The following is a 71,061-nucleotide window of genomic DNA, read 5'->3' as shown; positions in this document are numbered from 1 at the left end:
ATGCTATACAGTATTGTACAACATTCAGTGAAAAACTATAACTAGAACTCTGTGAGGGGATATTTAGTCTCTCCTCTCGGGAGCTAGTGTACTTACCAGTTAAGAAAGGGAATGCAAAAATAAGACTAATTAAAATATTCCTACTGAACGCACTTTACGTGAATTGAAACCCATCTCCCACTTGCTCTTAATTGCTTTCTTCTCAGAAAAAAAGCATTCTTCATTGGTTAAATTCCAGGAAAGTTTATGAACATTAACTTGTGCCATTGGTTTATGTGGTTGCAGTTCTATTTTGAAAATCCATAAACCTTCCTGTGACTTATGAGAGGGAGAGCAAACCTGCCCTCCCCTTGTGTAATTAGCGGTGCCAGTTCTTTAAGTTGCAGCAAAACTGTGGAAGGGAGACCACAGGACTTTGTGTGTAGGTACAGGCTGGCACAAGCAGTAGTGATGCTGACTGGGCGCTTTGATCAAGGATGCAGAAATGCAAGTGTTAACCTGCACAGTGACAAATCATGTGAAGCAGGTCTGGCTTTCTTGAGAGTTCTCCATTATTATGCTTGTGTTTATCTTTGCCCCTTTGTTATCCTTTCTACTTCTAAGAGGTAGTGGTGCTGTAGAGCTTCCAGTGCCCGATAAGCTTAGGTTTCCACTGGTCCTTCTCACCTCAAAGCTACTTAAAAGTCCCCTTAAACTTAGCTAAGCAGCAAGATGTGGATTGCTCAGTCAGTAGCATCTCTAGTGGTTCCAAAGAAGAAATATAATTTGTTAGCACAAGGGAACCTCCGGGGGTCGGGGTGAGAAGTGCAAAGCAGCATGACACAGTGTAACATGGAGGGTCAGCTCAGACTTTATCTTTGCAATTCAGATGTAACATAGTAAATGACAGCAGATAAAGACCTGAACGGTCCATCTCTGCCCAATAATCGCACTTTCATGTTTAAATTGTCTTGAATATTTCTGGGCAAAGGACCATAGAAGTCTGCCTGTTACTGTCTTTAGCTTCCCACTCCAGTCTATCCTAACCATCAGAGCTTCTATCAAAGCCCTTCCCAGCTCATCCTAAAGCAAATTACCATATACAAAGCACTTCCCTAGGGAAGGAAGAACCCTCATAGCATACCTGACGCCTGGTGCATTCAGTCAAAAACTGGTCCTTTTCCACTTCTCACATTTTGCCTGCTCTTGTGATCAAGTTTTTGCCTGTAAAAGCCAGCCACAGAAAATGCTCACCAGAGGCCAGATTGTCCAAAACTCTCTCCTCTGCCTAAAATCGTACATTCTGAGCAGGCTTTACTAGCTCTGTGCTATGCAATTATAAGCAAGTCCTCTGTAGTACAACATAAAGAAAAAGAAACATTTTAAGCTGACTTGTAAGAATTGAATTATCAAGCTACACATGTTCATGAAGCTGTTTTAAAATTGAAGCTGGAAGTCTTTGAGTCTGGGCTCAGTCCTGCAGCTTTTCTGTACATCATTTTGAAGATACAGGTATGGACTCTGTTAGTGTCTAGGTAGGACATAATACAGTGGAAAAAAAGTGGATTTATGCAACTCTGGTCACAGAAACATTCAAACAGGCCCTTTTATTTATTTATTTTTATTTTTTTTAATGACCCTAGAGTTTCTAAATATTGTTTCATGGGTCCAGGACTTTTTGGGGTTTTGCCAGGTACTAGTGACCTGGATGGGCTACTTGGCTTGATGCATCATTGGTCTGACCCACTAAGGCTATTCTTATGTTCTTAAAACCTTTGGAAAGCAGAAGCCCAGCATTTAAAGATCGAAGATGGTGCTTCCATACAGCTATCTAAACATACTAGGGCTTTTTTTTTCTTTGCTAAAATTTCAAGAGGAATGAAATGCTAATGGGGTGCCTTTCTTAAGGCCACTGCTTATTTAAGGGCTTACTTGTACTGCTTGTTCCTATATTTCTTCCCTGGCTCCATCGCTAAGAGATGGTCACTAATTGGTGGCTAATTAATGTACCTGAGCAGGTCATGTGACCTGCTGTAATTTATTTGTCTTGAGTGAGTTATGTTTGTGATTTATTTAATCCTAAATCCCTTTAAAGTCTGGAAAAGCTCAATAAAGGTAGAAGTGATGCTTAATACTTGTTTCTGCAAACTCTACTTTGTGACTGTTCATAAATCATGTATTTATAGATATGTATATATATATATATTATCATTGTGTTTGAGTATTAATTCTGTAAACTGATATATCTCACTTTCTAATACTGATTATTAAAGAGTTAAAGAAACTAAAGAAGTAACTTTTGTTTTGATGGTCAGAGAGTGCTGGAGTCAAGTCCTTCCTGGTCAATAAAAATGTGCATAATAGAACACCAGTGACAAATAATGCCTATATTAGATGCCAGTTCTAGAGCTTTTTAGAAGTCTTCTCCTATCTTACAGTTAAGTCTGGTTTTAGGCCCCACAATGAAGTGTTTTCAGTGTAAGTAGAAATTACAGTGTAGACGTTAAACCTAGCTTCTATTTCAGGCCTGGCCTTTGCCTTAAAAGCAGCCTGGCAGAAAGAGGTTTAAGGTGCTGTAGGGGCAGCTTCGTGTTACTGGGTCTAGTAGTGCCTGAAATCCAGTGTTGTGATTTTTCGGGGGAATTTCCCAAACCCACCACAGACACAGCCTCACCATTGTGTCCTCTTATGTTTCTCGATGTCCCTCAGACTGTTGTAAAGCCAAATTATTTATAGACAGTAATTCACAGCTGTAGGCGTTCAGTTCTTTGACCTGGGTTATTGCACGGGCATTTCCCTACAAACAAACTCTCAGTTGCATGCTTATTACATAGGTGTTGCTGGTCAGTAAATTACAGGTGCCTATTTTTATGTTTGGTTAAACTAGGCTGTGTTTATCCTCAAATCCGCCCTTAAGTCGGTTTACTGCAAGGCAGAGCTGTGGGTCTAATGATAGGGTTGGAGCACAGTGTCAAAAACACAGCCATCATTATGGAATGAAGAGGAGTTATATAAGCACATATCTCATGGTCTGTCTCTCTGGCTGCTTCTATCACCTGTCCAAAGCCAGTAAACCATACCTTCCTCCTATGAAATATTATTGCAAGAGAATGTCGACTTTAATTATTATTTGGTCTAGTCTTAATTATATAGACCAGACATAGGAGGGGAGGCACAAGGACATTGCAGGATTTTGGGACTAGTATTACATACACGCCTATATTTCTCTAACAAACCCAGGACAAGTTATAAACAGTTGTAATTTCTGCTGGAAGGCAGAATTTTCAATCAAGACGGGGACTGGAGCTCCCGGGGGGGGGGGGGGGGGAACCTCTCTTGAAGAACTTGGAGCCCAAAGAAAGCAAGCAGAACTCTGTAAAACGAAATTATTCCACCAGATGTATTAAAAGAGATTTCGCTTCAACAGTCGACTTCCTTTGCCTTATACCAGAATATTTACCAATTTGGTGCAGGTTTAGGGGCTTTGAATTTTTAATACAAGCCATACCATGCTCCCAATGTCAACGTTAGGGCCACTTAAGAGAAGTTTCGTCAGGGAAAAGAGATTGGATGACTCCTGGCGCAATTTTTAAAAGTCGTCTGCGCGCGCAAAGTCAGCATCGCAGCGGCCTTAGCGGTATCTCTCTACTCTGTCTTTCAAATCATCCCAATTCATGTAAATAATCACACAAAACGGTGGGCCGTAGAGATTTCAGATTTCTGTATAGCGCACAAAATCTCTTCAAGAAATTAGAAATGCGAGGTTGAGCAGAATAAATTCGCGCTGGGAGAGAGATTTGAGGATGCGAAGTGAATTATTTCTTCCAAATTAGACGGAATCGCAAGAAAAGAATAACGAGCTCCCAATGTACAAAGCCGCGCTAGCGACTGCAGCGCGCAAAGGGCTTCGGGGCCGGCCCTTAGTTTGCAGTCACTCTGCTATGTGTATTCCTACTTTCATTTCGATGGTTATTGACTTTTTAAAGCCGCAGGTCGCTGGATAAGACCCCCCCCCCCCCCGGGGATCAAGAAATTGCAAAGGCAACAGATTTCTCCACCTGAACGATATGACCTATTTTGAGGGATTGGCTTACTTTGGTTGTGGAAACAGCAGGCAGAAATGGGATGGCCCAGGAGATGTCAAAAGCAACGTTATTTTTGGCTTTGGATTTTGGAAAATCCCAAATAAAGTCTGTGTAACTGAAGGTCTGATATCACTGTGGACCAAGGAAGCCAGTTAAATCCCCCATTCCTTCCTCACTAGCATTTTTAGGGGAGCCAGAGGGATTTTGGAGTGACCTCTCTTCCCCCCCCACTTTTATATAGGTGTGAGAAGAAGAGTAAAGATTTTTTTTTTTTTTTTTTGGGGGGGGGGGGGGTTGGAGAAAACACACTCACACAAGGCTTGGCCAAATTCCTGGAGTTGAAGTCCATAAACCACTGCTTATCCACAGGGGTGGTAAGCATGGAGTCTTGCTACGTTTTGGGATCTTATCTAACCTGGGCTCGATGGACCCTTGGTCTTATGTTCACTTCTCCTGTCTCTGTTCTCCCCCCCCCTTACCTTCTCAAAAGGTTGATTGTAGTGTGCCCGGTGCCATTGCCCCTGCCAGATCAGTGCTATCAGGTGGCAAGAGGCGCTCACCCTTGGGGAAAGGTAAGTCTTCGGCTGCCGCTTCCCTGCTGTTTCTTTGGGTGGTGGAGCAATCCCCCCACTCTGTAGGACTTCAGACCCCACACCTCTAGTCTTTTCACCATCTTGTGGATCCCTCCCTCCTCTTCTGAGTCTACAGGTTTGTATATGCAACGGTGACAGGTCAATTGCGCGCAAGACAATCGCGCAGAGAAACAGATAGATAGACACTCAATAACAGACACTGTTGGAGAAACAAATAGATGCAGAGGAAAGAGACAGAGTTTAAATCAAACCTTTGGAAAGATTATAATGTACAATGTGTGAGAGTGCCGATGCTAAATCTTAATTCCTTTTAACCACCTCAGAATCGATGTATCAGCTGGGCTGCGTGATTCTGGCCTTTTAGAAACGGGAACCACCTGTGTGACGGCGTCACTGGGCCTGGGCAGCTCTCGAGGCTCTTTGGGCTTTTGCCTTCGGTTTCCCTCAAATCGGATTCTGGAAGCATCGTTAATTACATTTATTTCATTCTATTTCTATCTCGTTGTCCCCAAAGAGCCCAGAACGGGTTACAGGTGAGCAAAGAAAACAACGAAGGTGCTCAGTCGCTTTTATTTGTCATAGACTCGACACGATCGTGTTTCGGGACTTGGGCTGACCTAGACTTAGTCGTGCCGCAAGTATAACCAAAAGTTTAACGAGACCGCCTGACAGAACTTATATGGAGTGATTTAGGCAGCTTTAAGGTATCCGAAGTGCTGCAGACACTAAGGGCTCCTTTTACAAAGGCGTGTTAGCGGTTTAACGCACGTAATACCGTGCGCTAAACCGCTGGCCGTGCTAGCCACTACCGCCTCCTCTTGAGCAGGTGGTAGTTTTTAGGCCAGCGCGGGGGGTTGGCGTGTGATGAAAAGTCATACGCGTTAACCCCGCTAGAGCCCTAAATACAGACCCCTACACACTCCCCCAGTGATCACTAACCCTCCCCCCCACCCCACCCCGCCATAAAAATCAGAATAAAATGTACATACCTGCCTCCGGAACATCAACACCTGGCATAGGAAAGCCTAGTAGAGCTGCACAGAGGTGGCTTAAGAACTCTGGAGGTGGACTAGTGAACCATAGAGAGGAGGACTCAGGCCCATAAGCCACTCTAGCCACTGCATTCATGATGGAAAATGTGAGTCCACCAAAACCTATTGTTCAGCCATATAGGGCTATTGGGGTGGTAGACAGGTGGGTCTAGTACAGGGATCTCAAAGTCCCTCCTTGAGGGCCGCAATCCAGTCGGGTTTTCAGGATTTCCCCAATGAATATGCACTGAAAGCAGTGCATGCACATAGATCTCATGCATATTCATTGGGGAAATCCTGAAAACCCGACTGGATTGCGGCCCTCAAGGAGGGACTTTGAGACCCCTGGTCTAGTAGGTTTTGACCTCTAAGGGAATTGTGGTGAGATGTTTATATGGCACCCTTTTTGTGAAGTTCGCAGCAGTGCCCTGTAAGGTGCCCAGTCCATCACTTTGCTGACCCCTCCCACGTCCAAAAGGCCTTGTTCTAGGCATTTTTGACTTGGATGAATTTGTGGATGAGAATGGGGTATAAATTTAGACAACTTAGCGGTCTGGACGATCAAACGGCTGGACGTACAAGTAGACGATTCTCGGGAAAAAATATTTTGGACAACTAGCGACTTAGGCCCCAAACGGACTGACACATTTTTTGATGACGCCTCTCCACATGTAGCCAGTTGGGTGCTGAATATCACTGGTTAGGTACCGATATGCTATTTAACCAGCCAGGAGCTGTTTTGGGCTGGTTAAATCGTTTCAAAATATTAGGGGGCAAGTGAATAAATGAATCAAAATCATAGAGTGAGAAGCTACTTCTCCAATTTATTTTAAACCTGCTACTTGTTAATTCTGTAGAGCAAAGTTTTGGTGTCAAAGTCCCTCCTCGAGGGCCGCAATCCAGTCGGGTTTTCAGGATTTCCCCAATGAATATGCATGAGGTGTATTTGCTTGCACTGCTTTCATTGTATGCTAATAGATCTCATGCATATTCATTGGGAAAATCCTGAAAACCTGACTGGATTGCGGCCCTCGAGGAGGGACTTTGACAGCCCTGCTTTAGAGTGTTTTCTCTAGTCTTAGCGGTATCTGGAAAGGTAATTAACCATTCCCTGCTCATGATTTTAGAAAACTCTCCTCTTAGACGGCTCCAAGCTGAAGAGTCCAAAACTCCTCTGTTGTTTTTTGTTGGAGGGGGGAGAGTTTCCCCACAGAGCAGCTGTTCATCAGAGTGAGGGCAATTTTATGAAGTGACTTTTGGGGAGTAAATCATGTTTTACACATGGAGAAAGACTCTTAAAATTGCACAGAGGTCCATGGAAAGAATGTGACTTACTTACAAGGGTGATATGAAAGATTTCCATCAAGGGCTGTAGACACTGAGTCCAGCCAGTTTACAGTGTTTTCGTATCAGGAAAAATCGCTTCTGAAAAAAACTGGAAACTGGCTGGACTAAGACCAGGATTTTCAAAAACCCAGATTAAAAAGCGAGGGTCTGCTAACGCAGCCGTTGTAATATAGCAGATTAACTATTTCAAGTTTATGATAAGCTCCGAATACATCTTTTTGGAATCTAAAAGCCTGAGACATTCTTAAAAAAATCACGCATGCAAATAAGATCGTCAGACAGCAGCAAAGATTTCCTACATTTCCATGTGCCCATCACTGATGAGCACATGCGCAGAAAAACCCCCAAAACAAAACCCACTCTCCTGCTGCACTATAGGATGAATGAAAAGGAGAGGAGGGGAGAAGCAACGCCAACTTTTTTTCAATCGCGCAAAAAGCATGACTTTCCCTCCAAAATACTTCTATAATTCAGGTAAATCTTGCAATTTGTTTTTAATGTAAAACTGAATCAAGAACCATAGCCAGGAACACACAAGACAAGGGTATCATACACACGCTCAAGAAGAAACGTTGGTTTTTAACAAGTACGCATGAAACATGCCTGTCTCTCCCAAAAAATCAAAAGAAATGTGATTTTACTATCTTCCGCTTATAAAATATATAGATACACTTTTTTTTTCTCATTAGCCACAGTCAAAACACAAGTGCTGGCACTGTAACGGCACCCCCGGACCAGTCGCTGCTTTTTGTCACCAAAAACTGATGCCGCCCTTCGAAAATATCTCGACGATTTTTAAGAATCCCCCGGAGGGGCTCATTTCAATGATTAACAGCACATTTGCATGCTATTGTCGGAGACTGCTAGACAGTTCGCTAAAGACAGAGATCATCCATTTTGATAATTCACCGCTAAAATGCGTGCAGGCTAAACCGCCAGAAAACAGTTCAGCGACTGCGTTACAGTTTTGAGAATCTTGTCCCAAGTGTTTATAAGCCCTCGATGGAGACTACTTTGTTGAACTTGCTTTTTACCAAACTTTTCAAACCACTCTTGTATATGCAATGTTTAAAGTGTATTTATTTCTATTCTGCATGAAGGGCTCCTAGGGCAAAGTTTATATGTTGATTGTTTTCATTATTATTGCTGGCTTTTACAAGCCGCAGTGGAGGTTTTTACTGCGGGCTGGCAGGGTAAATGCTCCAATGCTCATAGAAACATAGAAATATGATGGCAGATAAAGGCCAAATGGCCCATCCAGTCTGCCCATCCGCAGTAACCATTATCTCTTCCTCTCTCTAAGAGATCCCATGTGCTTATCCCAGGCTATCTTGAAATCAGACAGTCTCTGTCTCCACCACCTCTTCCAGGAGACTGTTCCATGCAACTACCATCATGGATCAGCTTGTCAGAGAACCGACAAGAGGAAATGCCACTCTGGATCTAATCCTTAATGGGCTAAGAGGACCTGCAAAGGACGTGGAAGTAGTGGGACCGTTGGGAAACACCGATCATAACATGATCAAATTCAAAGTTGAAGTAGGAATACCAAAGGGAAAGAGAACCACAGCGACAACTTTTAACTTCAAGAAAGGAAACTATGAAGCAATGAGGGTAATGGTAAGGAAGAAACTCAGGAACAACACAAAGAAATGGTAGACTGTAGAGCAAGCCTGGTCTTTATTCAAGGACACGGTAAGCGAGGCGCAAAATCGGTATATCCCCAGATTCAGAAAAGGATGCAAAAAGAGCTGAACAAAAGACCCGGTGTGGATAACTAAAGAAGCGAAGAAAGCGATAGGGGATAAGAAGAATTCATTCAAGAAATGGAAAAAGGGCAAAACCGAGGAGAACTGGAATGAACACAGGAAGTATCAAAAAGAATGTCACCTCGTGATTAGAAAAGCAAAAAAAGAATATGAAGAGAAGCTAGCCAGGGAAGCACGAAATTTCAAACTGTTCTTCAGATATGTTAAAGGGAAGCAGCTGGCTAGTGAGGAGGTGGGACATCTGGATGACGGAGATAGGAAGGGAGTGGTGAAGGAGGAGAAAGAAGTGGCGGAAAGACTAAACATGTTCTTTTCGTCAGTATTTACAAAGGAAGACACATCCAACATACCGGAACCTGAACAAATCTTCAAGGGAGACCAAGCAGAGAAATTAACATCCATGGAGGTAAGCCTAGAGGACGTACACAGGCAGATAGAAAAATTAAAATCTGACAAATCACTGGGCCCGGACGGAATCCACCCTAGAGTATTGAAAGAACTAAAGGAGGAAATAGTGGAACTACTAGAAACATAGAAATAGATGGCAGATAAGGGCCACGGCCCATCTAGTCTGCCCACCCCAATGACCCTCCCCTACCTTTCTCTGTGAATAGATCCCACGTGTCTATCCCATTTGGCCTTAAAATCGGGCACGCTGCTGGCCTCAATAACCTGAAGTGGAAGACTATTCCAGCGATCAACCACCCTTTCAGTGAAAAAGAATTTCATGGTGTCCCCGTGCAGTTTCCCGCCCCTGATTTTCCACGAATGCCCCCTTGTTGCCGCGGGACCCTTGAAAAAGAAGATATCTTCTTTCATCTCGATGCGGCCCGTGAGATACTTGAATGTCTCGATCATGTCACCCCTCTCTCTGCGTTCCTCGAGTGAGTACAGCTGCAACTTATCCAGCCGTTCCTCGTACGGGAGATCCTTGAGTCCCGAGACCATCCGGGTGGCCATTCTCTGGACCGACTCCAGTCTCAGCACATCCTTACGGTAATGCAGCCTCCAGAATTGCACACAGTATTCCAGGTGGGGCCTCACCATGGATCTATACAATGGCATAATGACTTCAGGCTTACGGCTAATGAAACTCCTGCGTATGCAACCTATGATTTGCCTTGGATGAAGCTTGCTCCACTTGATTGGCAATCTTCATGTTCTCACTGACGATCACCCCTAAGTCTCGTTCTGCTTCAGTTCTTGTTAGGATCTCGCCATTAAGGGTGTAAGTCTTGCATGGATTTTGGCTGCCCAGGTGCATGACTTTGCATTTTTTGGCATTGAAGCCGAGTTGCCAGGACCTAGACCAGCGTTCCAGTAGGAGTAGGTCATGCATCATGTTGTTGGACATTGAATTTATGTCTGTTGTGCTTTTGCCCACTACATTGCTTAGTTTGGCGTCATCGGCGAATAATGTTATTTTACCTCGCAGCCCTTCTGCCAAGTCTCTTATAAAGATGTTGAATAGGATCGGGCCCAGGACTGAGCCCTGCGGCACTTCACTGATTACCTCTGTCATTTCGGAGGGGGTGCCATTCACCACTACCCTCTGAAGCCTACCTCCAAGCCAGTTCCCAACCCATTTCGTCAACGAGTTGCCCAATCCTATAGAACTCATCTTGCTCAGCAACCTGCGGTGTGGTACGCTATCGAATGCTTTACTGAAGTCCAGGTATACGATGTCCAGGGACTCCCCAACATCCAGCTTCCTCGTCACCCAGTCAAAGAAGCTGATCAGGTTTGATTGGCAGGATCTCCCCTTAGTAAATCCATGTTGACGGGGATCCCGTAGATTCTCCTCATTCAGGATTGTATCCAATTGGCGTTTGATTAGAGTTTCCATTAGTTTGCACACTATTGATGTGAGACTCACCGGTCTGTAGTTTGCTGTCTCCATCTTGGAGCCTTTCTTGTGGAGTGGAATGATGTTAGCCGTCTTCCAGTCCAACGGGACGTTACCCATACTAAGGGAGAGATTGAAGAGCGCGGATAGCGGTTCCGCCAAGACATCACACAACTCCCTGAGCACCCTGGGGTGTAGGTTGTCAGGCCCCATTGCCTTGTTAACCTTAAGCTTTGACAGTTCGCAGTAGACACCACTGGGTGTAAACTCGAAATTACTAAATGGGTCATCTGCGTCAACCCTTGTCTGTAGCTGAGGGACGAGTCCTGGCGCCTCGCGGGTGAAGACTGAGCAGAAGTATTCATTTAATAGTTGGGCTTTTTCTGAGTCCACTTCTACATAGTCTCCGTCTGGTTTCCTAAGACGTACTATCCCGCCTGAGTTCTTATTTCTGTCACTGATATACCTGAAGAAGGATTTATCTCCTTTCTGGATGTTCTTCGCTAGAGACTCCTCCATGCGGAATTTGGCCTCCCTAACTGCTGTTTTGACGGCTTTTGACTTGGCCAGATAGACTTCCCTAGAGTCCTGTTTCCCTGATTGTTTGTAAGAGATGAATGCTTTTTTCTTCTCCTTGATGAGGTCCGAAATCTCCACAGAGAACCACTGTGGCTTATTGTTCCTTCACCGTTTACTTATTGATTTAACATAGCGGTTTGTTGCTTCTTGTATGGTGGTTTTCAAAGTCGACCACATTTCTTCCACGTTATCGGTTTCTGCTTGGCTTTGTAGCGCCTGGTGAACGAAGTCTCCCATTTCTTTGAAGTTTGTGTCCTTGAATTTGAGGACCTTGGTCAGTGTGGTAGATTTAGTGAAACCTTTCCTGATATTGAACCATACCATGTTGTGGTCACTGGAGGCCAATGTGTCGCCCACCGAGACCTCTGTGACACTTTCTCCATTGGTAAGTATCAGGCCCAGTATTGCCTGATCCCTTGTTGGTTCCAACACCAGTTGCCTGAGTCTTGCTCCCTTCATAGAGTTTAATAGCCTCCTGCTGCTGCCGGAAGCAGAGGAAAGCGTGTCCCAATCCACATCAGGCATGTTGAAGTCATCTAACAATACTGTGTCCCCAAACAAGGTGATATTCTCTATATCTCCGATTAATTCCATATCTAGGTCATCCTGTTGTCTTGGGGGGTCTGTATATTACGCCAAGATACAGGCAGGTAATCTATCCCTGAAAACAGGCATGATCCCGGAGGATTGGAAGATAGCCAATGTTATGCCCATCTTTAAAAAGGGATTGAGAGGTGACCCGGGAAACTACAGACCAGTAAGTCTGACCTCAGTTCCGGGGAAAATGGCAGAAGCGCTGTTAAAAGATAGCATCGAGGAGCATCTAGAGAGGCATAAACTTATGAAAACAAGCCAACATGGCTTCTGCAAGAGAAGATCGTGCCTGACGAACTTATTGCACTTCTTCAAAGGAATTAACAAACGGATGGACAAAGGGGACCCCATAGACATTGTATACTTAGACTTCCAAAAAGCCTTTGACAAGGTACCCCATGAACACCTACTTCGGAAACTAAAGAACCATGGGGTGGAAGGAGACGTACACAGATGGATCAGGAATTGGTTGGCGGACAGAAAGCAGAGGGTAGGAGTGAAGGGCCACTACTTGGACTGGAGGAAGGTCACGAGTGGTGTTCCGAAGGGGGTCGGTGCTTGGACCGCTGCTATTCAATGTATTTATAAATGATCTAGAAATGGGGACGAAGAGCGAAGTAATAAAATTTGCAGATGACACCAAGCTATTCAATGGGGCTAGGACTAAAGAGGACTGCGAAGATTTATAAAGGGACCTAAACAAACTAGGGGAGTGGGCGACGAGATGGCAGATGAAGTTCAATGTAGAGAAATACAAAGTCTTACATGTAGGAAACAGAAACCCGAGGTACAGCTACACAATGAGAGGGCTGTTATTGAGTGAGAGTTCCCAAGAAAGGGACTTGGGGGTAATAGCGGACATGACAATGAAGCCATCGGCACAATGCGCAGCGGCTGCTAAGAAAGCAAATAGAATGCTAGGAATAATCAAGAAGGGTATTACAAGCAGAACGAAAGAAGTTATCCTGCCGTTGTATCGGGCGATGGTGCGCCCGCATCTGGAGTACTGCGTCCAATATTGGTCGCCGTACCTAAAGAAGGATATGTCGATACTCAAGAGGGTTCAGAAGAGAGCGATGCGTTTGGTAAAAGGTATGGAAAACCTTTCATATGCTGAAAGATTAGAGAGACTGGGGCTTTTTCGCTGGAGGAGCAGAGACTTAGAGGGGATATGATAGAAACTTATAAGATCACGAAGGGCATAGAGAAAGTGGAGAGCGACAGATTCTTCAAACTTTCGACAACTACAAGAACGAGAGGGCATTCTGAAAAATTAAAAGAGACAGATTCAGAACCAAAGCTAGGAAGTTCTTCTTCACCCAATGGGTGGTGGACACCTGGAACGCGCTTCCAGAGGGAGTGATAGGACAGGGTACAGTATTGGAGTTTAAGAAGGGATTGGACAATTTTCTGAAGGAAAAGGGGATAGAAGGGTAGAGATAGAGGGCTAGTATACAGGTCCTGGACCTGATGGGCCGCCGCGTGAGCGTACTGCTGGGCATGATGAACTTCAGGTCTGACCCAGCAGAGGCACGGCTTATGTTCTTATGTTCTTTCCGTAAAAAAGTATTTTCTTAGATTACTCCTGAGCCTACCACCTCTTAACTTCATCCTATGCCCTCTCATTGCAGAGTTTCCTTTCAAATGAAAGAGACTCAACTCATGTGCATTTACGCCACATAGGTATTTAAACGTCTCTATCATATCTCCCCTCTCCCGCCTTTCCTCTTTAAGCCTGTCCCGATACGCCTTATGATGAAGACCACGCACCATTTTAGTAGCCTTCCTCTGGACCGACTTCATCCTTTTCATATGTTTTTGAAGGTTCGGCCTTCAGAATTGTACACAATATTCTAAATTCCTATGAGCTTTGGAGCATTTACCTCGGTGGCCCATGGTAAAAACCTCTACCACAATTTTGTAAAAGGAGCCCTGTGTATGTGAATTGTAATCAGCTTAGATAAACCATCAGTCCTGTATCTCTCCCCATTCAACAATCATGATTACTCCAACTTAGATGGGCTGCACTGATCTTTGATGGAGACTTCAGTAGATGGAACCTAAGCATAATATCGGGCAGAGCTTTAGGTTCAGGCCCAGCAATAGCTAAGAAGAAGGAAAATTTAAATCAAGTCAGTAATTTAAAGAGTGGCTAGGAATGGGCAGACTGGATAGACCATTCGGGTCTTTATCTGCTGTCATCTACTATGTTACTATGTATGTATCACCTCTCCTACGTTATCTGGGTAAATGCGCTATTTAAAACCAACCTCCTGTGCCCCTCCCCCTAAAAGGATCTCCTTTGTTTTTTTTGTGTATCTGTGGTTTTCAGGTTTTGTGTATCTGTGGTTTTGCTCTGGCTGCAGCTTCTGTCCTAGGCAATTGCCTGGACCTACCTAATGGCTGGAGGATGGTAAAGGGAAGGCTTGAAATTGTGTGTGTGATACTGGGTAAGGGGCTCACTAAGAAGAGACAGTCTCACTCCCAAAGACTGGCTTTCCTAGCATTAATTGAAGTGTGGTCAGGTGCTCTCCGTCCGACAGGTTCTTACGGAGATTAAAACTCAGGTGGTTCTCCCCAAATATGAAGAAATAATACACTGCATTGCTATGAGAGCAACTTGACACTCCTTAGGGAGTTTCCTGTCATACTTTTTACTTCCTAGCATGTATAATTTACAACTTATTCATCGTGAGTAAGAGTGGTTTATACAGACTAATATGAAGGCTGCCCGTTTCAGTCCGAGTCAGAAGGGATGACAATGAACTCCCTTGAGTTAAGTTTCATTAGCATTTTTCACCTCATCTTTGCTAGTTTTCCTGTCTCTTTTTAGGACATTAACCATTCAGGCATCTTACAGGTGGCTTCTCAGACCACCAGAGATCATACAGACCCGCTAGAATAGCGTAACGCAATTCAGCTTTGAGCTTTCGGCAGGGAAAACAGAACACTGGAAGTAAGCCCTTCTCTGTGCACAGCTTATCAGAGATAAGAGGAGTGATGCAGAGCCCAATGAGCTAAAGGGCTCTGAAAATATGTTCCTCCTAGGATAAGTCAGTCACAAATGGGTGATATCCTCGAAAGCTTCCATTGGTCAGATAAGCTCTCCAAGAGGTTTATGGAGGGGGGGGGAGGGATTTCTCTGAGCTAGTGGGTTGCTGGGGCCCCTCTGGGCATGCCCAGGCAGGTCCCCTAACTTCCTTTCTTCCTCCTCCTTCCTCAGTCTACAGTTTCCGCCCGTCCCCATAGGTCAGTTTTTCTAAAGCTCTCCATCTTACCTAACGAAGATGCCAGACTCATCGAAGAAGTGCCCCAACTGCAAAAAGAGGATGAGTACTCTACATCCTCATGACCTATGTGTCCGCTGCCTAGGCACGGAACATGAGGATCAGTCCTGCTTGCATTGTGCCTGCAAGCTCAGGAAGAGGGCCCTCAAGGACTTTTTGAAGAGAAGAGAGGCCCAGGAGACTTGGAACACACGCCAATGTCTGCTGGGAGCACCCTGGTAAGCTACCCCCATCAAAAACCCCGCAGTCACGAGGACCCCAACACATATGCAACCCATGCAGGACAGCCAGCCGACAATGGGGAATCCCTACCATCACAGCAGTTCACTCTCCAGGACCAATACAAATTGATTAATAAATCAAATGCTCTTTGCAGGTGATCTGCTCATTCTGTAGGTCTTATAGGTCATTGGTGATTCATATTGGTGATATAGGTCATTCTTATAGGTCATTGGTGAGGCCACACTTGGAGTATTGGGTTCAATTTTCAAGGCCATATCTGCTGAAGCATATAAAAAGACTTGAAGCGGTCCAGAGGAAGGCGACGAAAATGGTAAGGAGTTTGAACCAAGAGAAGTATGAGAAGAGACTGGAAGACCTAAATATGTATACTCTGGAGGAGAGGAGGGACAGGGGAGATAGGATACAGACATTTAAATACTTGAAAGGTCCCTGACCTTCCGGCGTTTTGCCATTGGCGGAACCAGTTGCATCAGTTGGCCATCTGGGAGGCACGAGATGCCAGAGGGGCAAGGAAGCGAAAGATGTTGTTCTTGAATATCTGGGAGCCGTACCTGCAAGCCATGCATCCAAAGGGCCGCAGTGCGGTCTTAAGTTGGGTGTCCTAATCTGGGCGCTCAGTTAGTTGGGCTGGGAGAGTACTGGTGAGTATAGGTGGGATGGGACGGAGATTACTATTGGGGGGAGGGGTGGGGGGATTGGGTAGGAGGGGAGAGGGGTACTGAAGGGTTTGGGCACTTAGTTACGGTTGGGATCAGTGGGTATAAGTGGGAGGAAGGGGTGGTGTGGCATCTTCGGGGCTCATAAGAGTCCAGGGCCTCGGAGTGCTTTCTGCCGCTTTATTCTTGCTCGTCCTATGTGGAGTAGGATGGGGGGGGAGTTTGGTAGTTGTTACTTTTCTTCTGTACCTGCTTGTTATTTATTGTATATGATGCATCATTATTTGTACTGTGCACCCGTGGGGTGCCTTGGCCTTGTTTTTGTTCTTGTTTGCATCAATAAAAATTGTTTGAACCTAAATACTTGAAAGGTATTAATATAGAACCAAATCTTTTCCAGAGACTACAATTTGAGGTTACAGGGAGGAAGACTCAGGAGCAATGTTAGGAAATTCTTCTTCACGGAGAGGGTGGTAGATGCCTAGAATGCCCTCTCGAGGGAAATGGTGGAGAAGAGAAAGGTGATGGAATTAAAAAAGCGTGGGATAAAAATAGAGGATCTCTAATTAGAAAATGAAGAATGTAACGTAAAGAACTAAGGCCGGTATTGGACAGACCTGCGTGATCTGTGTCCCATATATGGTGATTCGGTGTAGCAGCTGGGGTGAGCATCGATATGAACTCCACTAATATGGAACAGGAAAAAGATGGACAGAATTAAAACGGTAGATCAGGCATGGTCCCTACTGAAAAATACTATCACGGAAGCACAAAATCTCTACATTCTGCGGATTTCCAAAAAAAGGAGAACTAAAGGCAAAGGAGAATCGGCATGGATTACCAGACAGGTGAAGGAAGCCATAAAAGATAAGAAGGACTCTTTCAATAAATGGAAAGCACGAAAACAACCGAAGCTTGGAACAAACATAAAGATGACCAGAAGAAATGCCACAAGGCGGTGATAGATGCCAAAAAGGACTATGAGGAGAAAATAGCGCAAGAGGCCAAAAACTTCAAGCCCTTCTTTAGATACGTAAAAGGGAAAAAACCCGCATAAGAGGCTGTGGGACCGCTGGACGACCAGGGAAGATAAGGGTACATCAAGGATGACAAACAAATTGCAGACAGACTAAATTCCTTCTTTGCGTCCGTCTTTACAAAGAAGGACACTGCAACAATGCCAGATGCAGTGGAAATGTTCAAAGGAGTAATAGAAGACTGCCTCAGTAGAAGTGGACTTGGACCAGGTATACTACCAGATCGACAAACTTAAAAGTGACAAATCTCCTGGACCGGATGGAATTCGGAGAGTTATTGCAAAAACTTGCCAACCTGACAATTAGAACTGGACAGATATCGGATGACTGGAAGATAGCGAATGTCACACCAATTTTCAAAAAAGGATCGAGAGGAGAACCGGGCAACTACAGACCTGTGAGCCTTACGTCTGTCCCTGGAAAGATGGTTGAAGCACTGATCAAGGAAAGCATAGTCCGGCACTTAGATACACACGCCTGATGAAAGCCAGTCAACATGGCTTCAGGAAAGGGAAATCATGTTTAACGAATTTACTTCAATTTTTTGAAACCGTGAATGAACAAATTGATAATGGAGAACCGGTGGACATAATATACTTAGACTTCCAGAAGGCGTTCGACAAAGTTCCACACAAAAGACTTCTCAGGAAACTACAAAGCCATGGAATAGAGGGGGATATACAAAGATGGATAGGCAAATGGCTGGAGAACAGAAAACAGAGAGTGGGCATAAATGGGAAGTTCTCCGACTGGGAGAAAGTGACTAGTGGTGTACCCCAGGGCTCGGTACTTGGGCCGATCCTATTTAATATTTACATCAATGACCTGGAAGAAGGAACATCCAGTGAGATCATCAAGTACGCAGACGACACAAAGCTATGCCGGGCAATCAGATCACAGGAAGATAGCGAGGAACTCCAGAGCGACTTGTGTCGGTTAGAAACATGGGCGGAGAAATGGCAGATGAAGTTCAATGTGGAGAAATGCAAAGTAATGCCTTTAGGTAGTAAGAATAAGGAACAAGAGTATAGAATGTCAGGCGCAACTCTGGGTAAGAGCAAACAAGAAAAAGACCTGGGGGTACTGAAAGATAGGACCCTGAAACCGTCAGTACAATGTGCGGCGGCAGCAAAGAAAGCAAATAGAATGTTGGGCATGATAAAGAAAGGAATCATGAGTAGATCGGAGAGGGTCATAATGCCACTTTATAGAGCAATGGTCAGACCACACTTGGAATACTGTGTCCAACACTGGTCTCCCTACCTAAAGAAGGATATAAAGCTGCTGTAGAGGGTGCAGAGACGAGCAACAAAACTAGTAAAAGGTATGGAGAAACTGGAATACAAGGATAGACTTAAGAGACTGGGATTGTTCTCCCTTGAGAAAAGGAGACTGCGAGGGGATAGGATCGAGACCTTCAAAATACTGAAAGGAATCGACAAAATAGAGCAGAAAAAATTATTTACATTGTTCAATTTGACACGGACAAGAGGACACGGAATGAAGCTAAGGGGGGACAAGTTCAGGACAAATATCAGGAAGTTCTGCTTCACTCAGAGAGTGGTTGACACCTGGAATGCTCTCCCAGAGGAGATTATTGCGGAATCCCCGTCCTAGGATTCAAAAATCAAACTAGATGCACATCTCCTTACGAGAGGCATAGAGGGATATGGGTGACTAAAATTTACGCCAGGTGTACACCTGACAGGGCCTCTGCGTGTGCGGAACACCGGACTTGATGGACCGAAGGTCTGATCCGGAGATGGCGCTTCTTATGTTACTGGCCAGACTTTACAGAACATGTCCTGCAAACAACGGGATGGTTATATAGGCTGGAGTGAGCTTGGACGCCAACTTCAGTATTTGGAACCTAGGACAAGACCAGACTTTACAGTCTACGGCCCAGAATTATCAAAGAAGAGACAAGTTAATTTAATCATGTATTTGTAATGGGTATAACTAATGGGCAGACTGGATGGACTGTTCGGGTCTTTACCTGCCGTCATTTACTATGTTACTATGTTCTATACTACTAAAGGTGTAGAAGAGAACATAATTCTAGAAGAGTGTGGTCCAGTGGTTAAAGCTACAGCCTCCGCACCCTGAGGTTGTGGGTTCAAAGCCACGCTGCTCCTTGTGACCCTGGGCAAGTCACTTAATCCCCCCATTGCCCCAGGTACGTTAGAAAGATTGTGAACCCACCGGGACAGAGAGGGAAAACTGCTTGAGTACCTGAATAAATGCATGTAAACCGTTCTGAGCTCAGGTATAGAAAATGGAATAAATAAATAAATAGAACCTGGATTAAAGCCTAGGTAAACTAGGCATAGGTCTAGGGCCCAAATTTTTAAGAGGGGCCCTCTGAAATGTGTACATCAAGGCAGATTTTTGCCCTGGTACTTTAGCTGCTGCCAGAATCAGGAGGGAGCAGAGGGTACAGACCATTGTTGGCTATGAAGATCGGGCTATTCTTCCTCACTCCCTGTGTACTGCCTGCTAGACAGCAGGGGGAGCCAGTGAGCAGTGACTTCTTACTTGTCCTTTCCTCCTCTGCTAGCTTTCCTCTATAGTCTTAATCGTACAAGGCTCCATTTGTGGGTGCTTTAAAATATATTTAAATTGCAATGAGGGGTCCAACAAACCTGTTTGCCTAGGGCCCGAGAAAGGGTTAATTCTGCCCTGGCCCTACAGCAAACTTAGAAAAGACAATAACTAGGATTTTCCACAAACTCTCCCAGTTCTTTGTTCCTTCATAAACACGATGTATAATGGAATTTAGAATCTATTTATTTTAGAAAATGAATGGTATAAAACAAACTAAGCAAAAGTCCAACCGGACAAGAACCCACAAGTTCAAAATCACACACAAAACAGTGGGAACGGACAATGAACACTCCGCAAGAAAACAAAAATGTAAAACCAGACTTGTTTATTCCAAAACAAAAGGACAAACGTCAACTGTAGACCCGACACAGTCCTGTGTTTCGGCGAAGAAACGCCTGCATCAGGTGAGGTGGTCCTTTGCTAATCTAAAGTTCGGTCATAAAAGAAACCAAGGCCAGTACTGGGCAATCCTGCATGGCCTGGGCCCTTTATATGGTGATTTGCTTTCGGATGAGCTGGAAGCTCTGATGCTTAGGATAGGCTGGAGTGGGAGGCTAAAGGCAGTACCGGGCAGACTTGATGGACCGTTCAGGTCTTTATCTGCCCTCATTTACTATGTTACTCAATCTGAGACTAACGCTGGCTTTTATTAAGTTGCGATCGTAGAATTTCCTGTGAGCATTGAAACTTCTACTGCAGCTTTGTAAAAGGAGCCCTAAGAACTTCTGGGAGTTTAAAACTGGCCATAAAGACAAAAAAAGAGAGCTGTGAGCCTTATATAAAACAAAGAAACTCCTCAGTTAAGCCACAATTAAAATGATTTGATAGTATAATTGAACCCATCCTATTGTATGGAAGTGAAAGAATGGGACTTATCTCCAGTTCGTCAAACAGATACTTTGTGTACACAGCATCACCCCCTAATAACGAAGAGAAAATGACCCCCCCCCCCACACTTTTACTAAGCCATGGTAGAGGTTTCTACTGTGGCCCAGAGCGCCAAATGCGCCAACGCTTATAGAATTCTTATGAGCTTTGGTGCAACGTCGGAGCATTTAGCACTTAGTGAAAGAGGACCTAAATGAGGACACTTCTTCCACTATTTATAATATAAAAAAGAATAAACTGTATTTTTTTGCTCCATAAGAAGCACTTTTTTCCTCCAAAAAGTGAGTGGAAATAAGGGTGCGTCTTATGAAGTAAATACAAAAACACCCCTCCTCCCCCTGAGGGACAACCTTTGTCTTATTGGCCTTCCTGAAACGCTATCTGATACACATCGTATGTCCATGTTAGAGACTTGGTTGCAGGCAGAGATGCCAGGTCCATTTGGAGCGCGCTCACAGACTGGGCAGGCGGATGGAAGACAAGCTGCAGCGGCCCTGCAATACAAAACACACAAGGAACCGCTCTGCTTTGAGGGAGGAGGAGGAAAACAAGTCGCGCTTCTGGGAGCAAGACGATGACGGCAAGGCACTGGAGATCATTCCCAGATCAGAGGGAGCTGAGAAACTTCCTGAGAGAAGCCCGCAACCAACGTGAAGCTCCCAGAGAGGAGCCCTGAGCCTCCGAGCATACAAACCCCCAGTGCCCGGTAGCACCTCAGAGGAGCCCACCCTGCCAAGCCGCAGGGGCCTGTCCGCATCTGCAGTTGTCGACCTGCTATACAGGTATAGTGTTTGGGGCCAGCCTCTTGCTCCTTTCCTTCAGTGTGTTCAGCATTGTGAGCGTGTCTGCATACATTGACCTGGCTCTGCTCTCTGTCATCATTAACTTTAAGATATATAAAGGCATTCTGCAGGCCGTCCAAAAGTCAGATGAAGGCCATCCATTTAGGGCTTACTTAGACTCCCTGCCCACCTGCCTTGGGGTGGGGGGCCCTGCCTGCCTGCCAGCCACTAGGCCTGCCTGCCTGTCACTAAGCCTTCCTGCCCTGTCCCTGCCTGCCCTGTGCCCTGTCCCGGCCTACCACTGCAGACCACCAGAGGGGGGACAGAGTACACAGCCTGGCAGGAAGGGTGGTCAGGGTGCAGAGCCTGACAAGGAGAATTTGGTTCAGAATGTTTTTTTTCCTCCTCTAAATCTAGGGTGCGTCTTATGGTCAGGTGCATCCTATGGAGCGAAAAAAACAGCGCACATAAAGCCCAACTCAGTAAGAGCAACCAAATTCCTGCTGCCAGGCAATCAATAGCGTCGCAAGAGTGAGAGGCGCTCGGAGCTGTGGTGCCCCTCCCCTGCCCGCGTCTCCGACCCCCCCCCCCCCCCGTTCCTTCCCTCATTTGCATGCACGAATCAGAATCGGATCGGTACACAGGTTAGTGAATCGGGTCAAAGGGAAATCAGGTCGCAAAGGGGTCGCAAACCGATTGGTACACGATCGGTTTGCTTAGTGAATCTAGCCCCTTGTATCTTGGCAATGTTGTCATGGGAGATGGTTTCAAAGTGAGTAAGGTTTCCAGTGGTTGTTTTAATAAGAGCTGCCATACTGGGACAGACCGAAGGTCCATCAAGCCCAGTATCTGTTTCCAACAGTGGCCAACCCAGGTCCCAAGTCCCTGGCAGAACCCCAAAGAGTAGCAACATTCCAGAGCTGAGATTGTGATGTCATAATGCCTAAGAGCCAACCTCAGCAGTGATGTCACAATGGCCTGATTGTCCTATATTTGGCTCCCATAAGAGCTGCCATACTGGGACAGACGGAAAGTCCATCAAGCCCAGTATCCTGTTTCCAACAGTGGCGACCCAGGTCCCAAGTCCCTGGCAGAACCCAAAGAGTAGCAACATTCCAGAGCTGAGATTGTGATGTCACAATGGCTTGACTGTCCTACTCTGGGAGACCGAAGGTCCATCAAACCCAGTATCCTGTTTCCAACAGTGGCCAACCCAGGTCCCAAGTCCCTGGCAGAACCCAAAGAATAGCAACATTCCAGAGCTGAGATTGTGATGTCATAATGCCTCATTCCACCAATGCCTAAGCCCAACCTCAGCAGTGATGTCACAATGGGTTGATTGTCCTAGACTTGGCTCACATAAGAGCTGCCATATTGGGACAGACCGAAGGTCCATCAAACCCAGTATCCTGTTTCCAACAATGGCCAATCCAGGTCCCAAGTACCTGGCAGGAACATAAAGAGTAGCAACATTCCAGAGCTGAGATTCTGATGTCATAATGCCTAAGAGCCAACCTCAGCAGTGTTGTCATAATGGCATGATTGTCCTAGACTTGGCTCACATAAGAGCTGCCATACTGGGACAGACCGAAGGTCCATTAAGCCCAGTATCCTGTTTTTTTCAACAGTGGCAACCTAGGTCCCAAGTCCCTGGCAGAAACCCAAAGAGTAGCAACATTCCAGAGCTGAGATTGTGATGTCATAATGCCTAAGAGCCAACCTCAGCAGTGATGTCACAATGCCATGATTGTCCTAGACTTGGCTCACATAAGAGTGCCATACTGGGACAGACCGAAGGTCCATTAAGCCCAGTATCCTGTTTTTTTCAACAGTGGCAACCTAGGTTCCAAGTACCTGGCAGAAACCCAAAGAGTAGCAACATTCCAGAGCTGAGATTGTGATGTCATAATGCCTCATTCCACCAATGCCTAAGAGCCAACCTCAGCAATGATGTCACAATGGCTTGATTGTCCTATATTTGGCTCACATAAGAGCTGCCATACTGGGACCATCAAGCCCAGTATCCCGTTTCCAACAGTGGCAACCCAGGTCCCAAGTCCCTGGCAGAACCCAAAGAGTAGCAACATTCCAGAGCTGAGATTGTGATGTCATAATGCCTAAGAGCCAACCTCAGCAGTGATGTCACAATGGCTTGATTGTCCTATATTTGGATCACATAAGAGCTGCCATACTGGGACCATCAAGCCCAGCATCCCGTTTCCAACAGTGGCAACCCAGGTCCCAAGTCCCTGGCAGAACCCAAAGAGTAGCAACATTCCAGAGCTGAGATTGTGATGTCATAATGCCTAAGAGCCAACCTCAGCAATGATGTCACAATGGCTTGATTGTCCTATATTTGGCTCACATAAGAACTGCCATACTGAGACCATCAAGCCCAGTATCCTGTTTCCAACAGTGGCAACCCAGGTCCCAAGTCCCTGGCAGAACCCAAAAAGTAGCAACATTCCAGAGCTGAGATTGTGATGTCATAATGCCTAAGAGCCAACCTCAGCAGTGATGTCACAATGGCACGATTTTCCTATATTTGGCTCCCATAAAAGCTGCCATACTGGGACCATCAAGCCCAGCATCCCGTTTCCAACAGTGGCAACCCAGGTCCCAAGTTATCTAAGGCGAAAATGCTTCCCCTCCACCTGGCTTTAGTGGCGAGTTGCGGACGTGCCCCAGTGGGGGAGGGGGAGGACAAGCCCCCTCCCCCAGCGGGAGCCATGCGGAGTTGCACGCCGGTGGGGGCGGGGCGAGCGCTCGCCCCCGAGGACAATAGCCCCCTTGATCTGGCGCTCCGGAGGGGGCGGGGCTGGGGAGCCGTGACGTCACGGGGGGCGGGGCCCGAGCCCGCTCAGTGCCTCGGAGGTCGCCCGGTCGGGATGGAGGAGCTGAGCGCCGTGGGCGAGCAGGTCTTCGCCGCCGAATGCATCCTGAGCAAGCGGCTGCGCAAGGTGGGTGCTGCCTCCCCCCCCCGATGCCCCCCCGATCGTCCGCTGCTCGCTAACCCCCTTCTCTCTCCCCCCTGCAGGGCAAGCTGGAGTATTTGGTGAAGTGGCGCGGCTGGTCGTCCAAGTGAGTGTCCGTGGGAGCTGCGATCGGATGGGGGGGGGGGGGCCGGGGACGGGGCGGGGTCCGGGCTGCCCCCGCTCCGCCTTTGTTTGGGCTGCTCTGGAGCTTCTTTTGTTTACGGTAAAGTGTGGCCGGGCACAAAGAGACCCCCGCCCCAGCCCGAGGAATGCCCAGGGGGGGGAAGGGGAGGGGTACGCAGCGCTGTACACAAACAGAGCTTAGGGGCCAGTGTTGGGGGTTTAAGTGAAATCCAGGATGAAGAACAATAACCTCCCCCCCCCAATAAAAAGCAGAGGGATGGGGATGGAGGGGGCAGAGGGCTTTCTCTTTCCTCCTCTGCCAGCTGCCACTTTCATCTTTTCTTTTTGCTGACTTTGCATTTCTGCCCTTGGGCTTTCTTGAGAATCCCCCCCCCCCCAGATCTTTGGGGGCACTTTCTAAACATTTTATTTTGAACTAACTCGTCTTCCTTTATCCCTTTGAAATGCTAAGCAGCAGACACATGGGATTGACAGAAAGTTTCCCTTTGTCTTGGGGTGTTAATGCTTTGCACACCGCAGGGTGGGGGTGAACAGGTGGTCCTCTGTGGCACTTCCTTCATTAAAAGTTGGCAGGAAAGAGTTTTGTTTGTGTTTGTTTTAAAAGGGCATTTTTGCACCATTGCAAACAGACAAAATATTAGCACAAGACATTATCCTTGACTGCAATTTTCTGTCCTCCTCTGCTAATTATGCAGATTTATGTTCAAATAAGGCCTTCTCCTTTCTGCAAGCCAAGTTCTCCATCTGTTCGATCCTTCAGTCGAGTCAGTGCCCAAAATGAAGGGAGAATGCTCCGCTCTGTTTGAACCAGTGGCTGCCCAAATCCTCTACCATGCGCTTGAAATGATCCGAGAAAAGCATCAGGTCAGAACTGCAGCTGCTGTTTCTCCCCAGCAAACATCCCAAGTGGACATTAAAAAAAAAGAAATCCAAATCGAATGGTCAATCATTTTTATTGAGTTTTAAAAATAGAATCTCATCTCAACTCAGTTAATACATTGTAGATATAGAAATTCAAAGAATCGACAGTCAATTATCACCACAATTCAAACACGATAAAGTACCTCCCCCTTCCCAAATATTACTAATAAATAGTGCTTCACTTTCTGATTACAGAACTGACTGATAATTGCTGTAGATAAGGTTCCCAGGTCATCCAAAATGTGCTCTGTTTTTTTATAAGATGGGGGGTTGCCCTAGTTTCCGTAATCATAAGAGCACGAAATGCTGCCCTCCGATGACAAAATCAGGGTGGACTTTCTTCCAAGCAATGTTGTAAAATACATTTTTGACCTACAGTAAAGGATTTGCGAAATAATTCCCGAACCCCTTTCTTAAAAATCCTGTCCCTTCTGGGGGGAAGGAACCACAATTCTAGAAACCATTGATCAAGAAAAACAAAAACAGCATTCCAAAAATGCTGAATTTTGGGACCCAACCAAAAAGCATAACCCAATGTAAATCTAATGAAAATCTAAATTGAAGCGCAACCAAACTTTTCAGTTTTCGCCCCTCCCAACCCAACCACGTCCAAGATTGTTAACAATGTCGAAATGTTGGCCTTTAGGCACTCATAACAGAAAAATGAGGCATGGTTGCGGGCCAGAGTTCCCGGGTGGCTTGCGACCGTTCCCCATCATGCATGCCCTCCATTGTGCTAAAGCGTCCAAGTGGGCTCCTTAGTTTTGCATTTAGGGTAATAATTGTGGCCTCACAATGGCCTGTATCACTTCTTCATGATTTAAGAGCCGCGTGGCTTCATTTGGTCTGCAGGGAACTCATGACTCCACCTGCCAGACTGTTTACAATCATTCTGCTTCTGTACACAGTAACCCTGGTCTTCCTAGACTACGCAACATGACTGTGGCATGACAAGAGAGCTGAGGGTCATTGAGATGGCTTGGGGAAAGTCACCGTTTACTCCTAGGATAAGCAGCGTACAATCTGTTTTACTCCTGGGGACCTGGGTTGGCCACTGTTGGACCTTTGGTCTGTCCCAGTACTGTTGCGCTATTTCTATAGCGCTATCAGATGTACACAGCACCGTACAGAGTCGCAAAGAAGAAGACAGTCTCTGCTCCAAAGAGCTTACAATCCAGTAGGGCAACTCTTATGTTATGACATCACAAGAGAGAATTTGAGGCAGTGGCAGTGGTGCCCCTGCCCTGATCCTGGCCCCCCTCCCCCGCCGGCCACGTGTGAATTCCCTCTCCGCCCTATACCTCTTTAACTTGGCAAGCAAGAGCAGCATGTCCAACTGTGATTGGAGGGAGATCCAAGGCCAGCGTAAGCAGCAGGTTGGATACGGTGGGGAGGGGAAGGCATGCGTATGGTGGGGGAGGGGTGGAGAGGAGACATTGTGACTGTGCCCAGGCTGGTCCGCCCGGCCCCCCCCTTTACTCCGCCACTGCCAGAGACATCACTAGAAAGGGATTCCACCCCCTCCCCAAAATAAGCAGAATCAAAGTAGATTTGGTAAGATATTGCAATGTTTAAGATTTAGCTGAGGTTCGGGGCAAATTGCCAGAGGCTCTTTTCATTTTTTCCCCCCTGTATTCATCCCTTTAACAGATTTTCAAAATCTAGTTTTTGTGGTTTGCCTGTTATCTTCCAAATTCTATCACTGGCTCTCATAATTACATGCGTAATTTAATTGAATAACAAGCCCATCTAGTGCATTTGCGCAGGCATTGTCCTAGTCGCTATTCCAGGTAAATTTATAAGCGTGGATCCGTGCACAGTCTTATAGAACTGTGGCAGGTCTGCTCTTAATTGCGACGTAATGACTTACAGCAGGTCACAATCGTTATAAATCCTTCCCCAAATCGGGAACAGATCCCGACGCTAAGCGCTAGTCAACTGCGCAATTGGAAGCACTCTTTATAGAAGTCTTTAGTGCTAGGTTTTTGGGTGCCATTTACTGAATTTAACCCTTTCTGTTCTGTTAACTGCTGTAGTTGTTTGGTCGTTTCAGACACAACAGCTGGGAGCCGGAGGAGAATATTCTAGATGCCAGACTTCTCCTGGCATTCCAGAAGAGGTAAGCCTGCTGAGACTGTTTTCTTAATCACATAACATAAATGTTTAAATCAGCTTTGCTGAGCACCTCGAGGTTTGCCCTCAGGCATTATCAGAGCTGATAATTGTTCAAAAACAATAATCGATGGCTAGGACCATCCAGGATTATACTAACACCAATTTGTGGTCCTTAAAGTATCAAACAGTCAATTAAAATAGAAGGAAGAAAAGACTCCAAATGCTTCTCAGTAACAAGAATATAATCCTGTCGCCTCCTTTTGAAGGTATCAGAAAAACCTCCTTATTGTAATAAACGTTAGTTTATACTTAACACTTATAATTCTTCAAATTCTTTGTAGCTTTTATAGCAAAAAAAGAATCACTACTTCCATCATGCTTGGTGTCCATTATATGAGGGAGCTTCAAAATCCAAATTGACAAGTTAAGGAGTGATAAATCACCTGGACCAGATGGTATACATCCCAGGGTACTAAAAGAATTCAAACATGAAATTGCTGCTCTGTGGTTAGTGATCTGTAACCTGTCACTAAATCATCTGTAGTACCTAAAAATTGGAGGGTGGCCAGTGTTATGCCAATTTTTTTAAAAGGATTCCAGGGGAGATCTGGGAGCCTGACTTCAGTGCCAGGCAAAATAGTGGAAACAATTATAAAAAAATAAAATTGTGGAACATGTAGACAAACATGATTTAATGGGAGAGAGCCAGCATGGATTCAGCCAAGGGAAGTCTTGCCTCATCAATTTGCTTGACTTCTTTGAAGGTGAGAATAAATATGTGGATAATTGTGAGCCGGTGGATATAGTGCAGGGGAGCCAAAAAAATCGATCGCAAAGGCAACGCGAGTCAATCACGGAACCCACAATAGACTCGCATTCCCTTTGCATTCTGTTCTCCCTGCTTCCCCGTCGCCAGGCCAGGCGCGTACAAGTGCCGGGCCCACAGCCTTCCCCCGACATCAAATCTGACGTTGGAGAGGAAGTTCCGGGCCTGGAACTTCCTCTCCGATGTCAGAATTGACTTTGGGGGGGGGGGAGGGAGGAAGGAGGCTGTGGGCCCGGCAATGTCAGCCTGGCATCGGGGAAGCAGGGAGAAATCGGTGGCAGTGGCTTTTGGTGGAGCAGGGAGAGAGAGAAAGAAAGAAAGGAGGGGGGAAATTTTGGGTTGGATAGTATTGCCTTATATTGAAGAATACCAGTATGACTGTTTATGATTTGGGATGGAGATTTGGCTATCTGGTGTATTTGCCATTGTGAAAATTCAATAAAACTTGTTAAAATAAAAAAAAAAAGAAAGAAAGGGGAGGGGAGGGGAGAGGAAGGGGCAGGGAGAGAGGAAGAAAAGTTGGACTCATGGAGGGACAGAAAGAGATATTGGTTGGGGAATGGAATGAGGTTTGGAGGAGAGGAAGCATGCAGGAATCAGAAAGAAAGAAATATTGGATTTACAGTCAGAAGAAGGAAGTGCAACCAGACAGCAAAGATAGGAAAAATGATTTTATTTTAAATTTAGTGATCCAAATGTGTCCGTTTTGAGAATTTATATCTGCTGTCTATATTTTGCACTATGGCTCCCTTTTACTAAACGGCAATAGCGGGTTTTAGCGCAGGGAGCCTATGAGCAGTGCCGAGCATTCAGCGCAGTTCCCTGTGCTAAAAACCGCTATCGCGGTATAGTAAAAGGGGAGGAGGCATATTTGTCTATTTTTGTATAGTTGTTACTGAGGTGACATTGCATATTTTAAAGTCATCTGCTTTGACCTCTTTGAAAAAAAAACCCTGCTTATAAATGATAATTAACATTTTCTCTGCATACAGTGTGCTTTGTGTTTTGTTGTTTTTTTTAATTTCATTGTTGGTAGATTATTTTGACTTGGTCATTTTAAAAGTAGCTCGCAAGTCAAGAAAGTGTGGGCACCCCTGATGTAGTGTATCTAGATTTTCAGAAAGCTTTTGACAAAGTTCCTCGTGAGAGGATCGTGAGAAAATTAGTCATGGGATAGGAGACAACATTCAGTTGTGGAGTAGGAATTGGTTATCGGAAAGAAAACAGAATGTAGAGTTAAATGATCATTTGTCTCAATGGAGGAGAGTAAATAGTGGTGTGCCACAGGGATCTGTTCTAGGACCAGTGTTATTTAACATAGAAACATGATGGCAGGTAAAGGCCGAATGGCCCATCTAGCCTGCCCATCTGCAGTAACCATTATTACTCACCTTGAGAACTGTGTTTAATTCTGGTCACCTTATCTCTAAAAATATATTATATCCCAGAATTAGAAAAAGTTCAAAAAAGAGCGACCAAGATGATAAAGAAGATGAAACTCCTCTCGTATGAGGAAAGACAAAAAAGTTTAGGGCTCTTCAGCTTGGAAAAGAGTCGGCTGAGGGGAGATAGGATTGAAGTCTACAAAATCCTGAGTGGAGTAGAACGGGCACAAGTGGATCGATTTTTCACTCCGTCAAAAATTGCAAAGACTATGGGACATTCGATGAAGTTACAGGGAAATACTTTTAAAACCAATAGAAGGAAATATTTTTCACTCACAGAATAGTTAAGCTCTGGAACGCGTTGTCAGAGGATGTGGTAAGAGCGGATAGTGTAGCTAGTTTTAAGAAAGGTTTGGACAAGTTCCTAGAGGAAAAGTCCATAGTCTGTTATTGAGAAAGACATGGGAGAAGCCACTACTCCAACATGCCCATTGGCTTCCCATTTCATATAGGATAACATTTAAAATAGCTCTTTTAGTCTTTAAGACATTAAAAAATAATACTCCAGCATTTATAGATAGACATCTGATTCCATACAATTCGCCTAGAGTTCTCAGATCATCCTCACAATCTACCCTATACGTTCCCTCTTTAAAAATCATTGGTACTCGCCGTGACTTGATCTTCTCGGTTACTGCTCCAACAATTTGGAACTCACTCCCTCTTTATTTAAGACTTGAACCAGACTTGCAAAAATTTAAGAATAGCTTAAAGTGTCTTCTTTTTAAAGAAGCCTTTAACTAAAAGTTTTTTTTTGTTGTTTTGTTTTTTTTTTTTGCTGGTTATTTCCTATTTTCATCACCCTTCATCAAATTAAGATCCCCATCCCCTTCCCTTTTAACTTTTCTTCTGTTCTAAATTTTTTCCCCTCACCTTCCTAATGTACTACCCCATTTTGGTTATTTTATTTTAAAATTGTATTTTTTCTTTCTTTCCTACCGTTTCATGTGGCATGTCACCCCAGTTTGTTTTTTACTTTTTAAAGTAGTCATTTTTAATTTTAATGTATTTGTGATTTTATTGCCTTTGTAAAACGCTTTGTAATCTGAAAAGCGTTTAATCAAATATCATAATAAACTTGAAACTTGATAAACTTGAAACTGCTTGCCCTGGATCGGTAGCATGGAATGTTGCTACTCTTTGGGATTCTAGAATCTTGCTATTCTTTTAGATTCTGCATGGAATGTTGCTACTCTTTGGGATTCTAGAATCTTGCTATTCTTTTAGATTCTGCATGGAATGTTGCTACTCTGTGGGATTCTAGAATCTTGTTACTCTGAGGATTCCGGAATCTTGTTATTTGAGATTCTGTATGGAATGTTGCTACTCCTTGGTTTTGGCCAGGAACTAGGGACCTGGATTGACCACCGTGAGAACGGGCTACTGGACTTGATGGACCTTCTTAGGCTATTCTTATGTTCTTATGTGTACAGAAGAGAAGTGAGACTTGGGGAGGATCTTAAGGTGGACAATGAAGTAGAAAAGGCAATAGTCAAAGCCAGAATGATGCTTGGCTGCAGTGGCGTAGTGGGGGGGAGTGGTCTGCCCTGGCTGCCATGTTTGTGGGGGCACCGACACCCCTCTGTCTCTTCCCACTCCTCCCCTTGCCATGCATGTGCTCCTTCTCTTCCCCCACATCTCTAGTTCACCGCCGTGAGCAACAACTGCAACATATTCCTCATGACAGCGTAAGCTCTCTCGCTGACGTTGCTTCCGGATGCCGCACATAGGAAGTGACGTCTGAGGGAGAGCTGCTGGGTTGCGAGGAACACGTTGAAGTTATTCATGAAGGTGAACAACTAGAGGAGGCGGGGCAAGGGAGGGGCACCTTGCACCCTCTCTAAGCCACTGCTTGGGTGCATAGGGAGAGGAAGAAGAAGCTGATAATGTCTCTGGTGAGACCTCAGTTAGAGTAATGTGTACAGTTTGGGAGACCGCACCGTCAAAGAGATAGAATCAGGATGGAGTCTGTCCAGTGGGCAGCTGCTAAAATGGTCGCAGTTTCCATGAGGACAGACTTAGAGATCTCGGTAGGTATCCTCTGGAAGAAAGGAGAGAGCAATTTTCTAACAATAAAGGCATAGGATGAAGTACCAAGTTTTAGGTTCAGGAGTAACCTGAGGAAAAGTTATATGGAATGGCCTCGCAGTGGAGTCGGTGGAGACAAAAACAGTATCTGAATTCAAAAAGCTTGGAATGAGCAGGTGGGATCCGTCAGGGAGAGGAGGAGATGGATGACCGGATGGGTCATGTGGCCTTTATGTGGCATCATGTTTCAGTGTAGAAGGAATGAAGAGGGGGAGGAAGGAAGAGAGGAAAGAGGGGAGGAAGGCGAGAGGAATGGAAGAGGGGAGGAAGGAAGAGAGGAGGAAGGAAGAGGGGAGGAAGGAGAGAGGAAGGAAGAGGGGAGGAAGGAAGAAGGGAGGAAGGAGAGAGGAATGGAAGAGGGGAGGAAGGAAAGAGGAAGGAAGAGGGGAGGAAGGAAGAGGGGAGGAAGGAAGAGGGGAGGAAGGAGAGAGGAGGATTTGAAATGTTTACATACATGAACAGGAAAAAGGATTTGATGATTTGGGCCTTCGACTGTTTGCTGGCTCAAAACTTGGTTTCACAGCTCCCTTGAAGACATTGCTTGGGGGGGTGGGAGGGCAGATGAAGAAAAGTACCACAGGTGCAGTAGCTCCTGCTAACAAGCACTTTGGCTGCCGGATGTAGAAAAGGTTTCTGTGCTGCTTTACTCCCATGGTTGACATGAAAAAGCATCTGCTAATTACCTCCCAGCAACATTGATGTCCGCTGCAGAGGTACAATATCAGAAACCTTACACCAGGTCTGAGGTGGTATGAAGAGCCCAAGTCCCTGGTATCCAGTGGTCCTTTCCCACCCCCCCTCCCTTGTGTCTGGAAGCACTTCTTCCCACCGGGATTAACCCCTCCCTCCCTTTCTCTAGTGGCCCATTCCTTGCCCTCCCTTACCACTACTCTATTCAGATCATTTATCCTATCGATACCGCAAATAATTCTGAAATAGATGAAATAAAATAAACAATTGGCTAAGGGAAAATATGCTTTCCCTTAGTATTTCTAAAACAAACTGTCTCCTCTTTCCTTGGAAAGATGGTCTACAATTAAATTCTCCCTTCCGTTATTAACCAGGTTTTTTTCAGTTAAAATCTTAGGTATAATTATTGATTCTAAACTCACTTTCAACGTGGAAATAGGTACTGTTGTTAGAAACTGCTTTCACCAATTGAGAATGATCAGATCACCGTCATTAAATATACTGATTCCTTCACTTGTAATGGCGAAAATTGACTACTGCAATTCTCTATAGAAGGGTATATTACAGAAAGAGATTTGGCGTCTTCAACTCACTCAAAATACTGCAATTAAGGTTATTACAGGAACTAAGAAATACAATCACGTTACCCCACATTGGCTCCCTCTCCCCCCCAGAACAACATATAAACTCGCCTTAACATTTAAAACACATAAAATGAACGAACCAGCATTTATAGATAAATTGGTTATCCCTCATGAACCGTCTAGAACACGAAGATCCTCAAACCCTCATAGAAAATAATCGGCACTCGCAGTTCAACAGGATTTTCCGTGACTGCTTTCCCAGTTGGGGATTCTTTACCTTCACATATTAGATCGGAAACTAACTTGGAGAAATTTAATGAAAAGTAATCTGGAGTCTCCTTGCCGCCTTTTTTGGGTCTGCTGCTTTTGGCGAGCTTTATAACAAAGCAAAACATTTTATATATATACCATACCATACTGTTTCTTATACCCTACAATTATCAGCAAGGAATCATTGCGGCTTACAAAATATTAATAAGGATTCATAACAGAATATCAAGGATATTTAAAGTTTATGTTCTGGATTATAGTGAGAATAGATGTGTTTTTAGTGATTTGCAAGTAGGCTGTGTGTATGTATAGATAGATAGATAGATATACTTAAAACTGTAAATAGTCAAATCCCAAAGTGGACTGTTCAGCTCCTTATCTCAATGAAGGACTGACAGCTGATAACAATACTGTATAACGTGTGACATGAAAATGATCTGCGTCAAGGTTTTGCTTTGATAGTATAAGTGACCGTCGGCTGCTGTATTCACAGAGAACAAGAGAAGGAGTTACAGAATCGGAAAAGGGGAAAGCGACCTAGAGGAAGACCAAGAAAAAATGTGGTATGTATTCTATGAGCCTAGATGGTGGGGTTCAATTCCCACCGCAATAACTTGACCCTCCAGTGCCCCAGACACAAAACTAGTGCAGGCACCCAGAGGAAGAGCCCAGCCTGGAGCCCTGCCGTACCTTTTGAAACCAGGCAGCGGACATCTTCACTCCTCCTCCAGGGCGTCTTCATCAAAATGGCAATACCCCAACCGGTACACTCTGGGGTGTACTGGGCGGGGCCTAACTACCAAATAAGGGAAAAATTCTGGACCTGCCTTGGGTGGGGGGAGGGGAGGTTGGGGGGGGTCTGGTTATTTTTTATGTCAACTTTCCTGAGCCAATCAGCACAGAATAATGAGTAGGAAACCAGTTGGCAATTTTAACGCAACATGAATTTGCCTGCTCATTATTCTGAGTTTTCAGCATGGGCCCATTGGACTGTGAGTCCATTGCTTTGATCATACGACATTAGGGGTTGCAATATGCTCCCCAGTTGTACTATTGGTCCATTAGCTGTCTCTTGAAATTCAGATTCTGTTTGTAATAATCCCTGCTAGTCTCTTATTTTGACTTGTGAATCTGATACTCAAAGATCCTTGAGCTGTAGATTTTCTAACACTAATTTTCATGTTTTACTGCATTTGTTTGGTTCATCTTTATTTTTTATATGCATGAACTAGATTATTGATAACTTCCCCCTTGTAGTGTGAAAAGTTTCTTTAATCAAAGGAGGCATTATTAATGTGGCAAGACGTCTTGTTTTACTGGTAATCCCAGTTAAAATAACAGTTTCCCCCTTAGTGTGAAGTTTCAGCCTCCTGTAGTCAGAGCTGAGATTGTGATGTCATAATGCCTCATTCCACCAATGCCTGAGAACCAACCTTATCGGTGATGTCACAATGGCTTCATTGTCCTAGACCTGGTTCACTTGTATTACATATAATAGTGATTTCTTTTTCTAAGAACATAAGAATTGCCAAACTGGGATAGTCCGAAGGTCCATCAGGCCCAGTAGCCTGTACCAGTGGCCAACCCAGGACCCAAGTAGTAAATGCTGCTTATCCTAGGAATATCCAAGCCATCTTGTTTCTTTAATCAAAGGGGGCATTACTAATGTGGCAAGACGTCTTGTTTTACTGGTAATCCCAGTTAAAATAACAGTTTCCCCCTTAGTGTGAAGTTTCAGCCTCCTGTAGTCAGAGCTGAGATTGTGATGTCATAATGCCTCATTCCACCAATGCCTGAGAACCAACCTCATCAGTGATGTCACAACGGCTTGATTGTCCTAGACTTGGCTCACTTTTATTACACGTAGCAGTGACTTCCATTTCTAGAGACGTTATCAATGTGGAGATGTTAAGATGTGTGATTTTATTGTTACCAGTAATTAGGTCTCGTTGCATAAAATGAGACCTGTGCTGAAATAGCAGATGTTAGAGATTATACCCCTAATACCTTCCCCAGAGTCTCTAGACCAGTGGTTCCCAACCCTGTCCTGGAGGACCACCAGGCCAATCGGATTTTCAGGTTAGCCCTAATGAATATGCATGAGAGAGATTTGCATATAATAGAAGTGACAGGCATGCAAATCTGCTCCATGTATATTCATTAGGGCTAACCTGAAAATCCGATTGGCCTGGTGGTCCTCCAGGACAGGGTTGGGAACCACTGCTCTAGACTGTGGATTAGGTCAGTGGTGAGAACAAAATACAGGGTCCGGTAGTCGGCTGCCGATGGTGGTGGTCCCAGATGGTCAACGCTGGAACCTATGCATGTTTAAGTCAGTTTCAGCACACTTGGCCTTGGGATAGCTCACAGAGGTAGAGCAGACCCTTACGCACTAATTCTGGCCATCTAAGGGCTAAATATCGGCCTAGTGACTTGAACATAGCCGGCTCTGAATTGGGCACTAAGTTGGTTAAGAACCACTGAAAAGTAGCACCTCGGCCTCATATATATCAAACTGCTAAGCCATCACTAAACTAAAAGCCAAAGGAGGTGGTGATAAGCAAGCTCTGGTGATATACGAGAGCTTCTGCCTTTTCCCATCTTGGCCCACATATTTGGAATTCGCACAGAAAAATCCCATTCCAAATTCAAAGTCACTTAAAGTGTGGCTATTTCGTATGGCCTGTGCTTTCCCTTAAGCAGCCATCTGGGCTACCAGACGTACAGATTTCCCTGGACATGTCCGGGGGTCCGGAAGGCTTTTCAAAACCCAGCGCTTTGAAAAGCTTCCTCCAAAATCGCATCGGGCAGGCAGCAGGACTGAGGTGAGCCTAGGGTGGTCCAAATTTTACTCATGTAACATCTGGCAACCCTATGTATAAGTCTTCCTTCTGTGTTGCTGTTTTCTTCCCACATCCCTCTCCTTCGCCATCCTCGTCTTCTCTTTCTCACCTTCCTCTTCTTTCCATCTTTGACCGTTTCGAGCCCTCTTAACCCTTTCAGGACCAAGGGACATATTTGTCCCATAACTTTAAAATCCTATAAATTTTGATTGGGATAGTCTACAGTTCTAAATTTGATATGTACGGATTCCATATGATACTGCCTTTATGTAAACAAACTGGTTCCGACATTCATTCATTAGCGTCGTTGCTAGATTGACGAGAAGATTCACTTGCCACACTGTCCATAAGCCAGAAGTGTGATTTTTTTTAAATAAAAATAATGATATTTCACAAAAAAAAATCAATTTTTTGGCATCTGCAAGCCCTTTTTACCATAAAAATGTCGTCAAAACCACAAAAATTGGCCTACGATCCTTATGGTCCTGAAAGGGTTAAGTCACTCTTGATTTTAACTATTGTCAACCTCTTTCATATGCCAAGGCTTTAAAAATGGAAAATCCAGTTAGCATAAGTGCAGAAATAATATCTTCTTAATTTTGTGGTTTTGTTTTTTTAAGGAGCCTGAGGTGCCATTGAAAGCAAAATCGAGCAGCTCTTCCTCCTCCTCGTCCTCCTCTTCTTCCTCCTCTTCCTCTGACGAGGATGAAAATCAAAGAAATGCAAAGAGAGGCCCCCGGGCCCGGGAGACCCACCCAGTACCACAGAAGAAAGCTCAGATTGTAGTGGCCAAGCCTGATGTGAAAGAGCCGATCCGCAAGAAACGAGGCCGAAAACCGCTGCCACCCGATCAGAAAGCCGCCCGGCAAAGCAAAGCCCTGACCAAGGCGATGCAGACGAGTCAAAAGGAAGCGGGTGTCGGTAGTAAACTCCTGGGTAAACTACCCCAGCAACAGCAGTTGAATCTCCTTAAAGGCCAGTCCAAGGAGCCTCAGAGGGTGACGGACTGCGGTTCTTCCATTGGAAGACTCTCCATGGACCATCTTTGTAACATAGCAAAAAGCTGCAGCGGCCCGGGTTACATGAACGGCAACGCCAACCGGGCTCTGAGCTGGCAGAGCTCCATTGTCCACTATATGAACAGAATTAACCAGAACAGTGTGATCAACCAGCCGCCTGGGAGGCTGGCCCTGTGCTCAGAAATATCCAAGAAAGGGAGCCTCGGGTTGGACTTAAAAGTGAGAAATGCCAAAGTATCTGGAGGAGTTGGGTTAAGTCCTCAGGGAGCTAAAACAGCGAAAGAAAGCAACTCTGGCAATCCAAATGCAGAATTTTGCCCCCCGGTCGATAGCCAGACTGTGGCAAGCGTCTGCCCACAGGGGACCAGCACCACGCAGGAGGTGAATCTCCAAGCTTTAAACCTGCAAAGTGTCAGTAAAAATGGACTTAGTACCTTGGGCTTGGGCATCCCACCCTCTCTCGCTTCAGCTGGGAATTCGAACCCCTTTGCCCCCAAGGGCAGCGGGCCTGTTGAGGCCAAATCCGCAATGACAGCAGGCAGTACTGGCAAGGGTGAGAAGGCAGGCGGAAGAGCAGACAGGGAGTGTAAGGAGAGCAACAAACCCCTCTGCCCTTCTGCCAGCACGGAAGAGGAGAGGAAGCAGCCGGAAGCAGGACAGCCGGCCAAGGAGAGCCGCAAGCCCTCCGCACTGTGCGAAATGAGCACCGGGGAAGAGAGCAGCTCGGATTCGGACCAGGATTCGTCCATTTCCAGTCAGGGCCAAAACATGTCCATCTCCGTCCAGACCAGCCAGGACTGGAAGCCCACTCGCAGCCTTCTCGAACATGTCTTTGTCACGGATGTCACTGCCAACCTCATCACGGTGACCGTGAAGGAGTCGCCAACCAGCGTTGGTTTTTTTAATATGCACCATTTCTGAGCCGACCCAGGACACTCCCAGCCTTTGCCTTTAGGGGCTCAGCCGGGGCTCGCTGCCTCTCTCTCTCTCTCTGGGATGCCTTGAAAATGGAGGGGAAACGGGGAGCTGAGCTGCCTCTGTTGCCAGAATGTCAGCTCCTATTTCAGCACAATTCGTGTGTGGTTCTGATAACTCCTGTTTCCAAAGAACGCTTAAAAGGGTTTGGGTGGGTTTTCTAGAACTTCTTTTTCTAATCACCACAGATGTTGAGAAGGGCTTGAATACCCAGCATTGATTATGGGGTGAATTTGCTTTCCGTCTTTGCCTTTCTCTAGGAGTTTAAAAGTGAGTCCTGCTGTGTGCACAGGGGAACAGCTGTTGGACTCCGAACTGCTCTGTTTTGGGTGGTTTTCTTTTGTTTTTTTTTTTTGTAGCTAGCCAATGTAACAAGTTTTAAAGGATTTACTGATCAGCTGTTTTTCTTAGAGCACTAGTTAGGTTCTGCATTGCTAGCCTGGGGCTCCGGACAGAAATTAACTCTGCCCCCCCCCAAAACACCAAAAATATGCTATCCATTTCCCAAATGTAAAGCAGCCGCAGCAGGAGCCATTAACTGAACTCGCCTTTCGCTTTGCGCCTGGCTTTTCAAGGTTCTGCACCAGCCACTTGGGGGCTGAGGAGACGCTTTGAAGCCAGAGGCACAAAGTCATTCATTTGCTCAGTTGTGGCCTTTGTCTGCGTCCACCATTTCTCAAATGAAGGGTCTTTCTGTATTGTGCCTTTTAAACGTGCCCCGGCCCACATTGGACCTGGTGTTTCAGATTTTCCGGCCTGGGACTGGGCAAAACTGCTTTTGTTGGTGCATAGCCAAGAAACCCCAGTGGGACCAATGTGACCTTCCAGCCCGGGAGTGTCTAGTTAGGGTAGAGAATGACACGGAGACAAATTTTTCCCCCTTCAGTTCTTTTCCTGTCCCTGTCTCATCCCTAAAAGCTCCATCCTCATCTGCACTTTAAAATCGTAAGTGTCCGAGGCTTCTGCGGATAAGACAGAGCTTACAGGAATGGGGCGGGGGCAGAAAAAAATGTGTCCCCGTGTCATTCTCTAAGTTAGGGTCTTTCCTGTTCTTTTACCAAAACCCTTCACTTTCACTCGTCTTTGTCTTTGCTATCCCTGTTTTTTCATGTTCTCTTAACTGGGGGTTGAATTGACTTTCCCATAGTTGCTTCTCTCGTGTTTGGCACCTTGGTCTGACCCCCTTCACCTGCCGTCTGCCTTCTCCAGCCTGTGGCGCTTCTGGGAGCGTTGGCCACTCTCTGTGGCGCATGGGTTCCTCTGCCCTGTAGGTACGAGGGATCCCCCATGGGCTAGAGCACATAACCAACTTGAATCATCCGGGGTGACCTTTATGTATAATCACTGAACCAAAAACTGAAACTGGATGGCTTTGTTCAAAGTTATTGTGTTTTTGTATGTGTGAACTTGCAAATATTCTACTGGTATGAAGGGACTTGATGATGGCCTGAAGAACTGGAGGAAATGAGGGTTTCTTTCCCTTTCCTTTTGTATTTGGTCTCTTGAAACAGGGTGAGTTGGGGACATTGTCTTGAAATGAAGCCGCAGAGACCATCCAAACCTGCCTTACATTTTCAACAGGGTGATTGCTTCCAGTCCAGTTCAGAAAGCAGCTCTGGTTTTCTTGGTGGGCTAAGGATAGGACTTGTACCAGGGGCAAGGGAGAGTTACCGTAAGTGACTTGCCCCAGTTCCCCAGCTTCTCAGGCCGCTGCATGGATATTGTGCAGTACCAGAGAACTCGACACACATGTGACCTCTGAGGCCTGGAACTAATTACTCAGCCGTACTGAAACTTTTCAGCACTGAATAAACTGAAATTTTACTGCCCTAGAAAACTTTCCAGGAATGTTCAAATTGCTCAGCAATGCCATCTGTAGATAAGAGCAACAGAGGAGGGGGGATTGACTGGTCACTGCATTGGAGGGGGGGGGGGGCATGCTTAGTGCAGTAGTAGGAGTGTGTTGGGGGAGATGTGTGGTTTTTCGTGGGGTGGGAGGTGCAAGCTTGTTGCAGACGCTGAAGCTGTCTGCTCAGTTCAGTGGCAAGGTATGGTGTGGGGGCAGGGGCTTTGGAGATGTGTGTGTGTGCTAGGGAGAATGTGTCAGTGTGTGTGGGAATGCTGGGGAGAGAGTGTTGGTGGGGGTGGGGGGTTTCTGTGCTAGGGAAGGAGTATGTCAGCGTGCGAGGGAATGCTGGGGAGAGGGTGGGGGTGGGGGTGTCTGTGCTAGGGAAGGAGTATGTCAGCGTGCGGGGGAATGCTGGGGAGAGGGTGGGGGTGGGGGGTGTCTGTGCTAGGGAAGGAGTATGTCAGCGTGCGAGGGAATGCTGGGGAGAGAGTGTGTCTGTGGGGGTGGGGGCGGGGGGTGTCTGCTAGGGAAGGTGTATGTCAGCGTGCGGGGAATGCTGGGGAGAGGGTGGGGGTGGGGGTGTCTGTGCTAGGGAAGGAGTATGTCATGGGGGTGGGGGGTGTCTGCTAGGGAAGGCGTATGTCAGCGTGCGGGGGAATGCTGGGAGAGGGTGGGGGTGGGGGGTGTCTGTGCTAGGGAAGGAGTATGTCAGCGTGCGGGGGAATGCTGGGGTGGGGGTGGGGGGTGTCTGTGCTAGGGAAGGAGTATGTCAGCGTGTGAGGGAATGCTGGGGAGAGAGTGTGTCTGTGGGGGTGGGGGCGGGGGGTGTCTGCTAGGGAAGGAGTGTGTCAACATGGAGGGGGAGTGTCAGTGTGTTTGGGGGGGTGCTAGGAAGGGAGAGAGTCGGTGAGTGGGGGTTGTGCTAGGACTGGGGAGTGTCGTGTGTGGGGGGGGGGTGTATTTTCCACATTTCTCTGTTTTAACGGTTGTTCTTTATCGTGAAAATGATGTAGTGTTTTTTGTTTCATAGCTAATGCTGGTTAGATTCAGGTCACTCAGCATCTTCTAATTTATTGTGGCAAACACTAGGAAATGTGTGTAAAAATTTATAAGGCTCTATAATTTTTTTTACAGGCTACTAGATCAATAAATATTTTTTGTACACTTTTCAGTCTTGTGTGCACTATCTCATTCTTTAAAGCTAGAATGACATTGTTTGATATTTTGAGGCCTACAAGCTGATGTTAGTAGAACATAGAAACATGACGGCAGATAAGGGCCAAATGGCCCATCCAGTCTGCCCATCCACAGTAACCATTATCTCTTCCTTGCTCTAAGAGATCCCACCTGCCTATCCCAGGCCCTCTTGAATTCAGGCACAGTCTGTCTCCACCACCTCTTCCGGGAGACAAAAAGTATTTCCGTAGATTACTCCAGAGCCCATCATCTCTTCACTTCATCCTATGCCCTCTCATTGCAGAGTTTCCTTTCAAATGAAAGAGACTCGACTCGTACATTTATATTACGTAGGTATTTAAACATCTCTATCATATCTCCCCTCTCCCGCCTTTCCTCCAAAGTACACAGATTGAGATCTTTAAGTCTGTCTCCACAAAGACCACACACCATTTTAGTAGCCTTCCTCTGGACCGACTCCATCCTAGGACCAGAGGATCCACAGAGGTGATTAGAGCTGGGCAGGGAAGGATAAGCTTGCCCTTCACTGGGACCAGAGGAGGTAGACCAGCAGTCCTTGACCCAGTGAAGGCTCTTTGAGTTACTTGGGTATGTTCTTTGGGGAAAGACTCCCCCCACTCTCCCATGCATACAAAAGCCTTGAACCCAATACTGAGCAGGTCATTGAGGGAATAGAAGCCTGATAGAGTTGGTTATATGTCTGGCTCTGATGACCCTTTATACGGCCTGTGAAATGCCCTATTTTCTTCTTTGGAAGGGAGCCAGCTTGTATGTTTGTGCTGCTGGTTAATTATACAGTAGAAATAAAGGTCAAGCAAACACTTCTCCCCCTTCCACCCTCCCAGTCCTGTCAACTCATTATAATGCAACCTGTGATTTACCTGATAATTGAGCTTTAACTCGAAGGAAGAAGAGCCCTGGAGAGCAGATCATAACTACAGGAATTTAGTCTCATAATGAGACGTTCTTTGAGGTCTCAGTAGCCAGGTTGCCTAACACAGCGACCGGCAAACTGGACATTACCTTCACCCTCTTAGTGGCTCTATAAGAGATGATTGTACTGGAACCAGCGTCTCTGGTAGGCCGTCCCGTGTTATTCAGTTTCTAGAGCTCAGGTCACACTGTAGTAGGAGCCTGAAGCTTATCGGTTGTGCAATGAAGGTGAAGAGAGACTTTTGCATTTTTTTAACACACTTGCGAGTCAGAGAGAAGTGTGATGGTTAAAGTATTTTGTCTTCAGAGCTCTGGGCCTCTTCCATCCAAATGCAGATGGGTAGTGACATCAGGAAAATGGCTCCATGGCCTGAAAAGGGGATAAGAGTGGTCCTTAGGTGTTGTTACAAAGCTGCCAAAATGTCTGCATGAGCCCAGGAGCTGATCGAAACCCTTGAACTCATGTTTTTTTCCAGGGAATTGCAGGGATTCTGAGTCCAGGTTGTTTATTTTATTTTTAACAGATTGGAGGGGATTACTTTTATTCTCCAGCACAGCCCACTATCTTTTGGCTGTTGGCATTTCTAAGTCCTGATCTTGGGTGAGTAGTGCATTCTCAAGGAAAGGTGTTGGAAGGGCCAGGGCGGAAGAGGAGTGGTGGGTGGGGGAATCCAAGACCCAGAGATATGATGGGAATGAAGGGGGCCAGAGACAGAGTTAAGAGTGAGTGGTTAAGGGAGAAGGAAGGATGATAGCAAACCAGAAATGCTGTAGTGGGGGTTGGTGACAGAGAGCCAGAGGTGCTACTGCTAATGAAGGGAGAGGGGGGTGGGAGGAGGAAGCCAGTGGAAGTGACGAAGAAGGAAGGATTTGAGAGGAGTGCTGGCAGGTGGATAAGCGGAATGAACCATAAAGAGAGTGATGGGAAAGCACGATGGGGTATAATTGGGGGTTGGACAGGAGGGGAACAGAGAAGAGATTCATGAAATGGTTGAGAGACAAGTGTGGAGATGATGAGGGATGGAGAGGAAGATTGATGTGGAAAATAGATGGAGGGCTATGACGGGCAATGGAAGAATTTGCTAGGAAAATTAAATGCGGAATCGGAGAATTCCAAGGTAGGAGATGGTGAAGGATAGAAGAAGGGAGAAGATCCAGGTGTGAGTGGATAGAGAAATTGAAGTGCTGATGACATAGATTTAGAGAGAAGTGAGGGGAAAAGAAGAAAGTGAAAGGCTTTTCTAGGGTAGTTTTAGCAAGATCTCGGCAGCACTAATGTCTTTTATGGGATTGTTCTTGGAGGAGAATGGGGAAGAAGAGCTGATTATGATTGTAGAACTGAATTATCAGAATCTCGGAGAAGCCATGTGGCCCTGTCACACCAAGTCTTTTAAAACTCGTTACCTGCAACATGGAAACCCAAAGGAATCATCTGGTGGACAGTAGAGGAGGTTGGGCATCCCTGAGTAAGATAAACCAGAATAGACTGGGGTTAGATTCTCAAAACTTTGGGCCGCTGTCACAGCCGTTATTGTGATTTCAAAAAGTCAAGTCATTCTCCAAAAACTGCGCATGCAAATGAGGTTGTGGAGAGTAGCGAAGGTTCGCTAAATTTGTATGTGCCCATTGCTGGTGATAGTGATTGGCACATATGCAGAATAAATGCACAAATAACCTCCCTCCCAAAAAAAACCCCAAATCGAAGATGGGCAAGAGGGATGGCCACTTCTACTGCCAAAGTCAAGTAACCCCCCCTCCCCCCCAGCAGCGGGAGAGACACTCACTCCCCGCTGCTGAACTGAGGCAAACCCTCCTCCCCACGGCAATGAGAGAGATGCCCACTCCCACCATCAAGCAATGCTTTTCCTGATACCCCTGTGTTTCTGACGACCCCCCGTCCCCTCCTCCTTACCTTGTTTACAATGGCTGACTGGAGAGATGCCTACTCCCTCTGGCCAGCAGGCCCGCCTCTTCAAAATGGTGGGCCTTCCCAATACATCCTGGAATGCACTGGGGAGGTGCCTAAGGCTCTGATTGGCCCATAGGAGGGGCCCTAAGCAACCTGAGACAATCAGAGCCTTAGACCCCTTCCTACCATTTTGAAGAAGTGGGCCTGCCGGCCAGAAGGAGTAGGTATCTCTCAGGCCAGCCATCATAAACAAGGTAAAGGGGGGGAGGGGTGTTAGGGGATTGTGTGGCAGTGGGAGGGAGTGGGCATCTCTCTCACTGCTGGGAGGGGGAGTGGGGGTTTGCTTGACGATGGCAAAATTTTCTAACAGGTCTGAGTTGTCAAGTCTTACTTTCCTGTCAGTGTCTGAGCCAGAAATGTCAACAAATTTTAGCTGCAAATGTGGTACAACAAGTTTAGAGAATTGCTCGGAGTGATCATTTTAATATATTTGACCTTGTACTACATTTGCATGACAGTATCGAAGACTGCTAGAAAACTGGGAAAAGACCACAGGAAGCCATTTGAATCATCCGCTGGCTGGAACCGGTTTAGCGAGCTCGTTAAAGGCACGTTTTAGTTTTGAGACTGAATTTCTCTGAAAGGTCACTTTGTGGAAGGTCTCGGAATAGGTGAAATTCCCCCAGGACAGAGGAGGAACTTTCTCTTGGTGAGGTTTCACGACAGCCTCATTAAACAACTGCTCTCATTGATTCTCAAAATCTTGTAGACGTCATTTTGAGGCTTTTGTCAATCTTTTAAGCTGATTATCTAAACCGCACCAGGCCAGGACGGTGTCTTATGTTTCTTCTGGTGGACAGAAAGGGGGAAATTCTGTAAATGGCGTCTGAAAAGATCGTACCAAGTGTTCAAGGATGAGAAACTCTCTTATCGTTGAGGTTCCTCAAAGCTCACCTTTATCTCCGACCCTGTGTAATATTTACCTTACATCATTGGGAAATCTCTTGCAAAGTTTAAATCTTAGGTTTTATATTTATGCTGATGACATCACTAGAGTCCTCCCCCTAACGTGTCTGACACTAGAGATAACAAATTTTATAGCAACTGTTGTGAAACAGATTGAATTCTGGATGATTGATTTCAAATTGAAACTAAATTTTTTCTTGGAAGTCCTAGTGACAAGATTAAAGAATCAATGATACATCTCAATGGTTTTGACTATCCTATAGAACAGTTCATAAAAATATTGGGAGTGACTTTAGATTATAGTTTATTTAAAATTTGATAAAACACTGTACAATATATTTCAAAGCATTGTACAATTAAAATCAAAATTAAAATAATGAGCAAAGACAATACAAGGACAGACATACTAAGGGGAGAGGGAGGAATAAAACAAAAGGATTCAAGATGGCCGCAAGAAGCTGAGTGTGGGAGAGACGCTCACAGAATTCGTCAGTTACCTTTCCTTCTTGACAAACCTAATGCCGAAGCGGAGGGGGAAAAGCGCATCTGGAGCCTCGATGCGCTCGGAGACCCCCCTTACAAGCGATTTTGGATGAATTCCTAAGGTGTTTCTCCCAGGAGCCAACACAGTCAGGGAACTGCTCGCTGAAGCCGTGGGCTAGGAGTGAGGCTGCCGCGAGTCTCCTTGGGTTGGAATTGACACTGAGCCCTGATGCCAGAACTCCACCCCTCAACCACAGAGTGCAAGCTCGCCGCGGGATAGCAGTCAGTCCGAAGAGGCTGAATCGAGCGAAGCACTGGAGAATACTGTGGTTAAGACGAGGGATCATGAAAGACAAGATGCCGGGAACAGTACAAGCTGGATTAATGAGTGCAAGTATATTTTCATTGCCTAAACCTACCAATGTTACCCTAGACTCTTGGACAGACTTTGTCACCGCAAATAAAAGATCTAGAAAATAAACTATGTGAACAAAGGGAGGAATTAAATAGATTTAAATAGGATATAACGGTTGGAAAGATTAACCTAGAAAAAGTTGAGAAAGAGATATTGGAAGTAAAGGAAGTGCAAACGACCCTAGTTAGAGATAATCTCAACTTAAGAAGAAAGATGGAAATATTGGAAAATAATAATCGAATAAATAATCTTAGAATATTGAACTTTCCAAAGGTACCTTTACTCTTGGCTAAAGAAGTCTTAAAGAAATATTTCATAGAAGTACTCAATGTTTCAGAAGATCATTTTCCTCCCTTTTCAAAAATGTATTATCTTCCTACAAAAACCCTAGAGGAACAACGTCAGATAGAGGACGAACAAATGGACTTAACCACGATCCTGGAGACTTTAATGATGGAGGTAGCTAGGCCAGATACCTTATTAGTTACAGTTCTCCTCCTACCTGATAAGAATTGGATTTTAAAGTTATACATGTACTTTAAAAATAGACACAAAGAATTTTTGGGATAGAGAGTTCAAATATTTCCTGATGTGACAAAAGAAACCCAGAAGCGAAGAAAACAGTTCTTGCTTCTTAAACCTGGGGTTACTGTGATAGGTGCTTTATTCTTATTACGATATCCATGTAAATGCAGAATCATATGGAATAAGTAGTCTGTCGATGAATGCTGGTGCATTAGTCTGCCGGGTCTTGAAAGGAAGGATCCGATGATGAATGGGAAGCCAGTGGGCATTTTTCAACAGAGGAGTAACGTGATCAGATCGACACCTTACCTTAGAACAACACACAGATTTGTTACTCAGGAAATGTTTCTCCGAACCATTAAGAAATATTTGGATACAGCTTCCTTTCGTTTGTTAGTTCAGTCATCGATACTGAGTATCTTTGATTATTGTAATACAATCTACCTGGGCGCCTATAAGAAAATCTTCAAAAGACTAAGAATGGTTCAAAACACTGCTGTCCGACTGATTTTCGGTCTGAAAAAATGGGAGCATATTACTTCTTATTACCCAAAATTACACTGGCAACCGCTTGAGGCTGGAGTTTTATTCAAATTCGCATGTATTTGCTTCAAATCAATCTTCGGTATGTTTCCCATTTCTCCTTAAATCACTCCAATAAGGCCACACGGAGAGTCCAGTTAGTCCCATATCCTACTGTCAAATCGTGTCGTTTGAAGAGATTTCTCGAGAGAACTCTCTCTTTCCAGGCAGCCAAAATGAATGCCTGGTTTGGTAAAATCATGCCAGGAGTCTCATCCTATTATTTTTTTTTTAGAAAACTATTAAAGACACAACTATTTGACAAATTCGTAACCCAAGCTTCCTAATGCTTTCTAAATACAGTACATGTATTGTGTACATTCTAGAAATTGAACTCTATATTTGCTGGATGTTCAGCCTTATCTGCTGTGAACCGCCTAGAACCGTTCGTGCTCTGGCGGGATATAAGACTAAATGATTATGCTTAGTAGCGTCTGGGTTTTCAAGGTCTACATTAGAGGTGCTTAAGACCTTTAGAACAGTGTTTGTCAAGTCGGTCCTGGAGAACTTCTTTGCCAATCAGGTTTCTGAGATATCCACAATGAACATGCATGAAAGGCAGTGTATGCAAATCGAGTTTATGCAAATTCAATGTGGATATCCTGAAAACCTGACTCCAGGACTGAGTTGAGAAACACTGCTTTAGAAAATCACGCCTAGTTCTCAACCCTTAAACACACCTACATTGGAGTTAAGTACTTTATCTTTTGTAGATAAGTACCTATCGGCCAATTCATTTTTATTTTTCAGTTATGAGCTCATAATTGAAGCCAATTTACTAATTAAGTACCCAACTTTAGGCGTCTTTTCTAGACATCCCCCCCGAGTGGAGAGTAAAAGAGAGACCTTGTTTTAATGGACTTAAACCTTTTTAAACTATTTCTTCTAGTTCAGTTTTATTACTTCCAAATTTTAATGCTGGAACATTACCCCCAACTTCAGTTAGCATTGGTGGGAAATTTTAAAAGATCGGCCTTCTGAACCTCCTGCCCCAGACCCAAGACAAAGTTAGATAAGTTCCTGCTGAACAAGGACGTGATGGACCACTGGTCTGACCCAGCAGCGGCATTTCTTATAAGAACATAAGAACATAAGAAGTTGCCTCCACCGGGATCAGACCAGAGGTCCATCGCACCCAGCGGTCCGCACCCGCTGTGGCCCATCAGGTCCATGACCTGTCAAGTGTTCCCTGCCCTAAAAAAACCTATCCTTACTTCTATCTGTATCCTTCAATCCCCTTTTCCTTCAAGAATTTATCCAAACCTTCTTTGAATCCCTGTAGTGTCTTTTGCCCCACCACAACCTCCGGGAGTGCGTTCCATGTGTCCACCACTCTCTGGGTGAAGAAGAACTTCCTGGCATTGGTTCTAAACCTATCCCCTTTCAGTTTCTCCGAGTGCCCCCTTGTACTTGTTGTTCCCCACAGTCTGAAGAATCTGTCCCTGTCTACCTTATCTATGCCTTTCAGGATCTTGAAAGTTTGTATCATGTCTCCTCTAAGTCTCCTCTTTTCCAGGGAGAACAGCCCCAGCTGTTCTAGCCTGTCGGCATATGAAAGGTTTTCCATACCTCTTACCATTTTCGTCGCTCTTCTCTGGACCCCCTCAAGCAATGCTATGTCCTTCTTGAGGTACGGCGACCAATACTGGACACAGTACTCCAGATGCGGGTGCACCATTGCACGGTACAGTGGCATGATGACTTCCTTTGTCCTGGTCGTGATACCCTTCTTGATGATACCCAGCATTCTGTTTGCTTTCTTTGAGGCTGTCGCGCATTGTGCTGATGCTTTCATTGTTGTATCCACCAGCACACCCAGGTCTCTTTCAAGGGTATTTACATCTAGCAATGTTCCCCCCATCGGGTTCTTTTTCCCAACATGCATGACCTTGCATTTCTCTATATTAAAACGCATCTGCCACTTTTTGGCCCACTCTTCCAGCTTCGTTAGGTCCCTTTGCAGGTTTTCACAGTCTTCCGTGGTTCTAACCCTGCTTGAATGCAAAAGCGGAAGGGTGACGGTTATGGGAGACTTCAACCACCCTGGGATAGACTGGAGCATTGGACACTCCAGCAGCGCGAGGGAAACAAAGTTCCTGGAGGCTGTGAGGGATTGCTTCTTGGAGCAGCTGGTCCAGGAACCGACACGAGGAGATACCACTCTTGACCTAATCCTCAACGGTCTAGGGGGCCCCGCAAAGGAGGTGGTAGTAGTAGGGCCACTAGGAAACAGTGATCACAACATGATCCAGTACATCAAAAGTGAAGAGAACCACAGCGATGGCACTCAACTTCAGAAAAGGGAACTACGAAGCTATGAGGAAAATGGTGAGACATAAACTCAGAAACAGCTCACGGAAGATGGAGACCGTAGAGAAAGCCTGGTCCCTACTCAAGAACACGTTCTTATGGTTCCAGAGTCAAGGACTCTTGTGCGAGAGTGGCCCTAGCTTACTAGCTGTGTGGCGTTCCTGGGACTTCATATCTGGGCTTGCTGGGCCTAGATCTTCCACCTCGGCTAAAACTCTCTCCTGTGTCTAATCTCCACTCGCCTACTCAACCCTTTAACCAACCACCAAAAGCCCATCATTCATCTGCCTAATCTGTCCACTACTAACCCACCTGTCTACCTAATGGTGCTGGTGGATGGGTTTGGGCCAGACAGCTAAGAATGGTGGAGGGTGACTCTCTTGTGCTGGGGCAGTTACGATTCAGCCATAGAGCCTCCAACAGAAAGGTTAGACATGAGAGTTACATGGCACTGAAATAAAGTTGAACTTTCCTCCATTTTAACTCCCATTTTTACTTTACTTCTGATTCAGAGCACAGTGTTAACCATTAGTGCATTAAAGCATCTCATGGCTCTATATTATTTTTGAAAAGACTCGGCAGAAAGGTACTTCCAGAAGATTCTGTTTTATTGTGGAGCTAAGGCTGGGGGATTAAGTTCATTCTTGGTATTTATTTTCCTGAAGACTTCATTCTGTGTCTCTTTCTTATCCCCTGAGATTCTAACGCTCTTCCATATCTGATCTGCCCAGTCCCAGGAGACAAACTCATCCTTTACTAAAGAAAAGAAGCAGTTGGGGTTAGGAGATGAACCGTAGCATCCGTTCCTTTGCCGTCAAGGCTTTTCCCTCTTTTCTAGCCTTAGAGCCTTCATGTCAGCAGCACCTCCAGCCCCCAGCAGCCTCTGACTCAGCTGTGGGCACCTGCAAAGTGACTCATATTTATATGTTGGAACGTATGGTATGCCACAGTTCTTCTTTCTGATATCTGCTCTTCAGCTCATTAACGGTAAGGGAAAAGGGGAAAGAGAAGGCGGAAGGTGTCAGGCAGTGACTCATGTGTTAGTTATGTCCTGAAGCTCATGAGACAGCACCCAGTAAGGCTCAGACTGGGCAAGGCAGGAACCAGACAGCAGTCACTCCGTCCCATCTTTACAGCAGGGTGTTCTCGAACTCTTCTGTGGTCAAGCGTGCAAAAGTCTCCCATTTCCATCTGAGTCTCGGTGACATTCTGTCAGTGTCTCGGTGGCACCACACTGTTTACGCCTGTGCAAAAGAAAAGCATTGAATTCATGAAACTGTCCATTAGGAGAGACAAGGGGGTTGCAGATGAGAATTCTGTAGCAATGGCCTTTCAATCAAATTCTTCACAAGGAACTTGGGTTTAGATCAGCCTGCGAGGAATCCATAGACTACAGTTTAATGGCTGAATTTAAAATTCCTTGCAGGCGGGAAGGCAAGTGCTCTGAGCTGGAACCCTGCTATGGGGCCACCCTAGCTGTAGAAAGTTTGGGGAGGGACGAAGTGTTCAGAGAGCATAAATCAGCTGGGAAGGGATTTTGGATTTTTAGTTCTTGGTATTTTCCCATGTCCACAGGGGCAGATGGAAGTGTCTTTTCAAGCAAGTACACAACAGTCCTGGTTTGGCAACTATATTAGCGGAGCCATATTGTCTAACGGCGCCTTCCGAAAAGAAAGTAAGACAATATTATTTGATAAAGTTATCTCTTAATTCGATGTTTTATTCCCAACATAATAATTTTACTGCATTAGCTTACATTTTTTTTGTCTTTTAGTTAATATGCTGTATTCTTCCTAATAATATTTTGTATTTTGCTTTTTGTCCAGTTTTTCTCTTTTGTGTAAACCGCCTAGAATTCTTTTGATTGAGGCGGTTGAGAAAAATAAAGTTATGTTATGTTATGTACAGTTAGTGCTACATCTGTGTGACGTGGAAAAGGTGATAGTTACTGCAGATGGGCAGACTAGATGGGCCATTTGGCCTTTATCTGCTGTCATGTTTCGAATGTTTGCAATGTTTTGTGCAGGGGTAGCTTCTTCCCGGTGCATCCCAGGATGCAATGGGAGAGGAAGGCCCGTTTTGTAGCAGCGGGCCAGCTGGATAGAGGGAATCAGAGTCCCTCCGGTCAGACAGGGAGGTAAAGGGGGGTGGGGGGTGTCATCGGAGTCAAGAGGAGAGAGTGGGCAAGAGGAGGGGGTTGTTTGCGGCAGGAGAGAATCGGTATCTTTCCAGCTGCATCAGAATATGGCCTTCTAGCAGTCTCTGACACTGCCATGCCTCTACTGGCATCCCTGGACCGCTTTTAGAAAATGTCTTGGCATTTTTTAAGAATCCACCAGGGGGCTCATTTCAATGCTGAGGAGCCCATTTGCATGTTGTTATCGGAGACTGCTAGAAAGCTGCCCATGTCTCTCTGACATCACTTCCAGGACCTGTGTCTAGGAAGTGACGTCAAAGGGAGAGCCAAAACCGACGCAGGCATGCTGCTCACACCGGAGAAGTTAAAAAGTTATGGGGAAAGGGAAGGATGGTGTGCACATGGCAGGGGAAGGAGGAGCGCTGCTCACCCTTGCTTACGCCACTGTAAACTGCGGAGCATAGAAAGAGTCAAGGATTTGATATACCAGCTTTCTGTGGGGAATGTGTGAGCTTAGAACGACAGCCCCAGCACCCTGAGGTTGTGGGTTCAAACCCTGCGCTGCTCCCTGTGACCCTGGGCAAGTCACCTAATCCTCCTAATAGACCGTGAGAGAAAAACTGCTTGAAGTACCTGGATGTAAACCGCTTTGAGTGTGGCTTTTCCCCTTTCCCTGTAGACACTTCATTAGTGGGTGAAGACACGAGCCTGGAATATGGCGGAGAGGGTGGTGATCTTGCCTCACCCTTGTTTTGCTCCTGCTGCTGAGAAGGTCACAGCTCAGCTATGGTTTTGCAAGGAAATGATTGTAGCCCGTGTTGTTAGAGGATGGTGCTAATGCTAGGATTGAGGTGATCAGGTCGGTCTGCGTCTGGCTACCTGTTATTTCTCCAGTTGACTATAGGTGGCCTCTGCATGGGTGGCACAAGGGTCCAAGGCTGGTTTATTAAAAGGGCTCAGAGAAAACAGAAAGTGGGGTTTCCACAGACACAAGGAGGTTTCAGCTGAAATTCAATTTGCAGTAATGTTGGCTTTCTTACCCGTTGTCCTTCTCTCCTCCTGCTGATAGCTGTGTTGATAAGGCTCCCTAGGAAAACGATGAGCAGGAAACCTGTGATTGAGCCTAATGTTACGACCACAATGAAAGCCACCTGCGACTCTGCAAAGCAAAGGAAACTGACAGATTAGGATGGGTAAAAGTGATCTTACTAATGAAAGCGATGAAATGGCAGAGCTGGGATTAGAACCCCGAGGTCTGCTGAGTCGGGTCTTTTGATCTCTGCTAGGCCTCACCTCCTCTCTGGTGGTGGGTGAGTCTAAAGTATGCAGGAGGAGTACAGATGTGTTGCTCCATCCCCCCCCCCCACTTCCCTTCCTTTTCCTCCCCCCCTTGCTAAACCAAGGCCAGACAGTTTGAAGCAGTTGTTTCCTGTGTCGTTGGTAAGAGAAGCAGAGCTCAAATGCTGAGGGGATCCAACGGACAAGCAGGTGCCTGAAATAATTTGTTTTCAACTGTAGAGCGCTGGATACCTAACTCTGCGCCCTCTTTGAACACCTGGGAAACATGCGCCTTTAACGACTCCTAACATATGCCGCCCTCTGTGATCTGTTTGTATGTTTGTGCAATCCAGATGTGAAAGAGCTCCTGGTAACACATCTGTAATAACCATCTCAAGAATTCAGTGCTGCTCATGACAAGCCCAATGAGTGACCCACAGTGCTACTATTTGGGTTTTTGGCTTCCTTGAAGATGGACCATTAATCTGACCTACTGAAACCATTTAACCTGCTTTTTCCTGCTGCCCCCAGAATCCTCTCAGCATTTTCTGCAGCTTTATTATATCGATTACATTCAGGTCATCGCACGTTGCTCCAAGTCTGACCATACAGGCCTCCTCTTAAATTATTTGGAGCTGGTGGATTTTTGGATATGAAATATTATTATAAATCATTATTAGGCCACTGAAAAGTCATCACAAGTGACATCTTAGTATTGGAGAATTTGTGATTATCTCTGGGAAAAGGTGACTAAAGTCTCCAAAAACAAATGAGCTTTTACTGAATTCTGTGTGGAATCCAACAGTCCAAACTCAGTCCTTTTTCATACTTCTTATGGAGCCACGACATGAAAATCAGCCGTTCTCAACAGTCTGAGGATTTCCTACTTTTTGCCACCTTTTCCCAGAGATGATCACAATTGAGCACGTGCCGGATTTTGGGGTCATAGGCTTATGAATTGGTTCCTTTGTGGTTGGTGAACTCTACAATATGGCCACATGGGGGAGCTCTAATACCACTTTCAACTGTGCCTCCATTTGCAGGATACAGGCAGTGTTGGTGATTTTAGAGAGGGCAGGAACAGTGATTTACTAGGGAACGTCAAGGTTTCCATTGTGAGACAGTGAAAGAAAGGCTAAATACAACTTATACATGTATCCATTTATCTAGTCCTTAGTCTACGGCCCACTCAGTTGCAAATAAAAAAAAGTATTGGGTCAAATTTTTGTCAACAATCAGAAAAAGGAACAAACCATAAGGGATTTTACGGAGGAAATCCCTGGTAAACTCAAACCACTGGATGGAATTATTTTCACATGTTGTGCACTTGCCATAAATTCTGAAAACTATTACTGATAAGTTGCCCAAACACCTGGCATCTGCCCTCAGTAATCTGTCAGCTCCAACATCACCAGCCCAACAAGGCAGGCTTTCAGTAGGTGAATGAAAGAGAAGTTTTTCAAATAATTCCGTCTAGGGGTTTGAGTTAGCTATGTTTTTTTGTTGTGAATGTGGGCAAGATGTGTGAGTGCATGGAGTTTGATAAACAGCACTTACAATACTTAAACTTGAACCTTTGTCTTTACACTGCTTATTTGGCTCTGGGGTTTGCCCAATTCTGGTCCTCGAGATCTACAATCCACAATGAACATGCATGAAAGAGATTTGGCCTGCCAGGAGATCTCAAGGACCGGAATTGGGCAGCCCTGCTGTAGGGAATGATGGGGCAGCGCATGGACCTGGGGTTTGTAGCAGTGAGTGATGGGGCGCTGAAGTTATGCTTATATCTCTGGGGTTTAAATCCACCTTGAGAGTTTTCTAGCTAAGCGCCTTAACTGGCTGCCCTTTGACATTACGAGTTTGTAAAGTGTGGCACATGCGAGGCCGCTCATTTCTGAATGGGGTTCTTTGTAGGATGTGGAACAGAGAACGAGAGAAGGAACTTGCCTCGATATGTGACAAACAAACAAGAGAAAAGGCAAGCGAGATGTGAAATTCCACCAATAGAGGAGGTGAAGTCTAGCATTTCTGCTCTACATGCTTCAGAATGCATGTGTATTGCAGGTGCTATGTGTGTTTTGCAAAAGGCTCCACAGTTCAGCAAGCCTTTTATAAAATACTGTACACCTGGATGGGTCATTTTCTTACCTAGATGGTCTATGCAAAAATCACACTGTAGGTGTCAGATGTATAGAGCCGGGGGAGGGAAGGTGGGGAAGAAAGTCATCTGAGAGAAGATTTACCAGTAACCCCCCCCCCCCCAGCTCTGGTTTAATATGTTTTTTGTACTGTACCTGTGCTGGGTGGGGTTGCATCTGCCAGTAGGTTCCTGGTGACCTCCAGAGATCCATTGTGTGCTTCAGGCATGATGCCCAACAGCTCACACATGAGTGCATAGATGTGTATACTTTCAAAAGGCTCCACCATCAGATCCTGCTTAAAGGATGGCCCTACAGCCCGGAAGATGGTTTTCATGTCCATGTCCTCATTGTCAAAGCCATGCTCTCCCTTGTTATTCTGAACTTTGATTTTCTCAAAAAAAGAAAAGAAAGTTAAGGATTAGACAAGTCTTCTGCTGACCAGTTCCCTGGAGAGGAGTTGGAGGGCCCCATCCTTGATCCCTCCAGAATGGAATCGGGCCCAGAAGAACCACTGACCGCCTGAGCCCTGGGTTGTAGTGTTAAGCTTTCGCTTTCCCAGTAAGATCCCTTCCCTTGTTCACACTCACACTTGTTTACTTAGTTATAACTCAGCCCCCATGGCAGATAAGAGGGAGCTGACCACGTATCTCCTTCCCCCCCAAGGCAGACAGAACAGGGACACTTCCTCAGAGACTTTTAACAGGAAACAGGCAGGCATGCGAATAATTACAAAATAAGGACATCCGTGTCTAATTTTAGGTGTGAAGGTTTATAGAATAACACTTAGGACAATTTCCAAAATCCACTTACAAGACAGATGAGCTATTTGAAATCTCCCTTCTTCCTGCATTGACAATTCTTTGAATTTGTCTGGCTGTTAAAACCTAGTGATTTGCTGCCCCCCCCCCCCAAGCCCATGAAGATAATTGGGGTCTGGATGCCCAGGGCTGAGGGTTCTCCTAGGGCATTCCTCCCGGGAAGAGATAGGAAAGAGCACACACGCAGTGGAGGAACACAGTAACTGCAGTTCGATATTCAAGTAGGAAAATGTTTAAAATTGAAGGCTTAAATGGGGAGGGGGAGGGGGAGGAGTAGAGTTCAATGCTTTTCTTCTCTAAGGCAGCTGAAGGAACATGAACTCTACTGAAGAATAAGGGAAGGAGTGTCATCGCAGCAGGTGGAAAGGAATAGAAAGTATGAAAAGTGGAATGGTGGTAGAAGAACATGGAAGAGCCAAGCTTACTCCATGGACAACATATCCTGGGTCACCATACAGGACCAACGGAGGTACGCGAGGATTCTTGCCGTAGTGGAACCGCTCTGGAAGCTCTTCTTTCTTGTAGACATTAAGATGTGGATGACCATTTTTCAGGGCTTGGTACACCTGCTCCAGTTTTCCTTCCTTTGGCATAATTAGTCCAGTGGGTCCATAGTCAAGCAGCTCAAACTGTATGTCCTTGAAGGAGAAATTTGGTATCCTTGAAAGTACAATCTCATTGACCGCTGGTTCTTTCAGGATTGTTCTCATGCCATGATCTGCTGTAATGATCATGTTGAGTTTGGCTTTCAACCCGTAGTCTTCAATGCGGCTTCTAATGTGGCCAATGGCCCAGTCCACCTGTTTGACTATATTTTTCCTTTCTTGAGATTCTGGACCATATTTGTGTCCAGTGGAATCTGGCTCTCCAAAGTAGAGGGCTACAAAGTCAACATCCTGTTCTGTGAACCACCTCATGACAGTTTCAATGTTGTTTGCCCACTCTGTCTTGTTGTCCCATTTGTGGAATCCACTTTCCACCTTCTTCACATTCACTTGTTCACCTTGGTAGGTAGCATTGCCTCCAGGAAAAAAGAGAGACCCGGTTTTCAGGCCCTGGAAGAGAAAAACATTCTTAATGATCCATAAACACAACTGGGAGGTAAAAAGAATCCAACAGATTAATCTCAATTACATTAACTCTCTCCAACCAGATCACCACCTAGTTGCTAATCTGTCTGAAATCTCTTTGGTGCGGTTCCTTGCCTTTGGTTCCACTCACTTCCTGGACAGTTTCTGGATTTTTCCCTACTGCAGTGTTACTGGTATTTGCTGAAAGATATCATTTATAATCCAATGTTCTCTAAATCTGCCATACTGGGATCTCATCTAATCTAGGTTTTTATAAACCACCCATGCCGAGGGTCCCTGTGCAGTATACAATAAAGAAGCTAAGAGATAAAAACATAAACCAGCTGTTACCTAGTTAGAAATGTAAGAGAAAGGAACTGGATGATTTCAATGGGCACCAGCTGAATATCCCGATAGACCACCCAACCACAAAGTACGCAGATCAGGGGCAGTGCTTCCAAACTTCTTCCTTTTCTTCCATTTTACCCCTCCTTCCAGAAGATTTACCACACTCTGTCCCCTCTCCCAACTCCCTTCTCTTCACTCATGTAAAGCTTTTTTTCAACTCTCACAGAAATTAAACCCCCTCCCTCCCTCCCTCCCTCCCTCAGACATCCATCTTGTCTCACTTGTTCCTTTCACATAAATCCCTTTTCTCTGTCTTCTTTTTCCTTCTGTCCCTCATACCAATACTCCTTCCAATCCCCTCCACCACCGACACTTTTAATTCATCGCAAAGCATCCTGTCTTCAGTCTCTCCCCACTCCCTGTGCCTTCCTGCTCCCTTCGCTTCTGCTGCAATCTACGGTTCCTCCCCTGAGTATACTTTTCTTCTTCCGAAGCAAGAACTGGGAAGACAGCAGCACAGTTAGACTCACTCTCTGGCAGCTTCTCCTAGGGTCAGGTTTGGGCTGCCAGAGGTACATCATGTTCAGCCTGTTCTAAGAACACCAGGCAGCCGCTCACTCTTGCACACACCTGAGAGGGAACAGTCTTGCAGTGTCAGCAGGGAACCAGGATTTTGGGAAAGCAAAGGAAGAGGGTTGGCGTGTACCCGACTGGATTGGCCAGGGGTTGGCTTACCTTGGGTTTGATCTGATGTTTCAAGCTGGAGTGGAAAGCCATTTTTTTTTTGAGGTGGCACTTGTTACCCTACAACGCCTAAGACCACCAGGCTGAACTCCACTGCTACCACTAGAGCAACCAAACTATTTCAGACTTCTTTGATTTTCAAGGCCCTGGTTAACAATGTCAACTTCTAACTGTATGAACCAGCTAGACAACTCATTGCCTCTCAGCAAGGAAGGCTACCTGGTCTCAAGCCAAAATCCACCATCAAGAGCGACCTTCCATTAGCAGTGACGCAGACATTTTAAAAACATCTAAAAGCGTGGGTCTTCCCAAAACAAAACAAAAACCCCAACAGCAACAAGAAAAGCTCCTAACAGAAAAAAAAGGAATCCTATCAATGGCAAAATTCCCTCTCTTTGCAGTCTAAGCCCTGTGAACATACTCATGACTCTAAACCTAGGAATATATGAAATAGATGTTTAATTTAGAGAAGACTAGGTACCATACATTTAATCAGGCTGGATTAATCCTTCGATAGACCTGTGGCACACTTGGCCCCTGACCTCCCCTCCGCCTGGTTATGAAACTGAACAATTAGTTAACATATTTCAGTTAATAAATTCCAAAATAAAATGCATTTTTTCTATCTTTGTTTTTCCATCATGTTGGTCCCAGTTTCTCTTCTGCCTTTTGGTGTCTTCTGCTAATTCTCTTTCTAGTGGCTGCTGTCCATTAGTCTTGTTTCACTCCCTCACTACACCTGTCTCTGATAGTTTTTTCTTTTTTGCTCCTGTCCACTTAAGTTTCATCCTCTTCCACTTTTGTTTTTTAATTTTCATTTATTATTACTTACAAACAAAGATGAGGGAAATATACACCCTTAATCCACTCAAATGTACGTATCTACAACTAAGAGGCAGTGGGTAATTAGAATTTACTCATCCAGCTCAACCAACAGAAAGTAAAATGAAGAATTAGTATCTTGAAGAACAGGTTTATCCAGCATAAAAGTTTCCAAATGAGAAGGGTCCTGAAAAATGTATCTAGCGTTCCCATAATGGACAAGGCACTTACAGGGAAATCCAAGGACAAATGTCGCTCCCACAGCCAAGATCTGAGCCTTAAGCTGTAGGAACTGCTCCCTAGGAAGCTGAGTGTGCCTGGCCACATCTGGAAACATATTGATTGTCCTTTTAGGAAGATATCATTTCAAAATCAAATTTTTCTCTACCTCTGAAGCAAAAGTTAGTAATAAAATAGAACGTTTGGTAATTACGTCTTGGGAAATTTGATTCATTCCCCCTCTTCTTTGGTTCCTTAGAACCCTTTTATGCGTAGTATATATTTTCTCAACTGACAATAAGCTTTAGGATATTGTAATATACCCTTCAGAATTCCAAAGGAGCCAAATAATGAGTCACTGGGAAGTTCAGTCGTCTTAAGTTCCTACTGCGAAATCGATTTTCAGTCTCAGAGAACTTAATAGCGACGTCCTGGGAAAATCGACACGATGAAGCAACAGGCCCTTGCGTGGAACATTCACGTAAACTTGCCACGCATCTTGTAACGTAACTGGCTTTTTGTGAGGCTCAGTTTCTTCAGCCGTGGGTGCGTGTCCAAAGAGCCACACTTCTTTTGAGCTCCTTCGGAATCCAGAGGAGAAAGGAGCAGAGGACTATCGCCCTCTATTTCCAGGGAAGGAAGAGGAAAAATAAAGCACTATTGGGTCCATCATTAAGTACATTTACGAAGACTCCAATAGTAACAGAAGTTGAAACTTCCCCCAACTGTTGCTTTCCTGTCGCCCACCTCAACCTGGAAATACCTTATAAGGTATTTCCAGGTTGAGGTGGCTGCTTTCCCACGAGGTAACCAAGTCTCTCCTCCCTTATCTTTATCTCAGATGAGCACTTTTGAGGGCTCCCCTTCCCAAACCAGTTCAGATGGTCACTGCTCTTACCTTCCCCAGCCTCCTATTTAGAGAATGACACGGTGACAAAATTCATCACCGTTCCCGTCCCCGCGGATAACCACGGGAAATAATCCCATGTCATTTTCTAGTGTCTATTTCAACCTCAGTCCTTCTACACCAGCATTCTTCAAAGCAAAGCTTGTGGGTCAGTGGTTGTGGCCATTCATACTCTGAATAATGAAGCCATTGTGACATCACTGATGTGATTGGCTCTTAGGCACTGGTGGAATGAGGCATTATGACATCACAATATCTGCTCTGGATACCAGAGACTGTCATTCTGTAGTGTCTATTTCAACCTCAGTCCTTCTACACCAGCATTCTTCAAAGCAAAGCTTGTGGGTCAGTGGTTGTGGCCATTCATACTCTGAATAATGAAGCCATTGTGACATCACTGATGTGATTGGCTCTTAGGCACTGGTGGAATGAGGCATTATGACATCACAATATCTGCTCTGGATACCAGAGACTGTCATTCTGTAGTGTCTGTTTCAACCTCGGTCCTTCTACACCAGCATTCTTCAAAGCAAAGCTTGCGGGTCAGTGGTTGTGGCCATTCATACTCTGATTCTTCCCTCTCTCCTGAAAGAATGACATGAAGATGGTTTCCCGCGGTTATCTGCGGGGACGGAAACGGTGATGAATTTTGTCACCGTGTCATTCTCTACTCCTATTCTCTGCTACCATTCAGCTACACCCCGTTATCACTTTTCTCCTTGATCTCTCTCACATGGTTCTACCATTTTATTTATTTACTAGTGTTTAAGCCTGTTAGATTAACGGGTGCTAGATGACCGCCTCTCCTGCTTTTGAACCTGGGCAGGTGCAGAGGCAGAGCCGGGGCGGGAGGGAGTGACAGTGGGAGAGCAATTTCAAAGCCTCGGCAGCGGCGGCTCCTTGACCAATCCGCGCTTACAACGTCCCCACACTCGCGGTCTGGCTGGCTCTCCCTCCAAAGCCCTTCGCAGCGGCAGCCCCTCCCGCATCCGTCCCCGCGTCCCATGCCTCTCTGAAGGCCGGCTCCCACGAAAATGGTGCCCCTCTGTCCAAAGCCGCAGCGGCAGCCTCCCTCAAGACACATTTCAAATCTGACATATTGTAATCACAAAACAGAAAATAAAATTATTTTTCTTACCTTTTGTTGTCTGGTCATTATTCATATCATGTAGGGGTCCCAGGCTATGGTTGGCTTTTGATAACTCGCTTGCCAGGGCCCCTTCTTTCTTCTTCCCTCCCTCCATCCCTGCAGCTGAAGACAGGCACCTCCCCCCAGTGGTCTGAGACAGGAGGGAGCAGTTAGGAGAGGGTCTGAGGGCAAAGAGGGGCTCAACAGCACACAACCACCTTTCCTTCCCTCCCTCCATCAGGTGCTCCAGTGGTCTGAGACAGGAGGGAGCAGTTAGGAGAGGGTCTAAGGCTAAAGAGGGGCTCAACAGCGTCCAACCACCTTTCCTTCCCTCCCTCCATCAGGTGCAGTGAATCCACCAATGTTAAAAGGAGCCGCGTCGAAATCGGAGGCCTGCCACTGCCGTAGCACGTTCCCCTCTGCCTTGGTCCCGCCCCTTCTCTGACATATGGGACCGCGGCAGAGGGAACGTGTTACGGTGGCGGCAGGGCTCCAATTTCAAAGCAGCTCCTTTTAACATAGGCGGAGCTCAACTGTACCTGATGGAGGAAGGGAAGGAACGGTGGGGCAAATTTCGGCAACGGCAGGAATTGTTTGGCGGGCCAAGCACCGTGAAACTTTGTTTCTTTAGGCAGCCCCGGTTGTTTACTTGGATTCAATGTGAGCCGGGTGAGGAAGGCCGCCGCAGCCTCGCGGCTAGGTAGGGGGATAACAATGGCGCTTATGCTCAAGCCCCCGCCGCAGCTCCTCTCTCGATCCTGCTGCGGTTCGAGAGAGGAGTTGTGGCGGCAGCTTGAGCATAAGCGCGATTGTTGTCCCCCTACCTAGCCGCGAGGCCTTCCTCACCCGGCTCTGGCGGCTGGCGGGCGGCGAACCCTAATGCTGACATTGAATCCAAGTAAACAACCGGGGCTGCCTAAAGAAACATGGTAATCATATTCTGTCCTGAAAGCCCCCGTCGCAGCTCCTCTCTCGATCCTGCTGCGGTTCGAGAGAGGAGCCCTGGCGGCAGCTTGAGCATAGTGCACAGTGAGAGCCAGGGGCGCGCATGCGCACTCGTTTTTCCGCGACGGATCAGGGAACACGTTTTTTTAGTGCGCATGCGCGGCCTAGCATTTTATTATATTAGATTTTAAATTATTTGTAGCATGCCTATCTACAAGTCTAGGCGGGGACCAATGTAAACCTACACAAACAACAAAATACAATGGCAATACACATTAAAAAATCCCATCCGCAGTAACCATTATCTCTTTCTCTCTCTGAGAGATCCCACCTGCCTATCCCAGGCCCTCTTGATTTCAGACACAGTCTCTGTCTTCACCACCTCCTCTGGGAGACTGTTCCATGCATCTACCACCCTTTCCGTAAAAAAGCATTTCCTTAGATTACTCCAGAGCCTATCACCTCTTAACTTCATCCTATGCCCTCTCATTGTAGAGTTCCCTTTCAATTAAGAGACTTGCCTCATTTAAACATCTCTATCATACCTCCCCTTTCCCGCCTTTCCTCCAAATCTACAGATTGAGATCTTTAAGTCTGTCCCTCATACGCCTTATCACAAAGACCACGCACCATTTTAGTAGCCTTCCTCTGGACCAACTCCATCCTTTTTATATCTTTTTGAAGGTTCGTTCTCCAGAATTGCACACAATATTCTAAATGAGGTCTCACCAGAGTCTTATACAGGGGCATCAGTACCTCCTTTTTCCTACTGACCATACTTCTCCCTATGCAACCTAGCATCCTTCTAGCTTTCGCTGTCACCTTTTCAACCTGTTTGGCCACCTTAAGATCATCACATACAATCACACCCAAGTAATGCTGCCCAATTTACAATTCAAATTGGTTCACCGATTCACTTCGGGTGAATCGATTCGAATTGGTTAAAAAAAAAAAAACGGCTTCCCGATTCGCCTGACCCTCTCCCCCCTGCCCCCTAAAGCTGGAGCTGCTGCACCTGCTTTAGAAGGCGAGGGGGGAGGGTCAGTCGGGAAGTGCTGCTGTCGGTTTCTCCCCCCCCGGCATCCGGCTTCCGGTTCCCACCCCCTTGGCCTTCCGCTCCCCCCGGCCTCCCTGCACTGTTTACCTTCCAGCTGGAACAGCCTGCAAACAAGATCGCAGTGTTAGCGATCTTAGTACCGCTTCGGAGATGGTTCCTCCGTTGCGGTCCTGCTCATTCTCTGACGTCAGAGGAGGGGGCAGGACCGAGACGGAGGAACCATCTCCGAAGCGGTACTAAGATCGCTAACACCGCGATCTTGTTTGCAGGCTGTTTCAGCTGGAAGGTAAACTGTGGGGGAGGCCAGGGAGGGAAGCAGAAGGCCAGGGCGGTGGAAGCTGGATGCTGGGTGGGGGGGGAGTGATCAGTCCTTCGGGGTGGGACAGGCAGGCAGGCCTTCAAAGGGGGGTGGACAGGCCTTCAGGAGTGGGATAGGCTTTCAAGGGGGGACAAGCCTTCAAGGAGGGGAGGCAGGCCTTCAAAGGGGGGGGGACAGGTCTTCAAGGGAGGGGACAGGCCTTTAGGGAGGACAGGCAGCCCTTCAGGGGTGGGATAGGCTTTCAAGGGGGGGGGACAAGCCTTCAAGGGGGGGGAGGCAGGCCTTCAAAGGGGGGGACAGGCAGGCCTTCAGGGATGGGATAGGCCTTCAAGGGGGGGGACAGGCAGGCCTTCAGGGGTGGGATAGGTCTTCAAGGGGGGAGGCAGGCCTTCAAAGGGGGGACAGACCTATATGTTAAGGAAGGAATAGATTCTGTTGGAATGATTACAGACAGGAAAGAGAAGCTGGAGTCCCTCTGGATCAAAATTCCTGGTCGCAATGGCGCAGATATAAAAATTGGCCTTTACTATCGTCCCCCAGGACAGGCGGAAGTCACTGACTCAGAAATGATGGAGGAAATCAAACAAGTATGCAAGACAGGCAATGTAGTTATATTGGGAGACTTCAATTTCCCAGGAATAGACTGGAAACTAGGAGCCTCCAACTGCGGCAAGGAGGCCAAGTTCCTGGAGGTGCTAGGGGATTGCTTCCTGGAGCAAATGGTAAAAGAGCCGACAAGAGGAGACGCCACCTTGGACTTGGTCCTAAATGGTCTCACTGGACCGATAACAGAAGTAGAAGTCATGGTTCCACTGGGAACGAGTGATCACAATGTAATCAACTTTAAACTTGACATCGGGAAAGAGAAACATGTCAAAACCTTAACCACCACCTTAAACTTTAAAAAGGGTAAATACGATTGCATGAGAGCCATGGTAACAAAACGACTCGAGAAGATGGTGGACAAACTTGAAACAGTAGATCAGGCATGGTGCCTATTGAAAAATACTATTGCAGAAGCACAAGATCTCTACATTCCGAGGATTTCCAAAGATCGGAGAACTAAAGGCAAAGGAGAACCGGCATGGCTTACCATACAGGTGAAGGAAGCCATAAAGGTAAAGAAGGACTCTTTCAAAAAATGGAAATGCACGAAGACAACCGAAGCCTGGAACAAACATAAAGATGAACAGAAGAAATGTCACAAGGCGGTGAGGGAAGCAAAACAGGACTATGAGGAAAAAATAGCCCGGGAGGCCAAAAACTTCAAGCCCTTCTTTAGATACGTGAAAGGGAAAAAACCTGCAAAAGAGGCAGTGGGACCCCTGGACGACAAGGGAAGAAAAGGGTACATCAAGGAAGATAAACAAATCGCAGACAAACTAAATTCCTTCTTTGCGTCCGTCTTTACGAAGGAGGACACCTCAACAATACCTGAAGAGGAGAAACTGTTTACAGGAGAAATAGAGGACAGCCTCACCACAGTCGAAGTGAACTTAGATCAGATATACTACCAGATCGACAAACTTAAAAGTGACAAATCCCCTGGACCGGATGAAATTCACCCGAGAGTCTTGAAGGAATTGAAGATTGAAATTGGAGAGTTATTGCAAAAACTTGCAAACCTGTCAATCAGAACTGGTCAGATACCAGACGACTGGAGGAAAGCGAACGTCACGCCAATTTTCAAAAAAGGATCGAGAGGAGAACCGGGCAACTATAGACCTGTGAGTCTTACATCTGTCCCCGGCAAGATGATTGAATCACTGATCAAGGATAGCATAGTTCAGCACTTGGACACACACGACTTGATGAAACCCAGTCAACATGGATTCAGGAAAGGGAAATCGTGTTTGATGAATTTACTCCAATTCTTTGAGACCATGAACGAGCAAATTGATAGTGGAAAGCCGGTGGACATAATATACTTGGACTTCCAGAAAGCGTTCGACAAAGTTCCACACGAAAGACTTCTCAGGAAACTACAAAGCCATGGAATAGAGGGAGATATACAAAGATGGATAGGCAAATGGCTGGAAAACCGAAAGCAGAGAGTGGGCATAAATGGGAAGTTCTCCGACTGGGAGAGAGTGACTAGTGGTGTGCCCCAGGGCTCGGTACTTGGGCCGATCCTTTTTAATATTTATATCAATGACCTGGAAAATGGAACATCCAGTGAGATCATCAAGTTTGCAGACGACACAAAACTCTGCCGGGCAATCAGATCGCAGGAGGACAGTGAGGAACTCCAGAGCGATTTGTGTCGGTTAGAAAAATGGGCGGAGAAATGGCAGATGAAGTTCAACGTGGAGAAATGCAAGGTAATGCATTTAGGCAGTAAAAATAAGGAATACGAGTACAGAATGTCAGGTGCAACTCTGGGGAAAAGTGAACAAGAAAGGGATCTGGGTGTACTGATAGATAGGACCCTGAAGCCGTCGGCACAATGCGCGGCAGCGGCAAATAAGGCAAATAGAATGTTGGGCATGATAAAGAAAGGAATCTCGAGTAGATCGGAGAAAGTTATAATGCCGCTTTATAGGGCAATGGTCAGACCCCACTTGGAATACTGCGTCCAACATTGGTCTCCCTACCTAAAGAAGGATATAAAACTGCTGGAGAGGGTGCAGAGACGAGCAACTAAACTAGTGAAGGGTATGGAGAAACTGGAATATGAGGATCGACTTAAAACACTGGGATTGTTCTCCCTTGAGAAAAGGAGACTGCGTGGGGATATGATCGAGACCTTCAAAATACTGAAAGGAATCGACAAAATAGAGCAGAGAAGATTATTTACATTGTCCAATTTGACACGGACAAGAGGACATGAAATGAAGCTAAGGGGGGACAAGTTCAGGACTAATGTCAGGAAGTTCTGCTTCACACAGAGAGTGGTTGACATCTGGAATACTCTCCCAGGGGAGATTATTGCGGAATCGACAGTCCTAGGCTTCAAAAGCAAACTAGATGCATATCTCCTTGAGAGAGGCATATAAAGATATGGTTGGCTATAAAATAAGCCAGGTGAATACCTAGCAGGGCCTCCGCGTGTGCGGATCGCCGGACTTGATGGACCGAAGGTCTGATCCGGAGATGGCGCTTCTTATGTTCTTATGTTCTTAAAGGAGGACAGACCTTCAGGGGAGGGGGCCCCTGGTTTAGAAGTACACGGAGGGAGGGAAGGGGGGGTTCAAAGAGATGTGAATATGCTGGACTTTGGGGAGGAAGAAATGGGTCTGAAAATAGAGGAGAGGGAGAGAGATGATGGACAATGGGATTTAGGGAGGGAAGGAACAGAAAGGGAGAGAAGTTGGTAGCAAGGGATGGTGTAAAGGGGGGGATAGAGATACTGGATAGGAGGATAGTTGGGAAAAGAAAGGGAGAGATGGTGGATCCTGGGGTGGTGGGGAAGGAGGGAGAGATGCTGGATGAAAGGGTAGTTAAGAAAAGGTGGATCTGTGGATGGAGACGGAAAAAAAGAAAGATGCCAGACCTCCGGAGGAGGAAAGGGAAACAGAAGGGGAGGACAGAAATGGCAGATGGATGGTTAGAATGGAGAAAGAAGAAGACCCTGGCAAGCAAGTTATCAGAAGACAACCAGAGCCTGGGACCAACAAGATTTCAATAATGACCAGACAACAAAAGGTAGAAAAACTAATTATATTTCCATTTTGTAATTACAATATGTCAGATTTGAAACGTGTATCCTGCCAGAGCTGGTGTTAGACCACAAACATGAGCTAGGATTTAACAGAGAGAGGAAAAGTATTTATTGATTGTTTATTTTGTTTACACCACAGCGCCAGTGTGGTTAGGAGAAGGCAAAGGGGGTGAAGAGGCTATAAAATAAACCCACCAGGATGTTTGAAAAAAACACCTAACTGGGCAGGAAAATCGAATCGAATCGAATCGAAATTTTTTTTTCTGAATCGGGCAGCGCTATACCCAAGTCCCGCTCTTCTGTCGTGCATGTAAGCTCTTCACTACTTAATCTGTACTGTTCCCTCGGGTTTTTGCAGCCCAAATGCATGACCTTGCACTTCTTAGCATTCAATTTTAGCTGCCAAATTTCAGACCATTCTTCAAGTTTTGCTAGGTCTTCCTTCATGTTATTCTCACCATCTGGGGTGTCTACTCTATTGCATATATTGGTATCATCCACATACCCTGACCTGAGAATCCTTTGGCTCCCAATGCTTTCTGCTCATGCCTATAAGCCGGCAGTAGCATGCATCTGGTGCCGTCCTTCCATAAGCAGGTGCCCCACTGAATCCATAGGCTGCAAAATTCCTGGCCCTGTGAGTCTTCAGGCAACTCCCCACAGCCCAATAAAGAAACAGCTGCTGCTAGTCTGGGGTAGAGGAGACGAAATGGCTAAAACCTCTTTTAGCCCGAATGGACTTTCCAAACCCGGCAGTTTGTCTGGGTTTTGGAAAGCATCTGGACGTCACACGCATTTGTGTATGCTCGGAGTTCCTCCAGATCCGGCAGGAAAAAAGAGACAAGGGGGGTGGGGGCTGAGTTTGGGGCAGAACAAGGTGGGGCCATGCATCTGGGATGTCACCCTTTTAAATATGGTAACCCTAGAAATGGCGGCAGCAGTGCCTCAGGCCCCTCTGACCTCCTGTGCCTACTTTGCTCATCCTTTAATCACCTCTAACTGGAACTAACACAACCTCTTTACTGCAACTCACCTCCAGCTACTTCCAAGGGGCTGATGCAGTGAATAGAGAACGATGGAGGTCTAGCCCTGGAGTTGCCATCGGGGCACAGCACATACATGAGATGTTAAGCGGTCCATTCGCTGTTTTGAGCATGAGAAAATCACTGCCATGTTTGAGGCGTCCTAGGACCCCTCTTTCTGCATTGGCCCCAATGGCCCCTTCCCCCGACTTCCTTAAATAAAGCTTCCCTGGTGTCTAGTTCCCCAACCCAACCTTTATTTGGTATTTGGCAGACTGACTTTACATGCAACATGTGGTTTCAGGTACTACCATTTTCCAGGCACTCCCTATGGGGGGGGGGGTATGGAGGTCAGGGGGGCCAGGGGAGGCATGAGGGTTAGAGTGTGCTAGACACCAGGGAAATTGGGGAAAGGGGTGTCAGTTTGGAAGGGGGGGGGGTTGGTGCTGTTATTTTTTTAATTGTCAAGGGGGGAGGGGGATGCAGAAACTGCTGGTGGCTTAACACATGGTCCTAAATCTGTCAGTGTGTGAACCAGGGGTGGCACTTTGCCATGAGCTGCAGAGAACTTCTATATGCTCGTTAATTACTTCACAGATGTAGCATTTTTTCTTGTTAATTTTGTGGTAGAAGCTGCTCTACCATTACCATATGGCTCCAGCAAGAAGAGACATCCGGCTTTTACTTTTATGGTTTTCAATGGAAGTAAAACCCGGATGTCTCAATCCGTCCTCTTTTTTCTGGAGCCATACGGTAACCCTAACCATGTGGCTGACCCAGTGGGGGCACACATTTCTCATTTTCGTGGTGTCCCTGTTTGCTAACAAAGACAGATTCAGCCTTCTCTCATCTGCCCCCCCCCCAAATGGAGCAGTAAAAATCCTTTTCAAATCTCCTCCTTCCTCTCCGTTCATCGAGATCTAGACTGACACTTGTCTTCTCTGCCTTCCCTTTCTACCCCCTTACACAGGTCATTCTCCTTTCTTTCAGTAAGCCAGACCCCCCCCCCCTTCCCTCCACCATTAGCCACTGTTTGAAATCCTTTCTCTCTAGTTTGCCTAAGGGATGGGTCTCAGTCTCTTTTGGGTTACATACCTGCCTCTGAGCTGTGATCCAGATGGGCAAACTTCCATTGTCCCACCACTCTGACTTGCCCTGGGTGGGATAGTAGGGCAGTTTCAGCCCATTTGATGTATTGAAGAACATGTTGTGGATAACGCCATGGTTTTCTATATACTTTCCTGCAAAGAAAGCACAGATAGAGCAATGCTGGAGGTAGCTCAGATCAACCCTCGCCCCAGCAAGCAGGATCCTCTCCCCCCATGTGACAAGACAGTCCCCAAGTCCTCCTTCCTCTGTTTGCCAGGGTAGTGTGAATGTCTGGATTATTTTTCAACCAAGAATTTCCTCCTGCTCAGTCAGTAGCAGGTCCGAGACCTCGGAATCGGGCGCGGGGGTCCTTCATTCTAGTCTGCCTGAGAATTTTCCTCTCTCAACCGATGTCAGTCCAGTCACTGCAGCGAGCGGCCTTAGCCAAAGCTGCTTCTGAATCCCTGCAGTCAAGGACCCTGAATCTGCCCACTAGGTGTCACCATTGCCCAATGGCTGAGCCTCCCTTTTTGAGGGGCTTCGGCGAGCACTGCTTCCACAGCACCCCCAATCATTGCTAGCCTGAGGAGTGGGAATTAAATCCAGCACCCTGCAACAGAATCACCGAGCCAGTGGTCCTAACACCTCTGCTATTATCTTGTCCTAGAGTCGCTTCCCTACACTCTGTCAGCCTGTTTTATTCTTCATAATTCATTTGACTAAACAAATAAAGTCTTCAGCATTTCTCTGTTTATTTCTGGGAAGGGGAGAAAATGACAAACCCCCCTACTTGTCCTGTTTGTCTGATTAGATTGTAAGTTCTACTGAGCAGGGACAGTCTCTTGAATGGTTAATATAATAATGAACTTTATTCTTATATACCACAAAGTTCTAGGCGGTTCACAATAAAGAAGACTGGACAGTCAGTAAGAATACAAATCAGATATCAATTAATAAATTCATCAAATAAATATGTTTGCAATAATATGCTAGACTGAGCGCTAAAGAGATGATAAATGTTGAATTTGTCTTGTTAGTTAGTTTGGTGACTTCCAGGGTCTTTAAAGAGCTGGGGGGGGGGGGGGGGTCACAGCACTCACCTGTCAGTAGCGTGAAGTGGATTGGGCTGGTTATTGTGATGAAAGGGGGGGTGATATATTGTGCCTTCACCCCATCCTTGGCCATGGCATTCAGGTTCGGCATGTCCACGTCTTGGTCGTAGTTCCAACGGAAGCCATCGAACGAAATCAGAAGCAGTTTGGTGGCGCTTTTTCTCTGCTGGAGGGGAACAGCAGAGACCAAGGGGAGAAACAGGGCCAAAAGCAGAGGAGTAACCCACATCCTGGTGGCTCAGATAGGAAAGAATAACCATCCCAAGCAAAGCAAATTTAAGTTCAGACCAGGGAGCAAAGTTTAGTAGTTATCTAATCCTTTAGGATCTTTATAAGCAAATAAAGCAGCCAGAGATCAGCAATAAACGTGAAGGTTAGTTAGTCCCAGTTCAAGGGATTGAGTCAAAACCTTTAATCTGCATCCTCAATCCTCTCCACTAGAGAATGACACGGGGACAAATTTTTCCCCATTCCTGAAAGCTCTGCCTTAATCACACAAGCCTTGAATACTTATGAGTTTAAAGTGTTTGAGGCTTATGCAGATGGGGACGGAGCTTGCAGGGATGGGGCAGGGACTGGTTGGAACGGGACGGGAAATATTTGTCCCTGTGTCACTCTGTACTCTCCACCTTCCTTCTAAGGTTCTGTCTGAGAACAGACCACAGACTGGACAGGTTACAGTACACAAAGATTTCTTGAATACATAGCGTTACAAATTAAGCCAAACTTACACTAAAAGGGAGAGGAAATAGCCCCTCCCCCCAGCCTGCTGTCTGACTAGGAAGACTATTTCTTGAGCTCTGGTACAGCAACAGGTCCCTTAACCCCATCCCAATCTGACACCTCTTCCTGCTCCCCC

At 45.9% G+C, this 71,061-nt stretch overlaps 3 protein-coding genes across 3 annotated transcripts in view; 2 read left to right on the top strand and 1 right to left on the bottom strand.

The window, feature by feature from the left end:
* The window catches only part of CBX8 (chromobox 8), a 4,591-nt gene extending 2,480 nt beyond the window's left edge, over positions 1-2,111 (top strand). The window contains exon 5 of the mRNA XM_033960741.1: positions 1-2,111. This exon is cut by the window's left edge and continues 1,291 nt beyond it. The gene's annotated coding sequence lies outside the window, so the exon portion shown is untranslated.
* A 22,072-nt stretch (positions 2,112-24,183) lies between these two features.
* Positions 24,184-40,120, top strand: CBX2 (chromobox 2). Its single transcript, XM_033959885.1, has 5 exons — positions 24,184-24,280; positions 24,358-24,401; positions 27,414-27,479; positions 33,872-33,941; positions 36,842-40,120. Exons 1-5 carry the CDS (start codon positions 24,209-24,211, stop codon positions 38,159-38,161), a joined length of 1,572 nt encoding a protein of 523 aa, XP_033815776.1. The 5' UTR covers positions 24,184-24,208; the 3' UTR covers positions 38,162-40,120.
* Positions 40,121-49,370: 9,250 nt separating this feature from the next.
* Positions 49,371-70,431, bottom strand: ENPP7 (ectonucleotide pyrophosphatase/phosphodiesterase 7). The gene is made up of 6 exons (XM_033962004.1): positions 70,191-70,431; positions 69,097-69,242; positions 56,184-56,813; positions 55,094-55,331; positions 52,562-52,680; positions 49,371-50,628 (listed from the first exon to the last, which is right to left on the bottom strand). The coding sequence occupies exons 1-6, from the start codon at positions 70,429-70,431 to the stop codon at positions 50,623-50,625; spliced, it is 1,380 nt and encodes a 459-aa protein (XP_033817895.1). The 3' UTR covers positions 49,371-50,622.
* Positions 70,432-71,061: the final 630 nt, after the last annotated feature.

Source organism: Geotrypetes seraphini, chromosome 10 (assembly GCF_902459505.1).
Source record: "Geotrypetes seraphini chromosome 10, aGeoSer1.1, whole genome shotgun sequence".
Taxonomy (NCBI): Eukaryota; Metazoa; Chordata; class Amphibia; order Gymnophiona; family Dermophiidae; genus Geotrypetes; species Geotrypetes seraphini.
This window is presented reverse-complemented; position numbering and strand designations above follow the sequence as displayed.

Excerpts from the sequence above, each read along its gene's own strand:
- ENPP7 (XM_033962004.1), bottom strand. The coding sequence starts at position 70,431 with ATGTGGGTTACTCCTCTGCTTTTGGCCCTGTTTCTCCCCTTGGTCTCT. Across the intron at positions 69,243-70,190 it reads CCACTTCACGCTACTGACAG|GAAAGTATATAGAAAACCAT; the intron begins GTGAGTGCTGTG and ends CTTTCTTTGCAG. Across the intron at positions 55,332-56,183 it reads CAGGATATGTTGTCCATGGA|AAAATCAAAGTTCAGAATAA; the intron begins GTAAGCTTGGCT and ends TCTTTTTTTGAG.
- CBX2 (XM_033959885.1), top strand. The coding sequence starts at position 24,209 with ATGGAGGAGCTGAGCGCCGTGGGCGAGCAGGTCTTCGCCGCCGAATGC. Across the intron at positions 24,402-27,413 it reads TGGCGCGGCTGGTCGTCCAA|ACACAACAGCTGGGAGCCGG; the intron begins GTGAGTGTCCGT and ends TGGTCGTTTCAG. Across the intron at positions 27,480-33,871 it reads CTCCTGGCATTCCAGAAGAG|AGAACAAGAGAAGGAGTTAC; the intron begins GTAAGCCTGCTG and ends CTGTATTCACAG.